Source organism: Nelumbo lutea, chromosome 3, assembly GCF_056320005.1.
Source record: "Nelumbo lutea isolate HS-2025 chromosome 3, American lotus-T2T, whole genome shotgun sequence".
NCBI lineage: Eukaryota > Viridiplantae > Streptophyta > Magnoliopsida > Proteales > Nelumbonaceae > Nelumbo > Nelumbo lutea.
This window is the reverse complement of record NC_142686.1, coordinates 23,784,215-23,853,777: the sequence shown is the minus strand read 5'-3', so window position 1 is coordinate 23,853,777 and position 69,563 is coordinate 23,784,215. Positions and strand designations below refer to the sequence as shown.

Sequence of the window (69,563 nt, the reverse complement as noted above, 5' to 3'; positions counted from 1 at the left end):
TGCTATGCTCATTGGAATCCTCGAGACAAGGATAAGTTTGGAGAGAGGAGTAGGAAGTGTATTTTTGTAAGTTATCCCTACGGTAAGAAAAGTTGGCGCGTATATGATGTTGAAAGAGGTGAATATTTCGTCTCCCGTGATGTAGTCTTCCATGAAAATGTATTTCCATATGCCTAGCCCATCCATTGCACCAGTTGATGTCGTGGTTGATGATGATTTTCACAACCACAGAAGAAATAAAGACAGGGGGAGTGACGAAGACGATATCTGTGTGAATGATAGGGAGAGCCTTGAAAATAATGATGATGGACAAGAGGAGGAACAAGGAGATGGAGGGGGTGTGTAGAAAGTGGAAATTAATGGCGGTGAGAATCCAGCACCACAAACAGTACCAGAGGAGCAACTTGGCAGGGGACATCGACATCGCACGCCGTCTATTTTGTTAAAGCCCTACGTGACCTACACTGCTTGATGTTTGAAAGACCCCATTCACACTGAAGCCAACTCTGAATCAAAGTCCTCAGGTACGACTCCCTATTTCATAGAGAATTATGTGACATGTACTAACTTCTCTGCTAGACATCAAGCTTTCTTAGCGGTAGTTACTACAGGAGTCGAGCCCACCAGCTTTTCTGAGGCAATAAAAAGTGAGAAATGGAGAGAAGCTATGAAGAAGGAAGTCCAGGCTCTGGAGGATAATGGTACTTGGACATTGGAGACTCTATCTCCCGGGAAAAAGGCAATAGGGAGTAAATGGGTTTATAAGATCAAATATAATTCAGATGTGACGGTTGAACGGCATAAGGCATGCCTAGTTATTCTCGGGAATAGATAGGTTGAGGGGTTAGATTACAATGAGACTTTTGCTCCTGTGGCCAAAATGACGACAATTCGAACCTTCTTAGCCGTGGCAGCCACTAGGAACTGGGAGTTGCATCAGATGGATGTACATAATGCATTCTTGCATGGGGATCTGAATGAGGAGGTATACATGCAGTTGCCTCCAGGCTTTACATCTAAGGATCGAACAAGAGTGTGCAAACTGAAAAAATCTCTCTATGAATTACGCCAAGCTCCTAGATGTTGGTTCTCGAAGTTAACAGCGGCCTTGATACAATTCGGGTTTGTTCAATCGTATCATGACTACTCCTTGTTCACCTATTGCAAACACAATGTTCGTTTGCATGTGCTGATATATGTTGATGACTTGATTATTGGGGGAAATGATACTGTATCAAAGAGTATCTAAATCGATGCTTTCATATGAAAGATCTGGGTCCACTCAAATATTTCCTAGGTATTGAAGTAGCTCGTAGCCCTGAGGGAATATTCTTGTCTCAACGGAAGTATGCCCTGGACATCATCTCGGAATGTGGACTATTGGGAGCCAAACCAACATCCGTGCCCATTGAACAGAATCATCATCTTGCATTGGCAGAGGGCGCTCTAATGGAAAATCCAAATCAGTATCGACGATTAGTGGGACGATTGATATACTTAACCATCACACGACCCGAACTGTGTTATTGTGTTCATATCCTAGCTCAGTTCATGCAAGGTCCATGGCAAGAACATTGGGAGGCCGCTCTACGAGTAGTGCGATATATGAAAGGATGTCCTGGACAAGGTATATTGTTACATTCTGATAGCGAGCTGCGTCTGTATGCTTATTGCGACTCTGATTGGTTAAGCTGCCCATTAACGCGACGTTCATTGACTGGGTATTTTGTCCTACTAGGGCAATCACCGGTTTCTTGGAAAACGAAAAAACAACATACTGTGTCTCACTCCTCTGTAGAAGCAGAATATCGTTCGATGGTCGCGACAAGCTATGAGTTGAAGTGGATGAAGAAACTTCTATTGTCCCTGGGAGTAGCGCATGTTGAACCTGAGCGTTTGTATTGTGATAATCAGGCAGCTCTGCATATAGCCGCAAATCCAGTGTTTCGCGAGAGAACAAAGCATATTGAAGTCGACTGTCATTTTGTGCGAGATGAGATACGGCGTGGGAGTATTACTACTCGCCATGTTCGAACCAGAGAACAGTTGGCTGACATCTTGACAAATGCACTAGGAAGAGAGAGATTCGCATATTTCCTTGGCAAATTGGACATTTAAAATCTTCATGCGCCAATTTGAGGGGGAATATTGGGAGGCACATTTTTAGGAATGTCCATGCATGTATTTAGGAATGTATTTAGTTTCTTTCGCTAGCTATAATTAGGAGTTCTCTAGATTTCTTTGGCCGGTAGTTTCCACTACAACTGAATCTCCTAAATTCAGATAGGAGTTGTATATGTATAGGATGTATGTTGCATAATGGAGAGACAGAATTTTCCACAAATTTTCTCACTTTTCCCTCTTGTCTATGTCGATTTCCTCTTCCTCGAACTCTCGCCTCGACCCTGCTCCCTTAGCATCGTTCAACTGCAGAAAATCCCTCTCTACCCATCTATCCTCTTCATTCTAGTTCTCCGGAACGACTTCCTTTCCCTTTTATCTCCCTTTCTCCAAATTACTCAACAAATTCTTCCCAGAAATCTCTCTGTCTTGAAAATCCATTTTAGAATTATCACACAGGTAGCTCAGAGTCAGCTCTTGAGCACATGAATTTCCATTTCTTGGCGGTTTTAACGGAAACCCATTATGACCAATCTCCAAACCTCGCAGAAAATTGGGACCCTTTTCAAAAAAACCAATTTTCCCATCTGGGGTCCTCGAGGTTTTTCACGGAGACGTAATGTTTCAGTCTGGTCAGAGTGTTCTCTGTTCCATCAACAAAACCATTGGAGAGATTGGTCTCTGTAATCATGGCCTACAAGGGAGCTCAGAGTAAGAGAGATAAAGAGAAACATACCCCGCCAAAAAGGTAGAACTTTTAGAAGTCGTCCAAGGATTTGAGGGGAAGTTCGAAGAAAATTCTCTTCCTCCCTGGTATGCCCTTGCATCTGGTGATGGACTAAGAAACATTCCCATTAGCTTCCTTGACCGGTGATGGACCAAGCATGACTGTAGATGATGAACCCTCATTCCCATTAGGCACGAGCTCTTTGACTGTAGATGGTAAGGGTTCAGCATAGCTTCCTTGACTGGTTTGGTTGAGACATTTCCCATTGTCCCAAGCAAGAATAAGCTTAAGCATCGAATGTTGCTTTTTTACCTGACTAGAGTAAGGAGGAAGAAAACAACAAAGAAAGAATAAGAAAATGACAAATTTTTCAGGATTACTCTTTTTTGAACCAATAGGGTTTGGATGAAAGATGAAAGAGCTGCGTTCCTCATCTTCAAACGGAGGATTTCAATAAAAATATATGTAGACTAACTTAAAACGGTGCACCGGTTTAACGTTTACTGTCTGAGCCAGCAACGGAAGAAAGATTTTTGTCAAATTTTTTAAGTCTAGAAGAGGTTTTTGTTAAAGTCAAACTAAAGAGAAGGTTTTTATGATTATCATAAATTTTAGTGGAGTTTTTATATTTTACCCAATTTTTTAAATCTCCAAAATTATCTTTCGTTATTTATTTGAATTATTTATGATTCAATTAATTTTTTTTAAATATAACATTGAAATCACCCCATTGCTACAATAGATCGTAACAGATTTCTAATTGGATTTAATATTTAATTGAACTGGTAGAGAATTTTTCTTGATTTATTAAAAAAAGGAGTGGATAATTTTTATATTGTAAGATGAATAGAGACATCCATTTTAAATCTTGATTGGCTTGTTTTTGTTGGATTGTTGGATTTTTGAATTATGATAAATTCCAAACATGAAATGAAATTGGGCTTCTAAGGGTTTTAGTGGATGAACGTATCTAAAGTGCATTTTTTTTCCCTAAATCGTGATATTCTTATAGTAGTTTTATCCATAAATCTAAAAAGAAATTTTCCTTTTCAAAAATAAAGATCCCATCTCTTGGAAATAAAGTACACTATATCTTTTATCCTCGATTGTCAAACATCTCTAGTTTTAATTTTTATTTGCTTTCTAAAAGATTTTTTTCAACTATATGGCTTATTAATTGAGTTCTACGTGATCAAAGAAAAATATCTAGGAAAAATATCTCAACCTACTAATTTTCTCCCCATTTTCTTTAGCGTTTGTCTGTCACGGACCCACTAATAGGCTATTAGTGGGTTAAATTAGAAGAATTAAATAGTGTTTTTGCTGTTAGTTGTTGGGCCATGCATGTAGTGGAGAGCCACGTAGTAAACATATCAATTTTCCTTAGAACCGTTTAGTTTTTATTGGAAGTCTCTCGTCTCCCCTGACGTTACGTCCCTAACCGGGTTCGTGACAATTGGTATCAGAGCTATAGGCATGAATCCCAGTTTTGAGCACCGACTTGCTCAACTACAATCAAAGGTTCGACTAGTGGCATTGAACCAAGAAAAGCTGAGGGAAAGAATGATGCAGATGTTCTATTTCATCTCCGCTCGTTTGGATCAATTGGAAGTTGTTTCTGCAAAAGCACGTACAAGATGAAAATATGGAAACTGTAATGTTTGCTAGGGTGGTCGAGCCAACCACAACTACCGTTGAAGATGATGGTGCTGAAACTATCAAGACCATTGTGGAGGTCACTCCTTTCTCCTCTGATTTTCAGAAAAGTACTCCAGGCTCCAAGTCTACTCGTCATCCTCACTCCTTGGTTATTCGCTCATCAACCCTGATTCAGAAGTTTCATAGTTTCCCATCTCGACCTTTACCATCTGCATCGCTTCTTTGGCATCAGAAACCTAACTCTAACACTACTTTGTTGCTTCAAAAGGTAACTATTGATCCTCATTCATTCACCTTTTCCACCATGGACACTTGTCTCTTGCTTACCCTTCCAACTTCTCACTGGACCCTTGTCTTTCTAGACGTTTGTTCACTCTTGCCTGAGTGGGCCAAATTCCCGTTTCAGAAAGGGAGAAATTGCATCGTCATATCTACTTTATGTTCACTTTCCAAAGGGAGGGCTAAGGAGGATTCAGCAAAGGAAAAAGGGAAAACGACATCCATTGGAACAACTGTTGCTATTGTTGTTCCAGTTGTTATTGCAGTGTTGATCATTTCTATCCTCTGCTATAGTTGGCAACGCAGGAAGAAAAAAGACAAAATCAGCCAAGAAAGCAATGGAAGTGGAAATAAGATGGGAAAAAGCTGGTTGCCGAGAGTGATGACCATTCCGCGGATAATATTTGACTTGGATGAAGACAAGATTGATGAAGGTTGTAGCACTTGCAGAGATTCAAATGCCATATCGTCTTCGACACCGGCATACATCTTAGGTCTTCATGTCTCTCTTACTCACAGGCGCATGGGTGCTGATTTAAAACTAGTTTCTCTAATGGAGGACTGGTTCCAAGAAAACGGCGTTGAGTACAGTTACATGGCAATAGAAAGTGACAACAAGGTACCAACTAAGTTCTTCATTGATCGATGCAGCCAGGAGATACTCTCATATGCCGCCCAATCATCGCTTCAAATTGTTGCGTCTCGTAGGGGACAGGACAAGACATCATCCATTTTCACATAAACTCTTGAAACCAGAGGTACCCATGAACCTAACCTAAATTGGGCACTGCTTTCTCTGAGGCTTTCTTGCACCACAGAGGTTTTGCAAACAGGGGTTATAGAAATACAGGATTGCGGTGGTCATTTATGCAGCCATGTAGCAGCAGCAGCAGCAGATTTGACTTATCAGAGGTTACCCCCTCAGTTTCACCGATTTCATCAGCCTTGCCATTGATTTCATCATGAAGGGGACTGCAGCGGCAAACATGACAGAATGTGATACTCTTGCCAGTAATTATGGTAATGTTCCACTCGTAGAACTACAGCGGAAGGCGGTGAATTATGCCATGATTGACACGTATGTGAAATGTGGCGTGGCTATACTGAGATTTCTGAATATTTGGTTACTTTCAGTGGCTTGTGGTCGGTCCCTGTTATTTCATCGGCCATCATGAAGTAGTCCTTCCATGGGACCCACCTTGGATAATGGGAAACGGTTCAATCCCTGTTCAGTTGTACATCGGTTTCCTCCCTGACATCATTGACGTTGTGCTTGATGTCATCGCAGAGAATGAGAAACAGGTGTTCACTTTTGATGATTTCAATTTGTCTATGATAGTTAAATGTGATCTCAACTACGTTAACCACAGCGACGATGCTGGAAAGGATGCAGACGCATACACTCGTGTAAAATCGGTTGGTGCTTCCACCGTCACTTTCATTGGTGGTGGGCATAATGTCCTCAATGCTACTTCCGATACTCGCAATAAGAAACCTCCCGGTGTCCTAATTGTTGAAGTCATAACTCCCAGTCTAAGTCCGAAGCATATAGGATTTAACATCGATCCTTTCAACTACCTTCCTGGGTTCAGATCCAGTTTGAATGATGAAGCGCACATAGTCCATTACTTGGAGACGAAGGCTGAAAATGGTGAAAGGACTTTGAGTAGGTGGTTCCATGAGTCTTGCATGAACAACAAGTGTCATCGTCCTCACTGGGGCCCAAAGTGATTAGGTTGGAGTTTACATCAGCAATGCCCATCCATAAAGGCGTGTTTCTTTCAATCTCACAATCTCTACTGAGTTACTTGCATACATGAAAAAGATATCCTATGCTGCTAATTGTCTTGACATACCACACGATTCTGATACTAATAGTGGGTTTATTAAAGCCATTCATCTTGCCAGAAAAGCTGATATCAAGCTGGTGAAGGCCTGTACATATTATTGAGCTGCATCGGGTTTGTTGAAGGTTCTGACCTTGAGGACAAGGTCCATTTTAAGGGGGTGGGAATGTCACGGACCCACTTATCGAATGTGGTTTAAATTAGAAAAATTAAGTAGTGGCTGTTTTTTTTTTGTTAGTTGTTGGGCCATGCATGTAGTGGAGAGCCACGTGGCCTAGTTGTGAAACTTCTTAATAATTTGTTCCTAGGCAATTAGTAGTGGGAGAGTGTCATGGTTATTCACGTAAGATAATGGGTTATGGGTAGTTGTATGAATCTATTATAGGAGTCTGTATTTATACTTCTCTTGCTCTTTGAAAGCTTATCAATCGAAGAATTTTCCTTGAAATCGTTTAGTTTTTAGTGGAGGTCTCTCGTTTCCCTGGAAGCAGACGAAACTTACGTTACGTCCCTGACCGGGTTCGTGACATTGTCCTACTTGTGCGGCAAGTGCTAAAATAGTGTTACAGTTCTACAAGATCAAGGAAAGACATCTTTACTTACCATTTTTCCCATTTGTTTAGCGTTTATATTGTGTGTGCCGCAAGTGCTAAAATAGTTTTACAATTCTACAAGATCAACGAAAAACATCTTTATTGAAGGTCAATAATTTAAATAAACTTGTTTTCTATATGAGTGAAAGGATTATTGTTACTTTAGCTAATTTTATTTAGAGAAAATGAAGTTTTGCTCAAAGCGCAAAAAAAGAAAATAAGGAAAATTTAAATGAATATTTTGGTAATTTAATGCATTTCGTCATTTCACTTATGACTATGGGGTATTTCTCGTATAGTAAAAGTTCAAAGGGTTTTTGTTGCAATTGAAAGTTCAAGGGGTAATTCTCATTAGCCCACCCAATAATACAGGGGTCTTTATAATTTATCCCTTTTTGAAAAACCCAAACTTGCCCCTTTATGAGCCCGCCTGCCCATTTACCTAGACAAATAATACCCTCCAAGACTTATAAGTCACTTATTCATTCGTGGAGAAAATTGTTAATATATGATGGAACAATATTATCCCTTTAATAATGTCATTTTTTTGAATAAAATGTTTGTTTATTGTACAACTTTATCTTAGGAATAAATGAACATTAGTAGATGCACTTATTCGAGCAGGTAATTTTTAGGAAACACCTTCTTAGATACATGAATTTATCCAAGTAAATGATTTACTGAGACACGAATGGGGCCTTTATTTTTAACTTTTGGGAAAAAGACCTCTCCTCAAAGAGAAACTTCATGCACAACAAAGAAGACTTGCCCTTTAACAAAGATCCTAGTTGTTGTTGTATAGTTCATAATACTTCATTTGTAACTCTATGTTCATCAATTGTCAATTTGCAAAATATTGTTGTAATACATGAAGCCTAGTGTATGACTAGTGTATGACTATATTACATGAAGCCTGTATAGTTCATAATACTTCATTTGTAACTTCATGCATGTAGCCTAGTGTATGACTATAAAATGCAAATATGATGAGTTGAACTCAGATACCAAAGAGCATTCAAAGCCTTTCACCTTAAGTGCAATTCTAAGCCACTAATCTATGTTTATCCTTGTGATAATAAGTCAAATAAAATAAACTTTATCAACTTCTGTCTCTACATGCATTCTTTTCAATCTATATTACCAAAGAAAAAAAAACTCTAACAAAAATTTCAAAACGAATACAAAAAAAAAAAACTAAAATTTCAAAAGAATAATATTAAAAAACAGTACTTCATAAACTAATACAATAAATAATCTATCGAATCCATCTTTATATAAAAAGATGATTTTTAATATCAAGAAAATTATACAAATAAAATATTAAGAATAGAATAATTATTTTAATACTAAAATTTATAAATTTGCAAATGATATGCATATTAAAATTATTATATATTTTTACAAATTATTAATTAATATTTTAATTTATATTAACAAGTAATAGCAACATATTTATTATTTATAAAAAAATAAAAATATTTAAGAATATAACATTAAATTAAATTTATCAAATCCATTAATCTACATTTATTTCAAAAAATTATTTTTCATATTAGAAAAATTATATAAATAAAATATTAATAAAGAAATAATTATTTAGTAATTAAAAATTATGAATTTTTATATGATATGTATATTATAAATTTTAACAAAATTGATATACTTTAAGTTAAGATTAGATTTTATAAATTGTTAATTAATATTTTAATTTTTATTTGAGAATTTAATATTTAGTTGACTTTTTGTTCATGCTAAAACTTTTAAAAATAAAATAAAAATAATTTATATAATAATTAAAATATAATAGGTGCAAATGTTTAGTGCCTTCAACTCTTGATTGATGCATTATAAATAAAATTATATGATATCTATGCATCCTGATATATTAATTATAATATATTTCTTTATATATATATCACTAAAATATATACTTTCTATGTATTTATATACTATTTATGATTATTTTGATATTAAATTTAATGATATTATTGTATTTACGAAATTTGTATGTATTTTTCTAGCATATCCATGCATTTTCATATTTTTCGTCTGTATCCATGTGTTTCCAAAGTGTATCCATATCCAAGTTATCTGATACAATACCCGATACCAATACTTTAATCATTGATAAGACATGGATGACACAACCGAAAAAAATTGGAATCAAGGGGTTGGCACCATTTGCATTGACTTTTAACAGTTGATTGGGGCTTGGCTAGCATTTGCCATGTGTCCCACCTCGCTACAAGATGTGCAGCGTTTTAAGCACTGAGTTGTCTGCTTCGGTGATTGGCTAGGAGGGCACCACATCATTACTCCTCGGCTTATCCAAGTCCATGACTGCGTAGGCCATGTGGCAATCAAACCTAGCCCTGATTAATTCTAAATTAAATGATGTATAGATTACAATACATGAGAAAGCAAATATTGCACAAGCCTAAGCTAAAATGGGTTTGACTAGGCTTTGGGCGGCGGAAAAAAAGGGGAAATTTCCCAATCAGTACCTGTAATTTGGCTTGAGTGACAATTTGGTCCCCTAACTTTAAAATGCGACAATCTAGTACCCGAACTTTCAAAATGTGACAATCCAATATCTAAACTTTCAAAATGTGACAATCCAATATTACTGTTAATCAATCCATTAATCAGCCACTAAGTGACATTTGAAAAGTCAAAAATGTCCTTCGAATGCCATCTAATTCTCTTTATTAACCATTCAAATATTGACAAAAAACTGAACAGTCCCAAATCCTAGCCTCTTCTATTTATAAAAGTTGATGACTGGTTAGAAGAATCTAAAATTTGGGGCTATTCATTTTGTTGTCAATGTTTAGATGATTGATAAAGAGAATTAGATGGAATGAACCTGCAAGGTAGCCGCATGAAGATCAGACAAATCCAGCTCTTGTAAGGAGCCTCCACACAATGCTGCAATCTGGATAAAAAACTCCTCTGTCCAATGTTGGGGAGATGGGGTCACTGTAACTTAGGAGGAGAAGCTCTGGGCATGTCTGAAGACACTATCTTTAGAACGTTATTTGCCCCCACTCAGTTTTACTGAGTTTGCTGTTAGGTTACAAGCAAATTCATTCCCAGGATACAATAGAGCTTTGGGCGAGAATCTGCAACCAGCAAAGTTGAAGAGTCTCCAAAGAAACATTCTATGAGACTGTAGCTAACCGGACTGAGAGAGAGAGAGAGAAAGATAGTGAATTTCGAAATTGTGTTTTTGGAGTTTGATTCATGCTCCTTAAATAACTTGTGAAGAGGTATGAGGAAAATGTAGGTGATGGTTTAGAGAATGCACATTGAACAGTCACAAACCATTGTGACTGTTTAAAAAGTTATTAACAGTTGGTGACTATTAACTTTGAATTGTGCCTCTTGATCACACCCGATCGAATCGTGACCGTTGATCTCATCAATGGTGATCAACGGTCATCAACGCACCAAAACCAAAGCCACCCATCTCAAGCCACAGGAAGTGCGAGCAAAGTGCGCCTCTAAAGCGCCTCATTGCACCACACACGCGCGTGCGTTGCACAATATCAAATCCTCATATTCTACTCTGCTAATTCTAAGGAGTGTAAATCAGCTCCTATTGAAATATTGAAAACAAAATATATAATTTTCCAATGTGGGACAAGTTGAAAACTGGGTTTTTGTAAGAGAAATTTTGATTTTTTCAAACAAATGTACAGGTGCAATTTCTCATGTAATTGACCAATCAAACCCATTGGATTTAATCTCTTATGAGATTAAAATCCAACATCCAAAGATTGAATGGGACTCCCACTAATTTCAGGCTAATGGATTAAGTCTACTTACACCTTGTTACAGTACGGGTTCCAATTTTCTACCGTTGCTACTCCCTCTCTAATAGCAGCTCTGAATAGATTCTCACATCGGCTACCCGGATCTAGCATTGCTGCATTTTCTCCAAAAAGTCACCGGAACAGAGTCCATTATATCCTGTAAAATTACTCCCCAATCATCCACCTTCCTATCCAGTCTAACCACCATTCTTCTTCTCCACTCCTCCATGCTCCCCTCAATCATCAATTTTGAGCATATGGAACTGCCGCAAATACCTCCTTCTCCTGTCAGTTTCCTCACATCACATGCATCATTAGTATTCTCAGGCAATTGAATGGATTCTGGGGTAATCACAGGAGCCTTCATGCGATTTTTTCGGTTTTCCAAATATCACATCCTCTGTTCATAATCGTCTAGGGCCTTTGCAACCATCAACCACTCTTGTTTTTCTTTTCCAGCAAGAATACAAATCATCTGCTTTTTACCAGGTCCGAACATTTCTGTCAATTGAATAAAATCTCCCGTCATTGGCCAGTTTCTCCACAATAAACTTTTTCTTTTGCAATTTGCAAACATAGCTCCCCTTTCCATCCAGTCTTCGTGATGGCAAATACTGTGCCATCAATTAACCCTTTCAACCAACTGAAGTCGTGGGCCGGTCCACATCAGAATTTTAAGTTAAATGAATCCGGACTATACAAAAGTCCGACCCCCAAAACCCATTTTCTATCACCTTCCTTACCCGACTCCTATTTGTTCGCTGGTTAGAGGCTTAGAGCGACGAACTCAGAGAACAATAAGAAATTAATACGACAACCCATAAAGTGATGGTTTTGCCACCCATTTGAAAAAAAAAATGTAAAAATTATAAAAATATATAAGATAAAATAAATGGAACAACAAAATTTGAAATAAAAATATTTTTTTTCAATCATTTGGAAGATTTACTGCGGGGGAGATTACAGTACACCAGAAAATATTTTCAGTCATATGTAACAACATAATGGATTCTATAACTGTTGGAGGAGAAGACAGTACACCGCCCGTGGTTTGTAAATAATATGAACATGTAACTAACAACCAAATACAAATCTGAAAAATAATCAAAAAGCTTAACTCCTGAACAGAACACAGCAAACCGGAAAAATGGCATCTATCTACTCTAACATTAATAAAATAGCAAGGATGATAATTTAACTAAGATATAATCAGTTTGTCTGAGATCGCAGTCACTATTCGGTTGTAGACCCTGTTCAGTTGTAGACACTGTTCGGTTTTATCTTCTCTGAAGTTGAAGACTTCACTTCGTTAATCTATGAATGCTAGGTTTACCGAAGTTTCTGCGCTAACGGAATGAAGTGTTTGTGAAACTTTTCATATTTCTTTCAGTTTGCGGAGTTGCAAATATCTTTCAGTAGCAGAAAGGTTGGTATTTTCATTGCATTAATTTGCAGTTTCTCCGTTAATTCTTGAGTTACATAATTAGTGAATTAATCTGCTCAAATTTCTACTTTCCTGCATGCATTGTGAAGGACTCAATTATGCATGTTAAGGGGCTTTACTGAAAAACAACTGATCACAATATGGCATGTGTTTAATTTATTTCATAGTTTGGAAGAACATGTGTTTAAATGGAGGAGGGCCACATGTCTCATTGGGGGAGGCTTTGGCCTAAAATCCTTACCCTAGTCTCGCTCTCACATCCATAATAGGAATTCCGAACTCGCCATGCCCGAACCATGCTATAGGGACATGAAACCAAGAAAATACAAGTCTATAACCAACTTCCATCTGAACCGAAGGATCCTCCAACCTCGTCGAAACCGTGATCAAATCGACGAGAATGTTATATACACGTTAGCAAAAAAAACAAAAGAGAATGTTATATACACGAGAAGGTATTATGTTGGAGAGGTTGTATTTTATTATAATTTATTGATTAATATTTATTAAAGATTAAACTATTATTTGAGAATATATTATTTATTGACTAACTTAATATATTTTCAGTATTTATCGTGTTTTTATAATTATTTTATTTTTATTGGTTATCTATTGTATTTTTATTATAAAATTATTTTCAATGGTTATGTATTTTCATTATAAATTTTCAATTATTATTGAAGATTAAATTTTTGTTATTTATTAGATATTAGATTGTTAATTTAGTTGAAATTAGGAGTGTTCACGAGTTGATTTTGTTCGGTTGCAGACTGTTTGGCCAGATGTGATCAAGTTGGGGATTGGTCAATAGAAACTAACTGACTATTAGTGAAAACCAACTAACTCGGTTGCACCGATTTAGATCAATTTATGGTTTGACCAGTTGGTTCAAAAGATTTAAACTTAAAAAATTAAAATTAAATTTGAAAAATTATAGTGTCAATTTATAAATGGCCAAACCGAAATTGACCCAACTTGGTTAGGTTGGAAAATTATTGAGCCAAACTCAATGAAAAATACTAGAAAACCAACCAACTTGGGTCAAGTTAGGTTAAATTGGTCGATTTCATCGATTTGATGAACAACCATAGCTAAAATTAATTATTGTTATTTTTGTATTATAAAAAATTATTAGAAATAGCATATAAAATATAAATAGTTATTAATTATTACAAAAATAAAATATAAAACAATTATATACTCCTATGTGTTTCTGTTGTTTAACTTTCAGTTAAAAAAACCCTTAAATTGCAGGATCCCCACTAGTTCATTATAAATACTAATAGGGTTATCCAAATCACATGAATCCACCTCTACTTAAGTTTTATATTATATGTATCAATAAAAATGGTCTGTGAATGTTATATTTTACCTATGATGTTAAAGTTTCATAAAAGGTAATTTTCAATCCATTTTGTTCATAAAATAAAATATAAAGGTTGAAGGGATGAGAGATCCATCCCATAGACACCCAAAGATTGCGGAATAAGGGGCGAATTTCAAAAATTTTTCTCTCCCTTCAACTGGGAATCACATTCCCTATTTAGAAAATCATATTTTCAATGATCAATCTTGAACTTTAAACTGAATCAGATCTGAACCAAAAGGAATGGGAGAGAATAATACCTGATACGGAGAAGTAATATCTCCCAACGAAGGTGTTCATGCCCAAGGAAGGATTCAAAGACTGCTCCCACTGAAGATGGCGCAGTGCAGGATGGAGCAGAATCAGCAGTGTTCTTCTCCAAGAACTCTGTCCTTCACAAGAATCAGTAGAATGGTACATGAGCACAGTTTCCTTTTCAATCCTTTCTCAAAGAACTGATGTCAAGATCCAATCTTGACTTCTCCCACAACTGGAGATCGAACTGGCAAACAGGGCGGCAAGAACAGGGAGGCGGCAAGAGAGTATTTATAGGGTGCAGAATTCTCTCTTCTTGATTTCAGCACTAAAGAGGATCTGATGTGTTTCTTGGTCTCTCTCAAGGCTGCCGCCCCCTCCTTCCTTTTGTTAACTTGAAAAGATCAGCTCCTAATCCCATTAGGAGATGCTTATCCAAATCATATTTGGATCAGCCTTCTCTTCTAGTGATAAGGTTAAACCCTTATCTTATCTGCATAGTAGATTAGCTTTATCCTAATCCCATTAGGAGGTTTCTAGATCTGAATCACATTCAGATCTGGACTCTTTGAGTGGATAGGATTAAGACCCTATCCTATCTGCTAATCCATCTCAGAATTCGCCCATTTAATTAACTAAATAAATAGCCCAATTCGAAATGAGCTTTAGGCCCATCAAGCTTATGTGCTCACTTAACCTTCCTAACTGCTGCCCAGTTGGGCTTCCTTGTATGGCGTGGGAGCCAAGCATTGATCTACACATCAGTCACATGGGTTCGGCCCAGCCTTTGTTACAACGCCTGGTCGAATACACTATTAAAGACAGTGCACCCCCTGAAACCCATCGAATGGGCTCTATGGGCCCAACACTTATCCTAAGTGGCCCCTAGGCCAAGCCACCTTGTAACACCCAGGGATTGTGGGCAGATGCAAGATTAGCCCATCAGGTATTATCCTCAGTGGTCTTACACTTAACCTCTCAGCCCTTAATGATCATACACTGTCCGACAAGAGAGGACCTCTCCCTCGGTTGCAAGGAACAGTGTTGCACTCTCCACTTATATGGATCCCGGGAATTAAAACCTTTTTGCAAACATTTTAGAAACCATAATGTATATACTTTTATATCTCATATAAAATATACTTTGCAAAACAAATTTCAACGGTTGAAATCGGCTGCCGGCAGTTTTGGTTTCCAACAGTGAGAGTGCATCCCCGATCATTACCTTTGTCCGACAAAGGGGCTGATCCTATCACTATGATCACCCACTCAAATGAATTCTCGGATTGTCCCAACATACCCAGGTTTTGACCCCCGCTAAGGATCTTACTGATTGGTACATCAAAGACACCCCGATCCGACACCTAGTGCAGTATCATAATCGAGTCTAGGGGTCGGGTGTAACTTTCCAGTTTTTGCCCATCAATCTCCAAGGTCCAGGGCAATACTGGAAATCTGGTTCAGTTCAAAGATTCAATTAATCCCACACTGTATGTGCCTAGGGTCTCACCCCGGTAGCTGAAACAAGCCACCCCAACCGACTTGATGGCACCACAGTGTCAGCCTTGTCAGGATAGGTCTCCCCAGACCGATCCACAGGCTGTGAATTTTCTAAACTAATACGAGTCTCAATAAGTGTCCAATTTAAGGGTATTACACAGAAACATACCAAGGGAATATAAATCAAATATGCACTTTTATTCATTTATAATAAACTCATAAAGTACATCAATTTTGATTGAATCCATCTCTACTTAAGTTTTATATTATATGTATCAATAAAAATGGTCTGTGAATGTTATATTTTACCTGTGATGTTAAAGTTTCATAAAAGGTAATTTTCAATCCATTTTGTTCATAAAATAAAATATAAAGGTTTCCTAAAGCGATGGATAGTTTCTGCATTAAGAGAAGTCAAGTATACGATAAGAACCAAAATATAAAGGTTTACTAAAGCTATGGGTAGTTTCTAGAATCCACCGATTTGGAGATTCTTTATTGCTTTTCGTCTTAATTGCACATAGATTAGCTAAGGTTGCCACCAATAGAAAAACACGTAGCTTTACTTGGTCAACCTTGCCTCTATAGCAGCTGGTATTTTAGCTGATTGCAATTATGCAATATCAGTGAACGTGCTCTTTTTATATCAGAATTTATATTTAAGGTTATTTACTTAAACACCTCATGAATTTATTAAAATCCATCTTATAATTTTTGTTTTATTAAAATATCTGATATCGTTTACAATGAGTTTACTTAATCAACATTTGATTAGATAATAGTGAAAAATGACAATTTTAACCTTAATGTTCATTTGAATAAATTCAATAAAAAGGAAAAAGAAAAAGAATATCATTTTTGCCCCTGATAAGATACAATCACCCACTCTATTTGATCAATTTTATTTTTTGTATGAAGAAGTATTAGGGGTGCTTTTGGAATAGACAGCCATTGGACCATACCCTTGAACACTTTCCACTCAATTTGGGTTACAATGTTAATATTTTCAGATGGAAAAATAAACACTTCTTAGTGAAAGGTCGATTAAGTAAATAGGTTGCAAGGGGTTGCTTTAGTAAAATGAAAACTATAGGATATGTTTAAGTAAATCCATGAAACTATAAGGGGTGTTCTAGTAAATGACCCTTAAATTTACTTTGTCATCTTGAAAAAGGGTTGCTCCTATGCTCTTTTATTCTCTTTCATAATATCATTTATTTTACTAGTAAGTGTGCATGTGCAATGATAATGATGGTAATAATGTATCCAAAATTTGTTATAAATTTTATGTATGTTTTATTTTTTGTTTTTTATTATTAATCAAATGTGAATCGAAAATCCAAATCTGATTACATAAACACCTCATTCAAATATGTGATAATCAAATCGAGTTATAAAGTTTCAAGTATCATTGATAGATTTAATTGCTTGGCTAGAATATTCTTTTTGTAATATTTAATTAATCTTTTTTGTGTACCTTTTTTTGTTTATTTATCAAAAAATGTAAGATTTAAATAAAGGGAAATGAATGGGATGAAAAGTAGTAGTTCAATTTACAATTTAAATCTCATAATTAAATAGGGACTAAATTAAAAATGAGTATTTTAGTTAAAAAAAGTTCCATAATCTTATTCATATTTTTAATGGTAGTGTAAATATAGAATTATAGATATGTTCAATTTTTTCTATAACTTTTTTGTATTTTTGTATGTAAAAATAATTCTAATATGTCGCACTTACTTTTTGTTTAATATGATAAATATATGATATTACACATGTGCCTAATTTTTTTTTGCAAAATTGATGTATTTTTTTTTTCATTTTTGTATTTTTATATTTTATTAACTTTTATTTTTTATTTATGACATTAAAAATTAACATGTTTGACCCAAAATTTGAACTATGGATCTTTGCAAAACAATAAAATAATTTAATTTTTGGTCAGTGATAAATTATTTATTTCATTTTCATTACCAATAAAAATAATTATTGTTTATTACACTTGTTTTTTTTTTTTAATTTGATTAATAAATATATCATAAATGTGTCTAACTTTTTCTACATTTTTTTGTAAGTTCTACCTATATTTCTATTTTAAAAATTTTATTACCTAACTATGACTTCGTAGGTTAATCAATTTGATTCGATGGTTGAATTGCTTAGCCACCATTTGGACTAAAAATGGTTTTGTTTTTGTGTCACTTTTAAAATACATGGGTTTATATTATTAAAATTATTGACACAAATCTAATTTAATTAGAAAAACTGGGTGCTAATAATTTAAATATAAGGCTTAATGAGAGGGAATTAAATGAGATGGAAAGTAATAATTGAAGTTATATTTTCAACATTACCATTAGATATGGACTAAATGCACAATTATAGATATTTTAATAGACATAAAAATTATAATAAAATGACTTTTATAACCTTTCTCAAACAAAGAAGTAAAATGTAATTTTAGTCCAAAAAAAAATTTATATTACATTCACACTTTTATATGCAATATAGACTTTTTGATCCTCTCTTTTGCTCAAGACCTGGCCCTCTAGGCTATTTTACTAGAGGGAGACTCTCTTTATCATAGTTTGGAGTATGTTGAGCCCTGATCATCCCACTTCTTGGAGTATCAGACGCATCATTACTGATTGCAAAACTCATTGTTTCAAGCCTCCCTTGCTAGTCGGTTAGGTGGATTCCTTGCTAATCATGCAGTATGATTTTTAGCTAAAAAGCTCTGTTACTCTATCCTTTTCCCATCCTTTTTCCGCCAGAGTTTCTTTCTAATGTTCTACTTCTCTACATGAACATTGTAATTCCGAGCAATATCATTGAATGAATTTGGCCTTAACACTCTGCTGACAGGCCTGTTTACTTAAAATAAATATATCATGTGAACCCTTTTGAGGAAGCTTAGATTTCCTCTCATTTTGATTTGATGGATTCAACATGTATTAACGATCCCAGGTTTTTTCATTATAAATTGGTAACTGTTTAATTTGTCGGTTACCAAACTCTGCTTCCCAAGATTGTATCCAAGCAACAACATCCGGCTCCCTTGTTGCTACACGTGGTCATGTCACATGCCTTGACCGTGGTAGATAATCTATCATCAAGGTACAACCAAGAAGCGTCTCGTCTAATGAATGTTGTTGACTCACTCTACAGATACAGGGGATGTTTGAAACTCCACGTTTTTCAAAAAATTGTGCTGCGTTAGATTTATATAGACGTTTGAACAAACGCCAAATATCGGGTACGTCTTGAAAATCGAAATTTTGATTGGTGTTTTATGCATCGATGAACCATTTTCTTTAACATTTAACTGATGTATATCCTGTGATGCTTACCTGTTATCACATAAAAATCATCCTACCAAACAGTATAATGCCTAATGAAAAACGGATTTGAAAAGCATAGGCGTTTTTTTCTTAAAAATGGGTTTCAAAAAACACCCACGCTTCCAAACACCATGACAAAATCTGGCCGGACTACTGGGGTCCAATTTTTGTTGTATACCCATTCGGGCAATTTCACTCTACTGCTTGACAGAGGCGAGAGGCCTTTATTAGCGCAGGATGGTTTGTTGGAGAGAGATTTTTGCTATATTTTTGCTTTTATTGTTTCCTTTTGTCCCCTGATGGCTCACTTGTTGAGGTAGATTCCCTCAACTCAGTTGGTATAATTTGAATATGTATTTTGATTTGAGGGCTCATCTACATTTGTTTCTTCATTGTATCTGTCTACATTTGGTTGGTTAACATATAATTTCTTTACCAAGTTTTGATTTTCTTTTTCTTTTTTTTATAGGTGTTTATGTTTCACCGTTTACCAATAATTGTTTACTGCTGTTGTTGTTTCTTTTCCACCTTTCATAAATTCCCATTATCCATCAACGGATTCTGGCAAATAGGCTTGTTGAATCGTTGTTCTTCTAGCAATACCTGGTTCTATTGTTGTTCAAATGAAACCCAACACATGTTTTTAAGAGCTGCATTTCTTTCTTACTTCTATGTGTGTAAATTCTAACATTGATGGGTCTTCGTTTTAGCAAAGCATGCTTACCTGGCCATCTTGTGTATCAATTGCTGCAAAACGAGAGAGATGCACAAGGAGATATCACAATTCCTTAAGACTGGACAAGAAGCCATTTCTCCAAACGGGATATCCATTTACGGTTTTTGGTATTCCCTTCTTGGCTGATCCCTTTGGTATTTTTACAATTTTATTTCTCAATGTTCATGCATGTTTTTCTTTAAGCATGCCATACGAGAATATAAGACAGGGGCTGCATATGAGATCTCAGAGCTGTTCTATGAATTTGTTCTTGTACGTGTTTCAATTCTTGAAGGTCAGAGGTGAGTTCCTTGGTTGGATTTGTTGGAGTTAAAGTTATAATTGTATATCGTTTGGTATATTTTGCTCCATTATAACTTAAGAAGAAGAACTATCCAGTTATACAATGTTGGAAGGTAAATTCTATTACCTAGTTTTGTGATAGGCCCCAATTAACCTTATGTATGCCAGGGAGAGGAAAGGTCAACAATCAGCTAAGGGGGGGAAATAATTGAACAATTAATCACATGAGGGCAATTATAGCTGGAGGGAATAAGGAGAGTCTTGGGGCATTTATAGCTATGTCAGTTATGAAAAAAGAAGAGTTTTTGGGCATTTATAACTAGGCCAGCTGGGCATTTATAGAGGGAGTCAGTTATGCTGTCAGAAGAATATAAGAAGAGTCTTTGGGGGATGGGGAAGGGCATGTTTTTGTGGAGTGAAGAATACTGTGAGTGATTGGGAGAGCAGGCGGTCTCTCGAAGAACCGGCCAACTGTTAATGTTTTGTTTTCTTCTGAATGAATACCAGTTCCTTTTGTTGATGTTCGAGTTGTGTGAATTCTGCTGTGAAGACTGAGAATTGTGTGTGAAGTTTCTGGGTCATAACATTTTGTTAATGTCATTGTGTCTATTAGAATCTAAGCATTAACCCTTTCAGAGGATTTCTGAAAGCATTTCTAGGCTTCTAGTTACTGAAGGTAACACCATGAGCTCTTTTACAAATCTGAATATGACCGTTGTTGATACTTGAAACAATTTTGGTTGATACTTAAACAATGTAGTGACTGCATACGGAAAGCCCCTCCCAGAAAACTTAAAAGGACATGCATGTTGGTTCTAGGCAGGATATATCATGCCAAAATAGAGACAAGTCTTACTGGCCTTTGGAGACTATAATTTTGGATTAGAGAAGTGAACTTTTTGATATCTAGAGCAAAACCCTGATGCAAAATTTAATTGGCTATATGAGCTTCAAGAAGGAATGTTAGTTAGAATTTGGTTACAGGCATTGACAGCTGTAACAATTTGTTGTATAAAGATCTGATGTAACATCAAATGGAAAAATATATACACCAGAATTTTCTTTATCTTTCTCTTCCCCTCTCCCTCTCCCTCTCCCTTCCTCTCTCTTATTCGTAGTAATCCTCTCACCAAGAACTCTCTAGAACTGTTCTTGACTCTGCAATTCTCCTGAATTATTGAATCCCAATTCCCAAGAATTGGTATCAATTGGTACCAGAGTCTATGATTCTTGGCCTGTGCAATGGCAGATGCAACTCAATCCCAAACTGACATGAGAAATATTGAAGAAACCCTAAAGAATTTGATCAAGGAAGTGGGTTCCTTGACAGCAAGGCAAAAGCACCAAGAGCAGTTGCATGGGAAGACTATGGTAGAGCTCAAGGATTTCATAATTAGCCTTCAGATTCCAAATAACACTGCTACTACTCAAGTTCCAAGTCCTGCCAGTAATCAAGCTACATTTCAGGCCTTGCCAAATTCTCAGGTGAATTCTGCCAATTATCAATTTCACACCAGGATTTCTAGAGTTGAACTTCCCAAGTTCAATGGAGAAGATTTAAAGGGATGGTTATATAAATGTGACCAGCTCTTCCGGATTGATGAGACACCTGTGATGCCAAGGTGAGATTGGCCTCCATTCATTTGGAAGGAAAAGCTTTGCAATGGCATCAAGCTTATATCAAATTTAGGTTTATTCAAACATTACCTAGTTGGGATGACTATGTTAAGCTTTAATTGCTAGGTTTGGTTGTGTGTATGATGACCCCATGTCTGAGTTGATGAATTTGAAAAAACATAGTGCTGTGCAAGAGTACCAACCACCAAGATGCCTTTGATTCAATTTTCACCCGTTTGAGCTTACTAGAAGAATACACTATTAGTTGTTTTCTAACTGGGCTGAGAGAGGACATTCAATTGTCTGTAAGAATGTTCCAACCCAAGACTTTGCAACATGCAACCTGCTTGGCAAAGTTGCAGGAAGCTGCTATTGTTGCACAAAATAAGAGAGCTAAATTCTCACAAAGAGTGCCTCCATTATTACCTAACCCTTTCCTTTCAAAACCAAACTCAAGATCTATCAATGAAATCCATAAATCAACCATTCCCATCCACAACCTTGCAGCCAATCCACTCACCAACAAGAACCCCACCTTACTTGATAAACCCCACAAAACTATTACCACTGCTGAAATGAATGAGAGAAGGTCTAAAGGGTTATGTTATTTCTGTGATGAGACGTCTGTTCCTGGTCATAGATGCAAACAAAATAGGCAACAGTTATTCTTTATTGAGGCACAAGAAGATGAAGAGGGCAACACCAAAGAAGAATTGGAGGATGACATTGATATACCACAGGTTTCAGTGCATCCCTTGGTTTGATACCAGGCATTTCAAACTATGAGGGTTACTGGCTACTACAATGCTAAACCACTGCACATTATTATAGATGGTGGGAGCACTCATAATTTCTTGGATGTGAATGTTTCAAGGAAATTAGGCTGCACAATATCTACTATAGGACCTCTTTCTATTGCAGTAGTTGATGGGAGTAGGATGTCTAGTACTGCTATATGCAAAGATTTTTGTTGGAAAATCCAAAACACTAGCTTTAAGGCTGACATGATGTTGATTCCATTAGGGGGTTGGGCCCTATAGTTTGGGATTTTCAACAGCTTAAAATGGAATTCTCCATTAATGTCGAAAGGCATGTTCTAAGGGGTTCTTCTTTATTTTGGCAATCTATTACAATCTCCTAAGATATCTATGTTGCAACTTTGCATTTTGCAAGTGGAAGAAAATCCTTGCCCAACATTCTTTTCATTACACACCTTCCCCAATAATAAGGTACCTCCTTCTATCTCTCAATTGTTGAATGAATACCAAGACATTTTTGCTGAACCTCAGTCCTTACCTCCTTATACACCTCCTTTTGACCATAGAATACCCCTAAATGAAGGCACCACTCCTGTGAACAAAAGACCATACAGATACCCTTTGGTTCAAAAATATGTCATAGAAAAGTTAACCCAAGAAATGCTAGATTTTGGGGTTATCCAACCAAGCAATAGTCCCTTTGCATCTCCAGTTGTTTTGGTTAGCAAAAAAGTTGGAAGTTGGAGGATTTGTGTGGACTATAGGGAATTGAACAAAAATACCATCAAGGATAAATTCCCAATCCCTATTGTAGAAGAGATTTTTGATGAATTGGGGGGGATCTAATATTTACTCAAAATTTGATCTTAGATCTGGATATTATCAAATTAGAATGCATCCGGAGGATATACATAAAATTGCTTTCAAAACTCATTTGGACCATTATGAATTTGTGGTGATGCCTTTTGCGCCCACTAATGCACCATGTACCTTCCAGAGTTTAATGAATTCTATGTTCCAACCACATTTGAGGAAGCTTGTACTAGTATTCGTTGATGACATCTTAGTTTATAGTGCATGCCACACATCTCAAAGCTGTTTTCACTATTATGAGAAATAACTCTCTTTTTTCCAAAAGAAGCAAATGTTCTTTTGGAGTTGATCAGATTGAATACTTGGGGCATTACATCTTAGCTGAAGGGGTTTCAACTGATCCCAAAAAGATTGAAGCAGTCAAACAATGGCCTAGGCCTACAACCATAAAGCAACTTAGGGGTTTTCTTGGCCTCACTGGCTATTATAGAAGGTTTGTGCAGAACTATGGAAAAATCAGCAAACCTTTGACTGTCTACTAAAAAAGGACGGGTTCCAGTGGAGTGAAGCAGCAACAATAGCATTTGGACAACTCAAAACTGCCATGATATCAGCTCCTATCTTAGCAATTACCTGACTTCTCCAAGTCGTTTGTTATAGAAACATATGCATCAGGCTACGGTGTGGGAGCAATTCTTATGCAAGATGGACATCCTATCACTTATATTAGCAAGGTCTTAGCTCTTAAACCATGGCCCTGTCAGTATATGAAAGACTTTCCATAGTGTATGCAGTCAAAAAATGGAGCCAATATTTAATGGGGAGGTACTTCATTATTAGAACAAACCACAAGAGCATCAAATTTTTACTAGAGAAGAAAATCTCTACCCCTTTTCAACAATTCTGATTAGCAAAGCTTTTGGTGTATGGCTATGAGATCACTTACAAGAACAGGAAAGAGAGTGTAGCAGTTGATGCCCCTTCTTGAGTACAAGGAACTGATATGATGCTTATGGCTTTATCCACTATTTCCATTGATCTATATCTCTAAATCCAATATAGCTGGAAGCAAGATCCCAAGTTACAACAACTTATTTCCCATTTACAAGGTGCCATGCATTCTCATCCTAGTTACTCTTGGAAATCTAATCAGCTCAGAAGGAAGGGTAAATTTGTTATTGGCAGCTGCCCAACACTAAGTTCAAACTTCTAACCTATTTCCATGCCTCTCCAAATGGTGGGCACTCTGGTATAGAAGCCACTACTAAAAGACTGTCTACATTATTCTATCGGAATGGGCTTAGGAAAAATGTTAAACACTTTATTAGGAAGTGCGATGTTTGCCAGAGATGCAAATATGATAATGCTGCTTCACCTGGCCTTCTACAGCCTTTACCAATTCCTCAAATGGTGTGGACAGACATTGCCATGGATTTTATCGAGAGCCTTCCTAAATCCCATGGTAAGGATGTCATCATGGTGGTTATTGATTGTTTAAGAAAATATGCTCATTTCTTGGCTCTGTCACACCCATACACAACCCTTACTGTAGCTCAAGCATTCATGGATCATATTTTTAGACTCCATGGAATGCCTCAAAGCATAGTTAGTGACAAAGATACAGTATTCTTGAGCAAATTTTGGCAAGAGTTGTTTACTATCCAAGGAGTTGATTTGAAGTTTTCTTCTTCCTATCACTCCCAGACAGATGACCAATCAGAGGTTTTAAGCAGGTGTTTAGAGACTTACTTGAGATGTATGTCTTCAGATATACCTTATGAATGGGCTAAGTGGTTACCTATGGCTGAATGGTGGTACAATACTACCTTTCATACAGCTACCCAAACCACCCCATATGAAATACTCTATGGCCAGTCCCCGCCTCTTCATTTACTATTATCTCCTTGGTGAATCTATTGTGGAAGTGGTTGATAGGAGTTTGCAACAAAGGGAAACTCTCATTAAATTGCTTAAATACCATCTTTACAGGGCTCAAAACAGAATGGTTCAGTTGGCTAATAAGCATAGGAGTGATCAACAGTTTAGTATTGGAGATTCGGTATACCTTGAACTTTAACCTTACCGGCAACTTTCTGTGGCAGCTAGACCAACTCCTAAGCTTGCTCCTAGGTACTATGGTCCCTATAAGATTCTAGACAAAGTGGGCGCAGTAACTTATAGGTTGGAGCTCCCTTCTCAAGTTAAAGTTCACCCCATTTTCCTTGTATCTCAATTGAAAAAATGCATTATCCTCCAACCATTCAGTACCCTCTACCTCCTTTCATGACTGCTCATGTATCTTTTGGACCTGAAGCTGTCTTAGACAGGCATATGGTTAGAAGGGGTAATAAAGCTGCTACACAGTTGTTGATCAAATGGAAGGGACTACCTCTTGAAGACTCCACCTGGGAATATTTCTTTGACATCTCCAACAGATATCCACAATTCAACCCTTGAGGACAAGGGTACTTTGGAGGGGGACGGATTGGTGCAAGATTTAATTGGTCACGTGAGCTTCAAGAAGGAATGTTAGTTAGAAGTTGGTTACAGGTGTCGACAGCTGTAACAATTTGTTGTATAAAGATCTGATGTAACATCAAATGGAAAAATATATTCACCAGAATTTTCTTTCTCTTTCTCTTCCCCTCTCCCTCTCCCTTCCTTTTTCTTATCAATAGTAATCCTCTCACCAAGAACTCTCGAACCCCAATTCCCAAGAATTGGTATCAAACCCTCATTCTGCTAGGTCCATTCAATTCCATAGTTGACAGTCTTGCAAGAGGAATTTTTTTCAAGAAAATTTACTTGGGCATATCTTTATCTAGTTGAGAGTATGTAAATTTTGCATATTTTGTCCAAGGGAGATGACTGAGTGTTTTTTTTTTCTAATGATCAAAGAGATTTATTGATTGAAGAAGATCAAGGGGAAGGGGAACCTCTGCTACTTGAAAGACTAATAGTAGGGGACAGAATCCGAAAGAGCTCAAAGAAAAAGAAGAACAAGATACAACAAGAAGCTGATAGACTCACTAAATCATACAAACAGTGTGAACCCTGTTCTTGTACCCGTGTCTGAAACCTCATACAGGTTTCCCACTCTTCTGACCAGCAAATCAGCTAAAGCATTTGTTGATCTTGAAATCCATCTGAATAGGCTGTTCATATGCACAGCTAATTATTTTTCTCCATGGGGTCGAAATCTAAGAGGACAAGGGCCTTCATCAAACAATTTGGGAGCCATTCGATAAAAGCTGAAGTGGCTCAACTGAATAACTTATTGCTTTATATCTAGTTAATAAGTTATTTAGGAGGTTGTAAGCTCCTTAATGCCTGAAGCTAAAGTTTGGTTGATTACCATGCCCTCGAGCATTTTATATCCACTAAAAGTTTAAGTGTTGAGCCATTTGGTTTAGCTACTTCAGCGACTATCAAATAGCTCCTTGGTACTCTCCTCCCATTAACAGATCACTCCAACCTGAAGCACTCAGTCCGAAACCTTGTTGTAGAGCCTGCAGCTCTGCTCTTGGGAATTCCATTGTTCATCTGGGCCTGAAAATCTCAATAGTGGGTACCTGATTTAGGTTATTGAGTAGTCCCTGGTTCTATATTGATACTGAGTCATGGGACTTGTAATTGCATTATTTTCAATTGATTTTACATGAAGACAAGATATTCACAGTTATTGATAAAAAAGTTTTTGTGCAGAGAATATGTAAAGTGGTCTATGATTGTTCATCTTTCTATCTGAGCAGGAAGTTATAGAGAGGTGGTAAACCTAGTTGACTGTTGCTCAATGTGAAATACTTTCTTTTGGATTCAGATTGTGGCAATTCATTGCAAATGGACATGCAAAAATGGTTAGTGGGGTTTATGAGCTGCTACTAATGTTTTGTTGCTATTATTTCCTTTTTTGTTGGAGCTTTGTATTGGAGCCATTCAAGGTTAATCTGTCAGTATGGATAAACAGTGTTCACATCGTTGGTGACTTGAGTTCGACCTGAAGTCCTTAGCTCTTCATATGAAAGGTTTGGTGGGGAGAAGAGGAATACTTCTTTGATCGATCCTCTTTTTATAATAAATAAAATTTATTGAAAAAGAAAACAGAAAGTACAATAGAAGGTGACAAGGAATCATCCAAGAGGAGAAAGAAACACTATGCACTAATAAAAAACCAAACCACCAATCAAACCAAAGATACCAACTCACCTAACCCAAAAAACATCAAAACCAATCCAAATTAGAAACTCCTTTAATGCCACTCAACTTCTAACTCTATCATTGTCGGTGTGAAAATTTTAATAAATTCTCATGCAACATAATTCACTCAATCAAGTGATTGAGCTTTTATTATTTTGGGTAAGGCCCACTCAGGGAATCATACGGATTGTTCCCCTTAATTACATCCCCACAAGAAAGTAGAGAACACCTTTTGATTCTGACTTGGAGAAATGAACGCATAGAACAAAAGAAAAGAACAATAGGATACTTAAAAAGAACTTTTCATTTGCTTTTCTTTTACATCAATTATACAAGAGTGAGAAGAAAGAAAAATAAAATACAATTGAGAAACTATGCAGCAATACATTTCTCTTTTCTTTAATACAAAGAAAATTTCCTTCTCACTCCTTTCTTCATAATAAGTTATAGTCAATTAGATGAAATTCTGATTGTAGACAGCCATACTCCTTGGAATTTTGCATACAAAAAGGGAATTGTAGTCAATCAAATTGAATATTTGATTGTAGACGATTTTCATCCCTCTGCTCTTCATTTTCATTTGAAGGGAACCATAATCAGCCTTTGAGGTTTAGACTATAGATGGTTTACTCCCTAACTTTGTCTTGAAAGAGGGACCATAATCAACCAAGTAGAGGCACCTGGTTGTAGATGGTTTATTCCCCCTACTCTTCAATTTCATTTGAAGGGAACCATAATCAGCCTTTGAGATTTAGACTGTAGATGGTTTAATCCCTAACTTTGTCTTGAAAGAGGGACCATAATCAACCAAATAGAGGCACCTGGTTGTAGATGGTTTATTTCCCTCTTTTTCCTTTCTCAAAAGTAATAACAAAAGAGAGAAAGAAGGATACATAGAAGAAGACATAAATAGGAAGTATTCACAGAGATGACTTTCCTTTTCTCTACCTGTATTAGTGAGACTTTTCCTTCCTTGCCTTCCCTTGAGCACTTCTCTTTTCTTCTCTCTTTATCTTTGCTTTTCTTAAGAATCTCTTGTGAAAATTTTCTTTGAAGAGTCTCTCCGTGTGTCTGTGTTTCTAGCTTCCCCTTAAGGAGCTTAAATAGGGAGTGGGGTGGTTATGTAACTACCCTCTCCTCCTAGGTGAAGGACACCTGTCCCTTCCACTTAAAGAGAGGGAACTCCCCACTTAAAGAGAGAGAACTCCCCACTTAAGAGGGATACTTTTTTATAATTTTAATGATTTGGCTAGTAGACTAGCTAGCCCACTTATTACAAAATATTTGAATAAAAAAAAATGACTTCAACAATCATTGTCTTCTTCCTCCCCCTAACTTCCTCTCCCACCTTGCACTCTAAAAAATGCCATGTGAACTTCCTGAAAAAAAAAACTTATATCCTCTTCTCATGCATAAACAAACCCCTAATTACAAAGCCTGGCCTCTATTAGAATCACTCAAACCTTTATCCACTAAGTGCACATCTTCCTTGGCTTGATTAGAATCCATATTATTCTTCTCTTGTTAACCTTCTTTTGAGGGCCGACCCCAAATAAGCCCCCCCCCCCCCCCCCCCTTTTGATCAAGCAACAAATTCTGAAACTTGGGTGGCTCTTTGGTTTTTTGACATTTAAAGCGTTTGACTGCATTGGGCATCTTCTTGACCTCCCCCTGAACTTTATCCTTAGATTTATCACTCAAAAATTCCCCATGTGATGATGTGAATCCATAATTCTATTGTATTTACCTTCTCTTTCTAAGATCCCTCTCTTCTTTCTTTCAGTAGACGTTCAAGACTACTATCAGTCTTGAACCCTAATAGATTTCAAGTTTGAAAATATAAGAAAAGGTATAGAGAAGAGAGGAGAAAGAGAAGAGAGAGCAGTAGAACACAAGAGTTGAAAGGAGGGACAAAATCTTAATGTCCTGCCACCGCCACTTTATTTAGTATTTATAGGTTATGCTCATTACATGGAGAGGACAGATCTGCCCTTAGTATTTACATAACAAATAGAATAAAATAAAACTGAAATAAATAACAACTGAAATAACCGACTGACCACCAGCTAACCCAAGGATGACTAGAACACATTCTACCCTACGAACACAGTGGGACCATAGCTGTGGGGCCCACATCAGTGTTCTCTACACTCCCCCTCAAGTTGGGAATAAATGTTTATCATTCCCAACTTGGAGAGATCTGCCTCTAGCTTCTTCCTTGGTACAACTTTGGTGAGGATATCTGCTAGCTGCATGTTGGATGTAATGTACGGGAGACACACTTCTTGTGATGAGACCCTCTCTCGTACAAAATGTCGATCAACTTCAATATGTTTAGTTCTATCATGCTGCACCGGATTGTGTGCTATATTAATAGCCGCTTGATTATCACAATACAACATCAGGGGCTTCTCATACTCAATACCCAACTCCTCAAGTAGTGATCTCAGCCATAGAATTTCAGCCACTCCGTTAGCCATTGACCTGTATTCAGCTTCAACACTAGATCGGGAGACAACACTCTGTTTTTTACTCCTCTAAGAGACAAGGTTACCTCCCACAATGGCACAATATCCAGAGGTAGACCTTCTGTCATCAACACTCCTAGCCCAATCGACATCCGTATAGATCTCCACCTTCATGTGGTCATTGTTCTTGAACAGTATACCTCTACCCGGGCATCTCTTCAAGTATGCTAATTGTTGGAAAGTAGAAAATTGGCTCTCTGATTGATTCTCCATAATTTTAGGTCCATCAGTTTAGGAAACTTAATTTCCTAGAATCATGGGATATTAATTGGAGAATCCCACTGATATAGAAATTAGTTTTTTAGGAAAAGTTAGTTTCCTATTTTATCACCCTATAAATTAGCTCTGCAATTCTATATAAAGTTGTGTATATGCTCCTTCCAAGACAATACAATCAATTCATTTTTTCTCTCAAATTTTCACATGGTATCAGAGCCGGTCACGACTTAATCCACACATAGTATCTCTTTGGTCATCTCTGCTGCTGGTTCAAGAACTCTCTAACAGTATTTGGGAGGTTCTTGAGAGTCCTTGATTCTTCTTCGAGATCGGCTACAGATCTGAACTCTACATTTTTGCTTCTTCTGGACTGCTGCGCCATCGAATTCATCCTTTTTTCTTGGATCTCTTTGTAGAGACATCAGATCAGTCTAAAATCTTAGGTCTGGTGTTGCCCAGAGCAGATTTACTGAATCCCTTTGGTTTGGTTTGGATCAGTTTTGATTTTGAGTGGTTTCGATCCACTCTTCAGTTTGGTGAAGCATTACAATTACCTTTTTTTTTTTTTTACATTGGCTGAAAGATTCTTTAGGCCTTCATCGCCAACTTTTACTAAGTTTTTCAGACCTTCATTGTCTGTTTTTCTCTCTTTCTTGAAGCCCACCCAATATGTCAGAAGCCACCGTATCAAATACCACTGCACAATCGGAAGAAGTTTCCTCACATCAAGCATCCGGCGACCTGCAAAACATTCAGGCATCATATAGGTTGAATGGGAAAATTTATTTCAAGTGGTCTCAGTTTGTTCAAACATATTTAAAGGGAAAAGGAAAGCTTAGCCATCTCTTAGGGATGGGACCGAAGGAAGGAGATCAAGATTTGATGCATGGGACGAAGATGACTCCATGATCATGTCATGGTTATGGAATTCAATGAACCCAGAAGTCAGTGACACGTGTATGTTTTTATCCACGGCTAAAGAGATTTGGGATGCCGTCCAACAAACATATTCAAAAGCACGTGATGCAGCACAAGTATACGAAATCAAAGTCAAGACTGGAGCACTAAACAAGGGGATGCAGCAAACATATTCAAAAGCACCTGTGGCAAGAACTCGATCATTATCGGTGCATTGAGACTAAATGTGCAGCGGATGCAGCAATCCTAAAGAGTTTTATCGAAAAAGATCGCATTTATGAATTTCTTGCAGGACTCAACGCAGAATTTGATCAAGTTAGGGTCCAGATTCTCGGCAAAGAAGAGGTACCATCTCTAAATGAGACTATTTCTCTGATTCATGCTGAAGAAAGCCGTAGGGGAGTTATGCTTGAACCCCAAGTACTAGAAGGTTCAGCCATGACTACAAGGATGGAACAACCGAAAATACTGGAAGGAATGAAGACAGATTTGTCCTCTGCACGGGACAACAAGGAGTCTCTTTGGTGTACCTATTGCAAGAAACCAAGGCACACCAAAGAGAAGTGTTGGAAGCTGAATGGTAAACCATCGAATAGGGAATGAGGCTGCCGAGGAGGACAACAGAAGAGTCGAAGTCAAGCTAACTTCACCACAAATCAGCCGAGCCAAGAAAAGCCTCCAGACAAGACCGAGTTCAATAAGGAGGAGATCGAAAAGTTAAGGGGGCTTCTGGGATCATTGGAGAAACCTAGTGGTACAGGCTCTCTTGCAATCTCAGGTAAGTTTTCTATTCCTCACGGACTAAATGTCTTAGATGAACCTATTAGGGATTTATGGGTTATTGACTCAGGAGCCACAGATTACATGACTCACTCCTCACTACATTTTAGCACTTATACCCCCTACCCAAGCAATCAAAAAATAGCCATTGCAGACGGTTCCCTTACTACCGTAGCTGGCCTTGGGGATATCCATATTAATCCATCACTTACACTAAAAAGTGTCCTTCATGTTCCAAAGTTGTCCACTAACCTGATATCCATCCAAAAACTCACCCATGACATGAACTGTAATGTGCTTTTCTATCATTCTTACTGTATATTTCAGGACCAGGATTCGGGGAAGAGGATTGGACTTGCTAAGGAGAAGAATGGACTCTACTATCTTGAAGAATCATGCAAATCAAATATTGCCCAGGATAAGTTATCTCTGTCATTCCTTTCATAATCCAACAAAGACACCATTTGGCTTCATCACTTTAGACTAGGACATCTATCTTTTGGAATTCTGAGAACTATGTTTCCCTCCTTGTTTAAAGGATTGAGTGTTGAATATTTTCATTGTGATGTGTGTGAATTTGCAAAACACAAGTGTGTGCCCTTTCCAATCAATAACAAGAGAAGTTCAATCCCATTCTTTTTGATCCATAGTGATATATGGGGACCCTCCACAGTTCCAAATGTGTCTGGCTCACGATGGTTCGTCTCTTTTATTGATGATTGCACTAGGGTCTCTTGGATCTTTCTTCTTAAATCTAAATCAGATGTAAGTAGTGTACTCCCAAATTTCCATAACATGATCCAAAATCAGTTTGGTGTCAGAATCAAAAGATTTAGATCGGATAATGCACGGGATTATTTCAACCAAACTTTATCCCCATATTTTCAAAAAGAAGGGATTATCCATGAACCCTCCTGCATTAATACTCCGCAACAAAACGGAGTAGCAGAAAGGAAGAATGGTCATCTACTAGCTGCAACCCAAGCCTTGCTTTTCCACCAACATGTTCCAAAAACCTATTGGGGGGAAGTTGTGCTTACAACCGCATACATTATAAATCGATTACCTTCGAGGGTGTTGGGATTTAAAACACCAATTCTCAATTTTATCCCAATCTACGTACAACTAATAATCTCACCCCAAGAATCTTTGGATGCATTGCTTTTGTCCATGTTCATACCCATAATAGAGGGAAGTTAGATCCAAGAGCCGTCAAGTGTATTTTTGTGGGTTATTTGTCCACCCAAAAGGGTTATAAGTGTTACCACCCACCTACTAAAAAATTCTTTGTCTCTATTGATGTCACTTTTGAAGAAAAAACACCATATTTCACTCAACCTTATCTTCAGGGGGAGTCCTTGTCATTCATTGAAGATAAGGACAGAGATTTGTTCCCACTTGGTCTACCTACAGTTTCTCAACACCCAAACTCAACATCTATACCAGTTCAATCCGTGTCTGCACCTATCGAACCACCTCAAACCAAACCGACTTTTTCACCCATTCATACCAGACCCATGACAGAGAATGATGAACTTTGTGACTCTATGAGATTGCAGGTATATTCAAGAAGAAGAAACCAAGATCCTAATCTTGTGCAAGTTCAAGATTCAACTCCTAATCCTGAGAATGAGGTAAATACAGTTCCAGAAATTTCTTATGAATTAGCATCTGACCAAGATCTTCCTATTGCCCTTAGGAAAGGTACAAGAGAATGCACTAAACATCCCTTATGTCCCTTAGCAAATTTTGTGTCCTTTAAAAATTTCTCACCGTCACATAGGAGTTTCCTAGTTAGTCTAAACACCATTCATATTCCTAATACTTTATCTGAGGCATTATCTGATGAGAAATGGAAAGATGCTATGAGAGAAGAGATATAGGCTCTAGATAAGAATCAAACATGGGAAATTGTTGACCTACCACTAGGAAAGAGACCCGTGGGCTGCAAGTGGGTTTTCACAATAAAGTACAAGTTAGACGGCTCTCTAGAAAGATACAAGGCAAGACTCGTGGCAAAAGGATATACACAAACCTATGGTGTTGACTATCAGGAGAAATTCGCTCCAGTGGCTAAGATGAATACGGTAAGAATTTTGTTGACACTAGCAGCTAACTTCGGCTGGTACTTGGAGCAATTTAATGTGAAGAATGCTTTTCTTCACGGTAATTTAGAGGAGGAGATATACATGGATATTCCTTCGGGCTTCAAAGGAAATCTAAAAGGAAATAAAGTTTGCAGGTTGAAGAAAAGCACTATATGGTCTCAAGCAATCACCTAGGGCGTGGTTTGGAAGATTTACTAAAGTTATGCTTGCCATCGGATACAAACAAAGTCAGGGAGATCATACACTCTTTATAAGGCATTTAGATGCAGGGGGAGTCACGGCTCTTCTAGTATATGTCGATGACATAATTGTGACAGGAAATGATGAAAAGGAGAAGGAAGCCTTGAGAAGATGCCTAGTCAGAGAATTCGAAATAAAAGAACTTGGGAGATTGAAGTATTTTCTAGGGATTGAAGTAGCTCATTCCAGAGAAGGCATCTTTATCTCACAACAGAAATATGTAACAGATCTTTTAAGAGAGACAGGAAAGTTAGCATGCAAACCATCTTCTACACCGATTGAGCCAAATCACAAATTGGGAGAAGCAAATGAAGATCCAGCCGTGAATAGGGAAATGTACCAAAGATTAGTAGGAAAACTTATATATCTTGCCCACACAAGGCCAGACATAGCACATGCCGTGAGCGTGGCTAGCCAGTTTATGCACAACCCGAAAGAGGTTCACCTACAGGCGGTCTATAGGATACTACATTACCTAAAGGCTAATCCTGGCAAAGGAATCTTGTTTAAAAGAAATACTAGATTAACCCTAGAGGCATACACCGATGCAGATTATGCAGGCTCTCCCATGGATAGGCGGTCCACTACAGGTTACTGTACGTTCCTTGGAGGAAATCTTGTGACATGGAGTAAAAAGCAGAATGTGGTAGCTAGATCAAGTGCGGAGGCAGAATTCAGGGCAATGGCTCAGGGAGTATGTGTATTACTATGGCTCAAGATAATTTTGGAAGACCTAAAGATTAGATGGGAAGGTCCAATGAGATTATTCTATGACAACAAGTCAGCTATTAACATTGCTCACAATCCTGTCCAACATGACAGGACAAAGCACATTGGGATAGATAGGCATTTCATAAAGGAAAAACTGGGTAGCGGACTAATTTGCACTCCATACGTCTCAACGAATGGTCAACTAGCAGATGTGCTGACAAAAGGGCTTTGTAGTGTGGCATTCCAAGGACTTATCTCCAAGCTGGGAATGAAAGATGCATATTCATATTCACCAGCTTGAGGGGGAGTGTTGGAAAGTAGAAGATTGACTCTCTGATTGATTCTCCATAATTTTAGGTCCATCAGTTTAGGAAACTTAATTTCCTAGAATCATGGGATATCCTAGAATCATGGGATATTAATTGGAGAATCCCATTGATATAGAAATTAGTTTTTTAGGAAAAGTTAGTTTCCTATTTTATCACCCTGTAAGTTAGCTCTATAATTCTATATAAAGTTGTGTATATGCTCCTTCCAAGACAATACAATCAATTCATTTTTTCTCTCAAATTTTCACACATATTCTTTCTGCTGCAAGAAGGTGCATGGTTCTAGGAGAATGCATGTACTGGATGACAACACTAACTGCATAACTGATATCTGGCCGAGTGAGGCAGAGATATAGGAGCTTTCCCACTAATCACTGGAACATAACTTTGTCTTCAAGAGGCTCCCCACTCTCTGCACTAATCCTGTGGTTCTATTCAATGGGTGTATCCGCAGGCTTGACACCTAACTTTCCAGTTTCCACCAACAGATCTAGAACATATTTTCTTTGAGAGACAAAGATCCCCTGTTTAGATCTAACAACTTCAATACCCAAAAAATACCGTAGTGCACCAAGATCTTTCACCTCAAATTCTTGATGAAGGAGCTGTTTGAGGGATTCAATCTCATGGCTATCATTTCCTATCACCACAATATCATCAACATATACTGCAAGTAGTGTTAGAGAGGACTCCACCCTCTTGATGAATAGTGTATGATCTGACTGGGCCTGTACATAACCGAACTTCCCAAGGGCTAGTTTGAATCTATCGAACCAAGCTCTAGGTGACTGCTTCAAACCATACAATGCCTTATTGAGCCGGCAGACCTTCTTACCTATCTCTGTATCATAGAATCCAGGAGGCAACTGCATGTAAACCTCTTCCTGCAGGTCTCCATTCATAAAAGCATTTTTAACGTCCATTTGGTACAAAGGCCAAGTGTGGCTTGCTGCAAGAGATAATAGAACTCGAATGGTGGTCATCTTGGCTATCGGGGAAAATGTCTCCAAGTAATCTATACCATAAGTCTGGGTGAACCCTTTTGCAACTAGCCGAGCTTTGTACCTCTCAATGGAGCCATCCACATTGTGCTTCACAGTAAATACCCATCTGCATCCAACTGGTTTCTTTCCTTTGGGCAGATCAACTAGCTCCCAGGTATTATTTTTCAACAGGGCATCCATTTTAACTTGCATTGCACCTCTCCACTCTGGGACTGATAGGGCTTCTTGCACTGTTCTTGGAATAGGGACATTAACAACGAAAGTAAGATAGGACCTGTAGGAGGGAGATAGGCGATCATAGGATAAAAACTGGGAAATGCAGTGGGCTGTAGATGTGGTGCAATGCCGTTTTCCTTTACGGATGGCAATGGGAAGGTCAGGGTCGTCTACAGGAGGTGAAGTGGCAACAATGGAAGGAGTCTCTATGGGCCCTGGGACTGTAATACCTGGACTTGGAGCCGTAGAAGAGGTTGGAGCTGGCCTGGACTGCTGATGACCGGGATCAACCTGCCTGCATCGCCTGTGATAGACTCTCAAATCCTGATCCCTCTGACCACCCTCACTACTACAACCCTCATCACCCAATGGAATAGGTAAAGGAACAACCCCAAAAGTATTAACCCTACCCTCACTGTGCTCCCCCTGAAGAAAAGGACCCAAATCCCCACTCTCACTGCTCTCCCCCTGAGGAGAAACCCGAGAATAATAGGGTGTCTCCTCAAAGAAAGTGACATCCATGGAGACAAACTTCTTCCTTGAGACAGGATCATAGCAGCAATAACCCTTTTGAGTGTGTGCATAACCAAGAAAGATGCATTTGGATGCCTTTGGTTCGAACTTGGAGTGATGGGGTCCGAGAAGCTGAACAAAACAGGTACAACCAAATGTGTAAACAACTCCTCATTTGGGTATAAAAGGGAAAAAGGAGGTTTCATATCAAGAACTCGGGAAGGAACCCGATTAATAAGATATACCGCCATGAGGATAGCATCACCCCAGAAGCAAATAGGGACATTGGAGGTAAACATAATACTTCTAGCCACCTCCAAGATGTGCCTATTCTTCATTTCTGCAACCCCATTCTGCTGAGGTGTATGAGGGCAAGTGTTCTAGTGGATAACCCCATGATTAAGAAGGTAAGATGCCAATGGCTTATCAAAGTATTCCTTTGCATTATCAGATCTAAGAAATTTGATCTTGGCATCAAACTGGGTTAGTATCATTTGGTGGAAGTTTTGGGTCAGGGCGGGAACCTCATCTCGTGAACGCATAAGATAAACCCAAGAAAACCGAGTATGGTCATCAACAAATAACAAAAAATATCTGTACCCACCCATAGAAGGGATGTGATATGGCCCCCAAACATCAGTATGCACAATATCAAAAGAACGATTACTCAATGAATAAGAGTTTCTATAATGTTTAGCAAACTCACAACTTTCACATTTCAACTGGGACAACTCAACAAATTCAAACAAAGTAGGAAACAAACTCTTTAAGGACTGAAAAGACAAATGACCGAATCGGTTATGCCAAAGCATAACCGGACTTACAATCTAAGAAACAAGTGACTTCTTATCCAATGACTCTTCCTGACGAGAACTCTCCCCGAGCAGATAGATCCCATTCGTCTCACGACCAGTCCCAATCACCTTCTTCGTCTCCAAGTCCTAAAAAACACATCGGTCAGGGAAGAAAGTTACTGAGCAGTTCATATGTTTGGTAATACTACTAACTGAAAGAAGGTTAGTATCAAGTTTTGGAACATGCAAGACAAAAGACAAGGAGATAGTATCCGACAGTTTGATGTCACCCTTGCCAGAAATGGGGACGAGAGAGCCATCAGCAATAGATACTTTATCCCTAGCAAAAGATAAATGATAAGTGGTAAACAATGAAGGCAAGCTAGTCATATGGTCGGATGCACCCGAATCTATTACCAAACAGGGTTCAGTAGTACCTGGAGCTGAGCCATGGTAGGCTGAGGCTTGAGTACCTGAATGTGCGAAAGCAGATGTGGTAGGGGCTGATGGTGACTACGGTGACTGAGCTGAGTTCCCAACTTCCTTTTCCAACTGTATGAGAGCAGCCCGAACTACAACTAAGGTCTCTAAGGGTGTGCCTCTTGTGCCAAACGAGGATGCTGAATCAGTAGTCACGGCCACATGAGCATTACCCTTCTTGCTTCTCAACTTTGCCGGGACCAAATGAGGATGCAACTTCCAACATGTTTCTTTTGTGTGTTTAGGTTTTTTACAATGCTCACATACCACATCTCTTTTATCTTCCTTCTTCCTGTCCCTCTCTGAATCACCCCCTGGTTTGGGTTTAACAACTACAAGGGCTGGTGTAAGAGGCTGAGGTTGCATCATGACTTTTCTCCTGGTCTCTTCACTATGCACTAAGGAGTATGCCTGAGAGAGGGTCACTCTATCTCTGGTCAAAATCTGTTGCCGCACAATATCATACTCTGAATTTAGGCCTGCCAGAAACTCAAACACCTTGTTTGTCTCGATGTGCTTTCTATGGGTCTGTGCATCTTTGGGACTCTCCCACTCAAGAGTCTCTAAGTGATCAGTCTCATGCCACAGGGACTTCAAGGTAGAGAAGTAAACCGAAACCGGTTTCTCTCATTGTTTAAGAGTATTCACTTCACGTTTCAGTTAATATGCTCTGGCAACATTAAGGGGTTGGGAGTAAGTTTCTTTCATAACATCCCATATCTCCTTGGCTGTCTTTGCCCACAAGTAATTTCGGCTGATATGAGGCTGCATAGAATTACACAGCCATGTCATAACCAAGTAGTTTTCTTGGATTTGGAGGGTTCTTTCACATCTCTCAAGAGATACCCTACTTTACCCCTTCCCCCAATAGCCATCATGGCTGATTGGGCCCATTCCAAATAGTTTGATCCATCAAATCTTACGGTTGTAATCTGAAAACCTGTCTTAGAAACACCACCATAACTACTGTTCCCAAAACTGCCTTCTGCCTGATTCTTAAACTCCATTTCGGTCAAGAACCAGTAGTCTCAAAAAATAGGGTTACCACAGTCAAAAACAGCACTTGGACTATCAATCACAATAAAAAATCAGTATAGAACCAATCTGTATTCACGGTATATGTGCATGAAAACAGGTATAAGTCTGATCTGAAACCAATTAGCAAACACAACAGCAACAATCCGTACAGTTTTCACCCCTTAGAAGAGGTCAAAACCCCAAAAAAGATATGAAAACAACTTGGAGAATAATCTGATATGCTGAAGCAGAGTTAGGGTTTTAATCAGTCCTTAAAGACAAAACTGTACGGACAAGACTTGTAGTAGGGTAGATCACAAGGTTCGACCCAGCATTAGGGTTTGCCGCAGGGTTAAGACAAAACCCTAGAGAATAAAAGGAAGAAAGGAAGAAAATAAAAAACTTACAAGGGAATGTTGTTTGTTGCCTTCCAAGGTTACCCAAACCCTAGCCTTCTCTGATTCTTCCTGATCACCAACACTCTACAACCGTGGCAAATCTTCAAACAACTGCTAAACCCTCTGGCGATCTCCAAGAATCAGTCAACGAACTCTACTTTCTCAGCTTCCAGCCTTAGATGGTTCTCACGTGGTCGGCTGGACTAAACTCACATGAGAAACCCTAGCTCTGATACCAAGTAGACGTTCAAGACTGCTATCAGTCTTGAACCCTAATAGATTTCAGGTTCGAAAATAGAAGAAAAGGTATAGAGAAGAGAGGAGAAAGAGAAGAGAGAGCAGTAGAACACAAGAGTTGAAAGGAGGGATAGAATCTTAATGTCCTGCCGCCGCCACTTTATTTAGTATTTATAGGTTATGCTCATTACATGGAAAGGACAGATCTGCCCTTAGTATTTACATAACAAATAAAATAAATAAAACTGAAATAACCAATTGACCACCAGCTAACCCTAGGATGACTAGAACACATTCTACCCTACGAACACAGTGGGACCATAGCTGTGGGGCCCACATTGGTGTTCTCTACACTTTCCTTGGCGGAACCTGAACAAACCTTGTCAAAGAAGTTCTCCTGAACTTTTCCATTTTCAAAATAATTCATACCTTGTCCATTCCAATGATTTAAAAGGAATGCCTAGGTGCATAGGCGAGGTGCATTTTAAGGTATGCACCTCGTATAGGCCCTAGGTGCAACATTATGAAAAGGCATGCACATGGTGCGTCTTTTCAAAATTTGCATTTTTTTTTCTCCTTTTTATGCTCAGCGACCGGTCTTGGGATGAAGCCCAAACAAGTCCATGTTAGGGTCTTAAATTCTTGATCCCTATAAAAAATAATTTTATAATTTTAATTGTCTTTTAAAATATTTTTTATTAGGATGAATGAATGAACAACTAGGGGTGCAAGTCTAGTGTCCAATTTTAGGATTTTACACTACATCGGGCTTAGGTTTTTGGGTTGGGCCTATTTAAATTTTGACAAAATCCCAACCTGAGCCCGTCCAAATTGCACCCCTATGAACAACATTAGCAAGCCCCTATTTACTAATGTTGTTCATTCATTCATCCTAATAAAATATATTTTAAAAGACAAAGTTACAAGATCATTTTTTTGGTAGGGATTGAGAATTTAAGACGCTAACATGGACTTGTTTGGGCTTGCCTCAAGGGGCTTGGTACAAAGGTGGCTTGTAGAATCGGAAATGCAAAATATCTAACACATTAGAAGAAAGTAAAGAGATTGAGAATTTTATATGCTTGGATATGTTTTATATGCTATGTTTAATTATATTTTCTAAATTTTCTTTATGAATGTGTTTTACATGTTATGTTTGTGTATTTTAATTTGAAATTATAGGTTTTTTTTTAAACATCTATTTTAAAACTTAACTTTATATTTTAATTAATATTACTTTCATTATTTATATATTTTTATTTTTTTGAAATTTTGTATTTTTGCACCTTGCTTTGAAAAGGTGCGTTTCTCTTGCCTTGTGCCTTGCTCCTTGGGTGCAAAATGCCCCTTGCACTTTTAAAACAATGGTCCATTCTCAATGTTTTTGTTTTTCAACTCTTGAAAGACCCTCCTTGCAAACTCTTTTCTGCCCAAAAAGAACAAACCCAATGTTTTACTCACCTCAATCTGATATTTTTTTCCCCAGAAAACAGAGATGGCAGAAATGAAGTACATCTTGGTAGCCATTTTCAGGCATATTTCAACATCTATACAATTTAGGTATTGATCTTCATGTCTTCAGAAATTCAGGAGTTTTTGGGCTTGTGAATGGAGTTTGAATAGGGTTGACCAGAGAGAGTTGGGTAGGAGAATAATCTGTCAAATTTAGATTTTGAACGTCAACATTTGGGCTTCAGTTCTGGTAGAAGAGTGTTCATGAAGAGGATGACGAGGCCACAGTACTCACATCATTTAGATTTAATAATTTAAAAAGTTTCCTTTTTGTGCTTGGGGGGGGGGGCTGGATCTTGGTTCCTGTTGGATTGTGGACTGATCTTGTTGTGAGGGGAAAGATGGGTTATCAGCAGGTTTTGAGTAAGAAAAACAATGAGGTTCAGCTGTTGTTGAAGGTCAGATCCTGGTTGAGGTTGGTTCCAGATGTTAGAAATGCTCAACTTTTAAGAATGTTAAAATTGGAAATGGTAGGGCCGACAAAACATAGGTGATGATGATCAAAGCTATCTTGTACATGTCAGGTGACTTCAGACCATACGTGTGTAGCATTCAATAGGTTGTCCTGATCAAGATGGTTTCAGACAGACATTATCTTTGCAGCCCATACAGTAGCATGGGAAACTTTGGAAGATTTAAATAGTAACAGGGGTCTTGGAGATTTTAAGGGATTTAAAACTCCACCACAGAAGAAGAGAAAGAAAGAGGGTATCTTCCAACCTTTAAGAAAACAAAGTTTGGGAGTTTCTACAGAAGGGAAAGGTGGTGAACCAGTGAGGAACAGTGGAGCAGGAGCTTATTTGGTTGATGAGGCATTTTATTGTGTATTGTCTAGGTTTAAGAGTGAGAAAGAAACAGGGACTGACCTTTCTTTTAGGTCATTGAGTGGCAACTGAACTATTTTGACTTATTGATTGAGGATATCATTGAGAGACTTCATAAGGGTCTCCTGTCTTTGAGAATGCATTGATGATGGTACCTGTATCAGTCAATAGCTCAAGTAATTCATGGATTAGGAGCTAGAGGCTGGTGGAAATGTGAAAGGGGTTGGTTGGCCTTTTGGCATGGTGGGGAATGAGATTGTGTGCCAAAGGGAAGTAAGCTTTAGAGCATTTTGGAAAGGTGGTTGATCGTGTTTTAAATTTGGACTCTATTGGGCTCTCATGCAGAAGAAATCTCCCATTACGTTGGTAAAGATAATTAAGGAAGCTGGGGAAAATGTTTTGAAGGGGATGGTTATTAATAATGTCCAGTTTTTGGATGGAGTAATCTAGATTGGTTTTAAAGAGGAATCCCTGTTAGAGTCTCTAAAGAAGTCCATTTGGTCAGGAAAGGTATCCCTCCTTTTCTGTCTCAGGGATCATAAGGATGCATATGGATACTTTTAGCTTAAGTGTAAATTTCTGATGATGAGTAGGGCTGGGAGTGAGGATTTAGAAGGTTCAGTGGTTGATAGAATAGCTGATCAGTATTCTATACTAATGTTTAAAATGGATAAGGTGTAAGAAAGAGTATTAACCAAAACAATGGCTAAGGTGTAAGGCAAAGTGTTTCAATTTCCTGAAGTGTGAAGCATATGACTCAAGGTGTATGGTGTAAACCTAATGAGCATGCAGATTTTTAATAAAATTAAAATGAAACTAAACATGGGATATCATGATTATTCAAATTGATGAATCATATTGACTAATAAGAAATATAACCAAGCATGTAGTATTGTTTGATTCTCCTTAAAACAAGTACTTATTCGAATAAGTACTTGTTTTAAGTGGTGGGACCACACAATAAGTGGAAAATAAGTACTTATTCCTGTTTGGTAAAAAAGCCAGGAATAAGTGCTTAAAAAATAAGTAACTTCTGGCAAGATTTTTTTAAGTGCTTAATCAATAAGTGTTTTCCAAAAAATTTGGGAGGATCGAGTCCCTAAAAAAATTCAATATTCCCAGACTACCCCCCATGAATGGAGAAAACCCTTGTCTTCTCCATTCGTGCAGGTCGAACTTGTGCAGTGACGACAGCTATCAGAGGGGTGACCATTGACTTCACGGACAATGACAACCCTTTTACTGAATTCTTGGATGCTTATGGGTCTTGTCTTCACCTGGGTTTTGAATCTTTTTCTGTATAGCAGTATTAGAAAGTAGAGCCAGGAACTATTTCTGCTGATATGCTGGGGAAAGAAAGAAGAGAGAAAAGGCAAAGGAAAGAAGAAAGGAAAGCATAAAAATACAAGCTTTTTCTGTCTGTTTGTCGATTCACGTCTATTCTTCACATCTTTTGGTTGTGAAGCTTGTTTCTATGTGGGTTCCGATGGAGAGTGATTCTTGTCATTAAAACTGGGAAGAAAATAGTTCAAGGAAAAACAAGAATATGGGAGAAAAGGGGAGTTTTCTCTTGTTCTATTACATTGTTTTAACAAGGTTATAGAAGTTGAGAAGAAGTTCTCATGGAGAAGACCTGGGCAATTCTTGTTTCTGGTTATCTGATGGGTGATGGTTCTGTCATCTAGCAAAGACCTTTAAAATCCCTTTTACTCCTTTCTGTCCTCTACATTTTGAGGTGGTCTGCAAAATAACTCCTTTAAATCTTTGGTGACATTTAAGTTCAGTTCTTGCTTTTGTGTGTTCTTCCAAATTATCTCAGGTTAGTTGAAAGTTCATATTATGTTGTTTCCATTGTATGAATCTTTCTTATTGGAAGGAAAAACAATCTAATTTGTTTTCAGGTGTTTGTTGCAGCTTGAATAGGTGTAAGCTAAGGCTTCCCAGTAGCCAAGAGTAGCTTGGAGCCCTTTATGACCCACCCATGAAATAGGGGTTAAAAATGTCATTTCTGGTAAAAAAAGTATTTGTTGGGAAAGTGGCTCGCCAAACATTCCCACTTCAGTAAGTATTTAAAATAATTATAAGTGGTTTGGCCAAGGGGCAACCAAACAGCATTAAGTACTTATTCAAATGAGTACTTAGAATAAGCACTTGTACAACAAGTACTTATTTCTCAAACCACTTAATTACCAAACATAACCATAATCAACTAAGAAAAAATCATACATTTGTTTAGACCTACTAAGTCCCTATATTTTTACAGATTTGGGAGTTGGGAAATTATCATTGGTAAAGACAAGCCATTTGGCAATGTCTTTGAAAAAGATCTTTCATCCAAAACCAAACATAGAACCCTTGTTTTTGTGCTGAACAAGAGGGAGGAAGACTATAAAAAGATATTAACGTACAGTGTAACAAGGAAAGGAGAATAAGGAGATGGAAATAAGGGTAAGAAGAAGAGGGGAATAAGAAAAAGGAAGACCACTCCTGCTCGCTGCCAAAAGCAGAAGTTGGGGCTTGGGGGTATAGATGGGGGGGGGGGGGGTCATCAAGGGACATGAAGAATGAAGAGGAAGAAAAAAAATTATCTTTTTTTTGATAAGTAAACTTTAATATTTTATTGAAATAAACTATAATCAGAAAATATTACAACAGACCCATGGAGAAGTGTGAGGTAAACCTGTTGTAGAGTATAAAACAAGTTACAAATGAGTCCAAAACAACTGAACCCTATTAACCCCTTATTTGGCTAAAGTATCTACCATCCCATTAGCCATCCTTCTTTTTTTATCAGTAACACAGAATTTTATTAAAATTTAATGAAAAAGGGATTACAACAAGAGGTTGTTAAAGCCAAAATCCTTACAACAAAACATTCTACCACTCTATTAACATTGAGCCCAAAACAAATGATGTCTATGTACTCCTTGCTTAGCTAATCCATCTACCAAGCCATTAACAGGCCTTCTAACCCATCTTACATGAATGTGCATCTGTCTTCATAGCAACTTGAACTGCCTGAACTCATTTCTAAATTACCGTAACACCCCTTCTCCATTTTTCAACCAATCAATGATTATCTTTGAGTCCCCTTCTACAATCAGCCTTTTGATCCCCATTTCCTTTGCTTTTTGCATCCCAACAATAGCAGCCATGAATTCTGCTCTCATTGAATCACCCTGACTGGTCCCGAAAACAGACCACAAATATTCCCACCTCCATCTCGAATCACTCCTCCAATTCTGGATGGGCCTGGATTTCCCAAGTTGCTTCCATCAAAATTAAGTTTCATCCACCCATCAATTGGGGGGAATCATACCTCAATGAGATTTTGTTTTCTAGAAGAAGAAAGAGATATCGATCCCCAATTTCTGAAGAAGCCTTCCACTGAAAAATCTGAAAATATTTTCAAAGTCTTCTCCCAGTGTGCTACTCTTACAGTAACAGTCTCAATAACTCCCCCCTTATTTCATTCTCTATCCTGAAATATTCTTAAGTTCCTCTCCTCCCTAATTGTCCATACTACTGCTGCCCTTGCACACTTCCACAATATTCTACCTCTCCTCTTTGTGCCTTTTAGAAAATATGGGCTAAAGAGCCTTTCCAATCAAATAGGAAGGACCTTCAACCAAAAAGAGAGCAAAAGCATTCCCAAGTACAGCAAACAAAAGGGCAGGAGATTAAGAGGTGGTAAGCAGTTTCACCATTAGTCGTCCTTCTTTCCCATTGAATTCTTAGAGTCATATTGCTGGTAGGCCATCTAAATCTCTTGATTTCATCCTTGTAAGCCCATTATTGTCTCCTGGTCCTTTAACCATCCTACTACCAGCTTAGAATCCCTTTCAATGACTAATTTATCAAAATTCAATTGTCTTTCTAACTGCACCCCTGTAGTACAACAAGAAGTTCAACTCTAATTGAGTCCCCCACATCGATTAGTCCTGAAAACAGTGCAACAGAAGTTTCTTCTTTTTTCTTGAAAGCACCCATACACCTGATGGACTTGGGTTTCCCTGACTGCTCCCATTAAAGTTTAGCTTAATAAAGTCTTCTTCAGGTGATGACCAAAAGGAGGTAGCTTTTCCTTGAAGAGTTTCTTGCCACTAAACCCCAATTCCTCCAAATGCCACTCTTATTACTATTATTCTCCATCACCACCTCTTCACTTCTTTCTTTCTTGAGGACAATTCTAGCATTCCTTTTTTTTTTTTTTTGAAAAGGTAAAGTATATTGTATTAAGCATGTAAATGGAGTGTTGTACATGGGGTGGAAAATCCTCAAGTTACTATATTAAGATAGTTACAAAAGTCGGCTTTGGTTGAGAGATTGTGTGGCTTTTCCCAAGAATATATTCCGGACGTGAAGAAAGGTTCTCGAGGTTCTCAATCGTCCAGGCGTGCGGGAAGGGAACAGCCGAGCCACTTGCTAAGATGTTGTGTATGATTTCATCTATTTGAGAGGATTTTTCTATAAAATTTCTGCTGTCCCTCTCCATCCAAATAGACCATAAAGCTGCTGCAGATTTCATATACCAAATGACTTTGCCATTAGTAGAGAGACCTTCAATGTTCTATCTGTCTAGAAATTCCAGGGCAAAGTTGGGGAAAACTAAGCTTAATTGTAAATTGACCAGCATATGGTTCCAAATAAGCATGCTAAGTTGCTAACTGGGGCAATGCATAAAAAGGTAATCTGCATCTTCTTGTGAAGCATTGCATAGTAGAGCAGTTGGGGAAAGAGATTAGGATTCTAGTATTCCTTTCTTCCCAAATAGTCCAAACCAGTGCTATCCTTGTACATCTCCAAAGGACTATTCTCCCTCTTCTCTTGGGCCATCTAAACATGGATGAATCAAAAGTCTGTAGAACTCTAAAGGCAAGGTCCACCTACATCCAAACAAAGAGAACCTTTCAAATACCTGTGGTAAATGGATAGGAGATCAGTAAGTAGTAACAGCTCTCCTCATTAGATGTAGAAAGGATGTGCCAATTTGGAGTCAAGCAAAGAAGAGGTCTCTTCCTTTCTAAGTTATCCAAAGTATTAATCTTCTTGTAGAAGCTTCTCAACAAATAGCACCAACTTTAGGGGGAATAGGTTTCCTTAGAAGGAAAAAGCTGGGGGAGAAGAGCAAAAAGATGTAAAAGAAAAAATCCCTTTAGGATGAGAAGACCAAAGATGCCTATCAGATTTTGAAAGGTCCAAACAAACATTTTCAAGAATTTGCATGAAATTAGCGCCAAGTCAAGTTCATGATCTCTAAACCCTCTTCTAAAGCCCAAGTCCCAACTTGATTACTCCATTAGAAGGGGAAAAGGAAGAAATAAACTTCATGATTGGTTCTTTTTTAAACAAAGAGATGGAGAACAAGGAAGGGAAAAGATCCTTAAGTGCAGAATTACCAACCCACACATCTTCCCAAAACAAAATTTTATTCTCAGAACGCATCATTCCTAACAAAGCTGAGAAACTGAGGGAAAATACCATTTATGGCTTTCCAAGGAGAGGTCAAAGTTGCTTAACAAGATACATCAGCATCCCAATCATTGTCTGACCAACTATGAATACTTTCCACCACTTTATACCACAATTTCTTTCTCTCTCAATAGGTCACCTCCACAATCATTTACCAAGAGAGCTGAATTCATCTTTCCAACATTGCCTATTTCCAATCCCTCTTTCTCTTTCCTCCTACACACTATCTCCCACTTAACTAGATAATCCTTTTGTCCTTCTCTTGGCATCTAGAAACTAGCATTTTGGCTCTAACAAGGCATCCCTTATAATTTTTTTCTAATTTCAATTCCTAAGAGCAAGAAAATTTATCAAGTGTATTAGTATTGGAGGTTATAGGGGTATATTTGTAATGTTGATAAACTTTGGGGACTTGTATGTATTTATGGGAGGAGGGGCCTATGTGAAATTCTGATATAATTGGGTCTTTTGCTTATTTAAGCCATTGGTTGTGTCGGATTAGGGTTGAGTGAGGTTGGATATTTTGTTGTGAGCCTGTAGAGAGAGGTCAGCCATGATCTCTTGTTCTCATAGTGGATGTTTTCCCTCTCTTCCCGTGGAGGTAGGCTACTGAGCCGAACCATGTTAAATATTGGTGTTTTCTCTTTCTTCTTGATTTTCTATTCTATTTTATGTTAGTTGACAATTAGGAGCTCAAATTTGTTGTTCATGACCATGGGGATTAAGAAATATAGGGATGAGGACATTTAGAAGACTAGGCATCTCATGACTTTCATGATTCCTTATTCCTCTCCTAAAACCCAAATCCTAGGAAATGCCTGGATATAAATGGAGGTCATAGAGGATATAAGCTGTTTCTTGTGCATGGTGATGGAGTAAAGCCTAGAGAAGCGATTGCAAAGAGGTTCACTATTCACCTAGATGTCCTCCCAAAATCTAGTTTGTTTCCTGAAATAAAATCATCCTTGATATGCCTTTAAAAGGTAGGTATACAACCTCAATTTCTTTCAATGGAAATTGACAACTTTGCTAGCAGATCTCAGGTCCCAACCATTATGTAATCTTCTCCCTGATGAAATATTGGTTCAATTCAATGTGTTTAATCCTATCATGTAGTACTAGATTAACAATGTAGATTTCTTCTTGATTATTGCAATACAATTTCATATTAGCCTGGAAGTAGAATATCTTTTCCTAGTCTATTATCTGTATATCAAGCTTCGGATGACTATGATTAGCATAAATAATTCTTTTACCCAGTGACCCCTTTAAGTAACTCGGTATCTATTTTGTTGCTTCTATAAGGTGAACCTGAGACTCGTGTATTTACCAGCTTAACACACTAACAACTTAACCAATGCCTAGCTATGGCTAACATAGTCACAAAGTCTACCGGCCAACCTATGAAATGTGTCCTTGTTAGAAAACATGTAATCTTGATCACCACTAATCTAATGAGTAGGTTCAATAGGAGAAAATATGGGATATTCTTCGATCTTCCTCTGAGATAAAAATGCCTTTCTCGGAATGAGCCACTTTTATGCCAAAAAATTATCAAAGATATCCTAAATCTTGATTTCAAACTCTATAACTAGAAATTCGTTCAATTTCTTAATCTCTACAGAATTAGTTCCTGTGACTATGGTATCATCCATATAGACAATCAGTTCAATCAAGTAATCACCATCTCTCTTGATATAAGTAGAGTATGATCAGCATATAGCATGTAACTGGTTGAATCCAACTATCTAAACAATCACTACTAAACCTGTTAAAATGCGATTGCTTTAAGGCATTTATTGACTTATTTAGCTTATATACATTCCCTTGGCTTCCTTGTACTAGATATCAGGTGGAAGTTCAATTCTTCCTATAGGCCAAGAATAACGATAGTCAATTCACTTTAGGTGCAGAGGTCTCATGATAGTCATTTCCATATGTCTGTTTGTATCCTTAAGCCATCAATGTGGCTTTATATCTCGCTATCAATCCATCAGCCTTATATTTAATAATAAACACCCACTTGGAGCCTTCTGGTTTCTTTTTCTGAGGGACATTAACAAGCTCCCAGGTGTTATTTTTCACAGATGCTTTCATCTCTTGGTTTGTTTTATTCCTCCACTCAAAAACTTTATTTTCTCTACAGATTCCAGATTAGAATGAATAGACAGCTGCTGACATGGTGTTCAACCCCACTTAAAGAGATTGCTCCGTTCTTACCGCTAGTTTATATGTAACTTTAGAACCCTCCATATACAGATTGTTCTTATTCACTGAATTGGAATCTTGATCTTCTGTCATGCTAGGGGCTTGTCATACTGATTGTCACAGTTTCCTTAAGACTTGGAAGATCACCACAGGATTAGAAGATTTAAAAATCGAAAGGAACCCAAAAACTTGGAAGTTAATCATTACTGTTGTTAGTATTATCTTTGTTAATGACAAACCTTAGTATCCTCTTCTAAAATTCCTGAAAAGAAGGTACCAGTATCCAAGAGACTTCTCTGCAATTTCTGAAAATGAATTAAAGGAATTGAAGGATCAGCAACTTAGCCTTCTCAAGTCTCAGTAGCTAAGAAAGGTAGGAATCTTTTGAAGTTGTATTCCATTTGTGGTCTCTTGGGGAATGTGGAAGGAAAGGAACAAACTAATTTTTGAAGACAAATCCAAAAGCAATGGGAAACTTTGTTCAGAGATTGGGAACCGGTTGCTAGATCAGATCTTAATTTTACTTTTGGATGGCTGTGTTAGGGATCTCTGAGGAAGGAGAGGCATCTGTCAAGGTGATTCACAGTGCAATCTGTGTGATTGTTGCTGGTAAGTGTTTGGCTGAGAGCCAGGCAGAGCTCCAGCAGTGCCTAGTTGGCAAACTAGAGGGCTCTAGTGTTCACCTGAAGGAGCTTGAAGATTGGAGTGTTAAGGCCTGGTGGTGCTGAACAAAACCAGTGATCAAATATCTTGCATGTGGGTGCCTCGTCTGCTTCTTCGACTCGGCAGTTTAATCTATCCAAGTGCAATCCCTAAGCCCTTTTTGTTTTAAGGGCAAACATGTAGTTCTTTATAGCTAGTTGGCAAATCCTAAGAGACTTGAGGCATTGAAGGGTTACCAGAGATGAAGAGTTTGAGTGTTTAGTCTTCCACTTCATACCTGGTATTGGGCAGTATTAAGGAGCTGGGAGATGTGTTAAGTGGTTTCGTTGATGTCACCAAGGAGAACCTGGAGTGCAGTTGTGTCGATTCCCTCAGACTCATGGTTTGGGTGAAGTTACCTTGCTAGATCCTGTGTTCAATGACCTTAGAGGTACAAGGAATAATTCATGTGGTTTGTGTGGTGGTGGAATGTGCTTAGTCGATAGTGGAACAAGGTTCAAGCTGTGCTCATCAAATGGTTGGCAGGTACCAATGGCAGGCAGCTACTCAAGAAGATTAGGGTATAGAAGAAGCCATAAATACTCAGGTCTTTGATCAGGTTGGGTTGCAAGGGGAGGATGGCAAGAAGCAAAATAGGCCAACAGGGAGTTAATTTATGTCTGTTTAGCAAAGGAAGGCAGTAGGCACAGTAGATGAGGCAAACTTTGGGGGCAGAGCAGTAGGTTAGGGAGGTAGGAGGAGGCAAGGTTTCACTGTTTAGGGAGGCCAACAGCACTGTTGAAGGAGAAGACAGGTGGAGGCCCTGCATTCCCATGACACAATGATGTAGAAAACAGAGTGGTGTTTGTAGGGATGGGTCCTAAAGTGGCTGCTATCCCAACATTGCCAAAGATGATAAGTGGAGAAACTTGCTTCGGTGCATCGATACCAAATGATGGCAGTGCTGTTTTGGTGTTGATCCTATGTGTTCAAAATTTTCAGAATTCAAATTCTGGTTCTTGTTGAGCTCTTGTTGCATGGATGGAGACAATGGAGCCCCAAGTTTAAAAGCAACTGGGTTAGTCTGAAGTTACGGGTCATGCCTAGGACCCAAACCTACAGCATAAGTGCCGATCAGGTCCATATGGGAGAGGCTTGAAAAGGATTTAAGGCCAAAAGGAATTATGACCCAGAAAAGCCATTATACATAATCTCAAAATTGTGGGTGGATTCGAGGGTTTTCTCGAGCAACCCAAGTTGAAGATTACCTGTAGAAGGTTGCCTTTAAAGGATATGGGTTTTATGGCTCAGATGGTCAGTGATGGAACTTCTTGTGAGAAGGGTTTAACTCAATTGGCAGTAGAGGACAATCCAGGTTCAGTATTTGAAAACTACAAGGAGTGGACTGTAATTTAAGTGAGGCTATTCCTAGTTCGATGGGGATTCTGGATGCAAGACCCTAAGATGAAAATGTAGAGATTGCAGCTGGTGAGGGAAGTGGTGGTCTCAATTCGATAGAGTAGAGAGTGGATTCTTTGATCAGATCTGAAGAAGTTAGGGGTTTCTTTTGTAGGTGAGGAGAGCATTAGGGAGTTGCTTAGATCTAAAGAGCTCCTGGATCAAGTAGCCCATTGATGTAAACTCGGGGTTGGATGCAGATATGGAGGAGCATGGGGAAGCACTAGAGTAGGCTCATGTGAAGTCTAGGCTCAACAAGGACAAGCAGGTAATAAGGACCCACTCTATGGAGCTAAAGACCAAACCCTAAAAAGAAGGCCATATGTGAGTGTGCCCATAATTGCATGAACTCACGTTTTTGGCAAGAAGCGATTGCATGGGAGTGCACGGCTACTAAATTAGTAACAAAAATATCGGTGATAGTTGATTAGGAGTAAATCTTGGTGTTTATGTTTACTATTTTAAATAACTATTATTTCCTTTCCTATAATATTTAGTTCCTATTTTGGTAGTGGTTGTAATCTTCAATTTCTGGAAGCTTGCCATTGTACTCAAAGATAAATATATTATTCAATCAATGGAAGGGCAACTTGGATGTTGGATTTTGAATTGACTTTTGTCTCCATCTCTCTTCGTGGTTCTTGCTAGCATTCTTTCTAGCACCCACCCCCACCCACCTTTTACTAAGTTAGTAAGCTTAATCTGATAACCCTGTTGCAAAACTAGTGTTGACTGGGGTATACTCGATCAAAGCAACTCGATCTACTCTTTGATACGGGAAAGAGATGGAAGTGGCAAAAATCTTGCACTTAGAGCTTTTCTGGTTTGGGTTCTGCTGCTAGCGTTGGTTTCTGGTCTGGTTTTGTGTGAGGTTGTCTTGTCTGGTGGGTGCCAGGGTGTGGGGGATTTTATTTCTCCTGGTTTTTTCGGGTTTTGTCTCATCTGTTTAGTTTGTGGAGGTCTTGGTTTATAGTATGTTTTTAGGTCCTGGGCCTGTTAAGACCTTCCTCAGGCTCTTGTCCGGTTGGATAGTTTTATGGTGGTGGGCCCTGTTTGGGTTGGTGTCCATTTGGTGTTTGTTTGCTTTGTGGTCATGGTTCTTGGCCCTGGTCTTTATGTTGTGTTAGCCTTTGTATATATACTTTTTTTCTTCTTTTCCTTAATTAATTATACCTTACTCTTTCCAATATTTTTCACTCTAATGCAATACAAAAAAAAAAAAGAAAAAAGAAAATCACTAGCTGAAATTCATCAGAGCTATGAGGAATGAATCCCTCCTCCCTTCCCAAAATACAGTATACATTCAGTTGCTGCATTTGGAGCAATGGGACAGCTGGATTACTAGTTAGTTATACAAGTATCTGAAGGATTCTTCAGCTTAAGCATTTACTAGAATTTTCAATATTTATGTGTTGGTTGTTGATTGTAGGGTGGGTCAAATCAGCCATGTATTGAAGGTGCAGATTCTCAGGTGGCGACCAAACTCTCTTTGACTCTAGACTGGTTTGTGAGGAATATCCAAATGCCCGCAAATAGGAATCAAGGAATTCAAGGACCTGCTGAAGCTTCCAGTCCATCCAATAACAAAATTTCCATGATCAATCATGACATAGCTGCACCTCAATTATGGATCACAGGAAGGAACCAACTAAGGGCAGCCCAGTTAACTAGGCTCCCCCAAATGCGGGGTCTGGGGAGGGACAGATGTATGCAGCCTTACCCCTGCGCACACACAGGAAGACTACACTCAGATATCCTGGAAAGAGCTCAAGCTGTCATTGTTCTGCAGAGCATACATAAGTCACTGCCCATGCATCTGCTGAGCTTGTGAGTTTGAAGTATGGTTTGTGGATGAAAGAAGGGAATTCTTCAGTCTTTGAATGGATAAAGGTGGACACCATACAAAGGGCCTCTACTTGGAAGAGGGGTAATCAAGGAAATATCTGGGATTTGAATATTGTTGGAAATGGTGAATTTGGTCAATCAACTTTGGGCCTAAATGCATCAGCTATGTACAAACAAGCGCAAGGCAGGAAAAAGAAAAAAAAAGAAAACAGAAAACAAAAGTAATGAAAGCATACTCGATTCATTGTTCTCAGAAGTGGTTGGTTACATATTTTCTGTTCACGTGTTCCAAGTTCCAACTGTCTTTTATTTTTGCTTTTTTAATGGTTGATTTTATGTAATTCTTGTGTATATATTTTTTTGTATCTTTAACCATCGTTAAAAGTTGAAAATCATTTGCTGTGAAATCCTGTATTTCCCATCTCATCAATTGGAATCACAAAACTTATGCTTTTTGTCAATGAAAAACCTGAGGACCATAGAACTGGAAATAATCATGTAAAAATATAACTTAGGTTTGTATCTAAACATAGATTCATTACGAGTTGGTTGACATTAGAAGTTGTAACACTATGCATTGGCATTGCAGTTATCAATATCAGGATGAATTCCTGAGGACTCCCTAAATCGGAAGGACTCAGGACTGGCATCCCTTCTTTTCAGTTGATATTATTGCCATCCAACGAGAATGGTTCATCAAAATAAGAAGCATAACCTTAACTACATCCTACAAATGCTGCACTATCAAGTAATTAATACTGGTACTCTGGATGAACAACATCTCTAAAAATGCTCTGTGAAAACGTTCTCAAGATGCACTAATTTGCATTGTGTTGTTTACAACACGTCTAGGAGGTTCAATTTGGGTGGAGTGTAAAATTTAGGTAAGACTTGTTCAGATATGGATCCAGCTTCCCTAGAATCCATTGGATGAGAATATATAGCATATGATGCTTCATGATCATGGTGAGGCTATACTTGGGGTTTCATTTTTACCTCGCAGGATGCTAGACATTAAGACAAACGAGGATTAAACTTCAACGTCTTGGGAACACTTTGATCAGAAATTTTAGAATAGTATGGGTCATGTTGTTAGTCATGCTTAGATCTCTCTCTCCGTATCGCTGTCACACTGTCAGACTGAGCTTCAGTTTATCCACTTTCTGAACACACTTTTTGACCTTTCCAGGCTAAAGCTGTATGTGCACGGACCATGACCTGGATCTGATCCAACTATGCTGGTTATGGATCTTAAACGGTATAGATCCATTTATAATGGAATCAAATCTAGGTAACCCATTCCGATCTAAGATCAAAATATGTGCGTTTTTGTTTGTGTGCATATAAAGTTAATTAACATATACTTTTTCAGTGAAAGTATAATCTGATTACTCTTACAAATACTACAACATACCCATTCTGATTCCAATTTCCTACCTTTGCAGTTAGTGATATCAAATTAAATACTTCCCCTATGGACGTTTTGCCAAGGAAAATACTACAAATGTTTTAATACGTGGCTAGCTAGTAAATGTGACGACCTGTCAATAATCATTGAACATAACATAAAGTAAGAAGCCATGTTTTCATTAGCCATACTAGAATAGGATTATATTCCATTTTTATTCTGACCCACGAGCTTTATCTTGAGTAGATAAGATTTTGGTTTAGTCAGCATCAATGAAAGTGATAGAACTGAAAGTTTAGTCAGCATCAAGAAAGTGATTGAGCTGAATATATATATATATATATATATATATATATATATATATATATATATATAGTTTGGCAGTTCATTGCTGAATGCTGATGATCATTGTTGCTGTCAAGTTTACATTTTGGGCTGAAATTGCTTGTTGGGTGATGTTACCCACCTGGACACAACTGTGTTTGTTTTGATTATTATTCAAACTACAAATGGTTGAGACTTGGGACTTGAGAGGAATGCCTTTTGGTGCACATATATTTCTGTGACACAATTCTATAATAAGAGAAATAAGACCGATATGATCGAACACATACAATCCTCTTAATTATAATAATATGAGTTCAATGAAGGAAGGTGCATGCAGGAATTGACCTGCTTATAATTAATTCATTCAGAGCTAGCCCTTTTCAAGTCCAGCCATATATGCAGCAACACAATTGTAGCTAGCTAGTGATCTCATGATGATCTTGATTTTAAGTGGGGTGGGGAGAGATCTGTCAGCTGGATGCATGGATGAAAAGAAGAAATGCACTTCACAAATACAGCAACTATATATGGTGCTGATGAGAGTGTGACATATCAATCTGGATGTTGTACAGCCAGAAGAAAAGGCACATTAACGCATTGCAAGACAAGTTTGTTGTACAGTACTCACAGGCTGATTGTCGTGCTCCCCGGCCACGGCCAGCACACACTGTAGTTAAGTTATTCTCAGGTTAATAACAAATTAAGTAAATAATACTTAATGGGTGTTAGCATTATTACCTTATATTTATATTGAAGAGGTATATATATATATATATATATATATATAGAGAGGGTAGAGCTATAGCTAATAGCATCGTAGCTCACGTAAATGGTAGCTAGGAAACTACTCAATTACTCATCCAGCAAACAGAGTAACACTGTAACAGTAGATTACATATTAATAAGGCCATCTGCTCACTTCTTTCTGCTGCTTCTGCTGCTGGGCCTTGTGTTGGGACAAGGACGACAGTATGAAGTAGAAGCACATGCACTCGTTTCGGGGCCAGCTGGTTGTCAAAGCTCATGACTCATGACCAATATGACTTTCATGGATTGATCTTCATTCCAATGCAATTGCATCGATCCCCCGTCCAGTGGTCGATCTGTCTCTATGAATGTGTTTTACCTGACAAACACGTTAGATTTCTTTTGTACCATACTTCCATATATGTTGTATGCTGTACTGATGAGAATCCAGACTTAAAATGAAAACAAAATATCAGACCACACCAACCAAAATACTTTTGTTGGTTTTCCATATCTCACAACCCAACTTGCTACACCCAACTCATAACACGTACACTCTAGATTTATCCATATCTATGTACACACACTTGGAAATGTTTGTGTGCATTGAATATGTAGATTACACACGATTTTCACAAACCACACATCGTTTCCAATCCAACGAACCCAAGTGAGGATGAGGAAAGGAAAAATAAAAAGGACACAAAAACAATTACGTGAAACTTCAGCAAGCAGCTCTGTTGAAAAAGAAGCCGTACACATTCCAAAAAGTTGATCAAACACAGACGTAAAAACAGAAAAGCGCCAACTAGGAACAAGGTTATATCGTTTTCAGAAGAAGTAAGGCCACAAGTGAACCGATACACAATAATACATTATATATGTATATATATATATATATATATATATATATATATATATATATACATATATATATACATATAAATAAAATAACATGTTATTTACGTTACATAATGATAACGTCCATTAAGATTAGGAGGATTCCTTCTTCAGATATCGTTTCATTACCCATATCGATTTTGTTTAAGTGAGAAGTCGTTTTCGTCTTGAATTTTGCTTAAATACGGAGATATTTTCATTGGTAGAAATAATAATAATTATTATTATTTTTTCTAACGTATCTGACGCTGCTGCTTTTGTAGATGAATAGAGCCATCTTTGTCTTTAGTGTTTTTCCTTTTGTAATGGAAGGAGAAAGAACTCGAGTGTTTTTCACTTGTCAAAAGTCTAGTGATGGTGGTAATGGAGTGCAACAGGAAAGAAAAGGTGGATCATGGATGGGTTTTCCTTTTTGTTCAAAGGAGGGTTGTTGTTTCTTCCCTTCTGGTGCAATTGTGCAAAAGGGAGGAAAATCGCAAGCTAGCTGCAAAAAACTTGCCATTTGTACGGAGAGTTGATGGTTGGGTGGTTTGGATTGGGATCAGATATTGTTCAAGGCGGCTCTAGGTGGACTGTAGTTCAATGGGGAAACAAATGGTATAAACTAAAGTGGTAGGGGTGTATATTGTATGGAAATATATCCCATCTAGAGAGAGAGAGAGAGAGAGAGAGAGAGATCACTGTGTGTGGAAAGTCCAAAAAACTATATAAATTAGGATTTAGTATGCGATGGAGATTACTGAAAACCCATTTGGGATTTCTGAATGAACTGTGCTGGAAAAATATGGGTTAACTTAAGTAACTCTTTAACTTGGAATATATAATTATTATTATTATTGTTTTATTGAACTCTCATTTGCTCTAACATATAATGTCAGAAAGTACTATTTACCACTGTAGGTCTGTAGCCCAAAACATCATATCCCTGCTAAGTGCTAGCTAGCCAGTATCAGATTCAATGTTCAACTGGCAAATCCGGCCAATTTGTTTCGAGTTCTGTCGCTGCATCTACAACTACAACAGTAATTAATATATAGTAATAAGATAATGATGATCATAAAAACTCTGTAACAAATGGGTTTGCACTTACCTAGCTGCTAGTAGCTAGGTCTGTTTCAATCAAGACCTCATCGCTACGCTGGCCTTAATATATATACCACGGTCCTCTGATCATTAGTGGAAGCTTTAAATTTAGTCTCACCGAATGGCATTTTAAAATTGATTGTTTGTGATGATCAGAATTAAATAAAGCTCTCTGCCTTTTGCTATGCAAACATAGAAAATGTATACTAATTTACCATGCACCGAAGCTTTTCATTCGTGTTGTCTGTTCTTCTGGGCCTTTTGGCCTGTTAATTATTTAAGAAGTTGAATGCAGCCAAATTTTGCACAGATCCATTTGATGGCGACTTTTGACGCCGTCCGAGGATTTCATCTCAATACATCACAGCCAAAACAAACAACATAAAACTCGGATTGGCTGCTTCCCATCAGTCTACTTCTCTCCTAAGTCCTAGCCTTCTTTCCATCTTGAAAACTGAAAACCGGCATCAGTGCTGCCTAAATCAATATAAATAACCACTAACAACAATTCATTAATGCCCGATTAGACAGTACGAAGTAAAGCTTTTATAAGTAATTTAATCAATTCATTCGATTTATCATCTCATGCCCCCCTAACCTCAACACAAAAATAAAAGAGGAAGAAAATAGCCACAAAAAAGCCAACTGGGAAGGAGTTATTAATTAATGATAGCGAGCTTCTGTAAAAGGCTAAAAGCTGCTTAAAGATGAACAGAAAAATGGAAGAAAAAGGAGAATATATAGGGGGGACTGGGGAGGGAGAGGGTGTTTAAAGCCTAGGGTTAGCTAACTAGATCTCTCATACTTAAGACATGCAGCTTTAAACAATCGCTCATTTGTTATTACATGTAAGTTGGGGTTGGTAGCCGCCAACTTTTACTGCAGCTTATTGTTTTGTATTTATATTATCTCCCGGTTTAACATTTATACTATTACATACATGCAAACTTTTCTATATTTTCTTTTCTTTTTTGCTTTACAACCTTTCAGATGAAGCGGGAGAGCTGGACACAAATTACAAGTCAATCTCTCTCGCTTGCTCGCTCGTTTGAACTTTGAACCCGAAAAGCTCGACACTTAAAAAGTTACACGGATTTTTCCAGCTTACAAAGTTATACGGATCTCAGTCAACCGACAGTCTTGTACCTTTCTTGAATATATCTCGGGATCACACCTTCAGAGAGATGGAGAGAGAGAGAGAGAGATTGCTTGTTTCACATTTCATGTTAAATATGCAAAAGCAAAATCTGCAATCGCAAGTACAAAGATGGAGGTGCTGGGACTTGCAACAGTCACTGAACAACAACTGATTTATCGCTTTCTTTCTAGTGCAATAGTGACCAAGTTTATTTTGATATCGAGAAGAAATTAATAAGAAACCAAGAACAACAAGATAAATAAATAATAAATAAAAATCTGGCCCTTGAGTTTCAAAGGACCCAAACCCGTGTTCTTACTTGTCTCCACCACATCCTGGGCCTGCTGAGATGTCGTTCAGTTGTGTGAGAGTACTCTTAGGGGTGTGTTTGTCATGTATACCTGCAACTTTTCTTGCATTAATTTTCTGGAGTTTTTTTTTTTTTTTTTTTTTTTTTTTTTTTTTTTTTTTATCTATTGAAGACTAATAAGGACACTCATAGGTGCTAGCTCCTTGTCAACGGGCAATTAAATACGTTCTGTTACGGCCTTACTGCCTACAGCTTAGCCTCGATAATGGTTCGCAGCGGTGCGGCTTAGCATAGCTCAACTCAATGGGTGTATTGGTGTCTCTCTGATCTTCTATGTGCATCATGGTCTGGTTCTTTGTCATAATTAGGCCCCTCTCGGCTGTGTCTCGTGTAGCCAAGATTTGGTGGCAGAATGAAGTCATATGGCTTGGGCGTGTGGCTTCATGGCACGGCCTTAGCCAGATAATTTGGTTTGGGTATCACACTGTAACTTTGAGCTGCACAGCTGGTTTATGGCCACCTTGCGTCCCCCAAGGTAGTCTACTATTCTTGGCCTGCATTGGGCTGATAAAAAATCAACTGGCTCGCCCATATATCCAAGATTATGGCCCCGTCTGGTTTGCGGGAATAGGGGTCTGGAATTGGAATCGGAATGTTCAACTGTTTGGTTGGGTAGAATCAGAATCTCATTTTCATTCCTGCTGGAATGACACTCTTCCATTTGAGGGAATGGCCATTACCTACCTCTCCTTTGGGAATGAAATCCCATTCTGATTGATTTTAATTCTCATTCCTATTCCTGTCTGAACCAAATAGACTATGGGGATGGATCATTCCAATTCTGATTCCGGAGGATTTCGATTTCGATTCCAACTGCGAACCAAATAGACCCTAATTATCTTAGCCCATGTTTGGGACTGCTTATTCAAAATAAGTGCTTCTTTGAGCAGGGACCACTCCATTAAGCATTTATTGGTGTTTGGGAAATAAGCTCTAAATAAGTGTTTATTTTTTAAGCCCAAATTTCCAGTTTTTTTTCTTTAACTGCTTATAGCCTTATACAATAAACACTTATTCAATTTTTTTCTTCCAAAATTATCCCTAGTTGAATTTTAAAATACCACTTATAAAATTATCCCTAGTTGAATTTTATAAAAGTACTTTCATAAAAGTGCTTTTGTAAAAGTTGCTTTCAAAAAATGATTTTATTAAAGTTCTTCCATAAAAGTACTTTTACAAAGTGATTTTATAAAAGTGCTTTCATAAAAATACTTTTGTAAAAGTGCTTCCATAAAGTATTTTTTGTAGAAGTAATTTAATAAAAGTACTATCATAAGAGTATATTTTGAAAATTTGATAAAAAATGAAGGACAAAATAGTTATAAATGCTTATTTAAGTGCTTATTGAAGAAAAAGACTACCAAACGCCCAATATGAAATAAGTGATTATTTTTTAAAATAAGCACTTAAAAAAATTGGATGCCAAATGCAAGTAAGTGTTTATTCAAATAAACACTTATTTTTAACATAATCACTCCCAAACATGGCCTTAGATGGCTTTGATACTCATATATGATATTGAGGGAAGCAAACTAAGAAACTAATTGGTTGGCAGAAGCTGGTGGTGCTAATATAGTGGAAGCTAACTTAAAACTCTCTTCATTAATTATATCTACTTTGTGGATTATTGGGAACATGCTACCCCCAATTGTGTAGTCCTTCTTCCAATACTATAAAGAAAAAATATGTTAGTCCAGACATGGCACTTATAAACAGTCAAACTTAATCTAAATCAAAAGTAAAGGCTATATAGAAGTAGAAAATTATAGGTTGCATTGTAAAGAAGAGTAGAAAATTTATAGAAAAAAACTGATAACTAGGGCTGTTTAGAGTGGTAGCCATGATTTGAAATTTTGATATCGATGGATATTTTATCATGTAGAGTTGGAGACATTTTGGGAATATTTCTGTAATTTCACTAATTAAGATATTTGAAAAAAAATAGAAAGGAAAATTTTCTGAAAATATGGAATTAGTTAATAATTTTTTATGCTCAAAAAACATAACAAACAATTGTATTGATCAAATAAGAAAAGATTAAGAGACTTAGGTGGCGTTTGATAAATTTGAAATTTGAAATCTGAAAAATTAAAAGGATATTAAAAGTGCCTGAAATCTGAAAAGAGATGGTTGTTTTTTTTTTTTTTTTTTACTTTTTAGAGGCTTTGAATAAAGAAGGTTGTTTGTGCTGGATCAAACCTTCAGCATATGGAATTCACTAATTTTACTATTTTACCCCTAAATTAGACTATTCGGTAATTTTGAATTCAACTTGTACTATTTCATAGAAATAATTTAATAAGTTTAAAATAATATAAAAAATATAAATAAATTATAGAAATAAAAAATAATTTATTGAAATAGAAAAAATTGAAAATACATATGAATTTATAAATTAAAAATAAGTTATTAAAAGTTAAAATAATAATGAAAATAGTAAAAGTCCATAAAGCAATAAAAATATTTAATAATTAGAAAAATAATGTCTTAAGGAAGAAGAAGATGAAAAATAGTGGATGGAAGCCACCGTCTGTGGACAGTGGAGGAGTTGTAGCGATGAGAGTTGTAGCAAAGGAGTCACTTGCTTAGACACTTGTTGTCGCTAGTTTGCTAGAGGTGTCACTTGCCGCCACTATCGAGAGTTGTAGCGGCAATTGAAAATGAAAAAAGTGGACGAAAGCCGCGGGACCATAGAGGAAGGCCACCGCTGCTAGTTTGTTGAAGGAGTCACTTGCCACCATTGTCGAGAGTTGAAGTGGCAATCGAAAATGAAAAACAGCGGATGAAAGTCGCAAGACCATAGAGGAAGGCCACCGCTGCTAGTTTATTGAAGGAGTCACTTGCCACCGCTAGTTTGCCACTGCGTTAAGTGGAGAAGATGAATTGTGAGAGGGAGAAACGCATCTGAATGCATTCAACGCTTGGCCCATGTCTTATTATTTAAGATTTGAAAATAATTTTTAGACCAAAATTTAGATACACTTCCAAACACCTCTGTCGTCTAAAAAGCAACATTTTTAGACTTCAGAGGTTTTAAAAGTGTTATCAAACGCTACCTTAAATAGGTATCTTTTTCTCTAACTCCCTTTTTTGTCTTTTAGTTATCTTCTTTTTACCATTTACTTAGGGCCCATTTGGCGTGTCTTTTTGGGAAGATCTTGTGGTAGCTTTGACATGCAAAAGACGCATTGAGTTTTTTCATGAAGATTTGAGCAATCCGAAGCACGTTTGGCAAACACACGTATTTCCGCACGAGATTAAAATGCAAAAAACACAAGAAGCTTCATTTGGAGCGTCCCGCAATCAGCCTAAAACAGGCTTCTCGCGTCTTTTTGATGTTCCGTCTTTTGGCGGCTAGATCTTCCACGTGCCAAACAAAAATAGACCAAAAATTGGTCTTCGCAACTTGTAAACAACCAAAAGATCGTGCAAAAAGACATGCCAAACGGGCCCTTACTATTTTGACTTTTGTCTTTTCATTACTATATGTTTTGATTAAGAGTTGTGGTTATATGCCTCTTTTTCTTGTTTTCTTTTGAATTGTAATCATCATCATCATCAGCCATGCCTTACCCCAACTATATGCGTGGAGTCAGCTATTTGAATCTTGTTTTTCCAATCTATTTTATTTAAAGCCATATCGATCCATTGTTAAATTATTAGTGCCTAAATTTACTATTTCTACTCATATCCTCTCTTATTACCAAAAAAAAAAAAAAAAAAAATCTCATGTCCTCTTTGGTCTAGCCTAGTGCTTTTAGTCCCTTTAACTAGTAACATTATCACTTCTTCTAACTTAAGTTGTTGGTAGTTTCTATGCATGCAATGAAATCATCCAACCATAGAATGTCCATTTATTTTCTAGGAAAAGATTAAAAAAATTATGATAATTTTAAAGGGCAAATTTCTTAAACTACCCCTACTATATACTTAATTGACTAATTCTATTCTTACTGTTTAACTATTATCTTAAATCACCCTTACTATTTCTGACAATTGACTAGCTCTACCCTTGCCATTAGCATGTGTTAATGTTCTGCCAAATTCCATACACATTTGACATAACTTTTTTAAAGCCCAATATTACCCTCCGTCCCTCTTCTGTAATCGAGTAAGAATCACCCTTCCTTTTCGTCAAAACCCTATTTTACAGTGCATCAACGGCCGCGCACTTTCAATTTTCTTTTCCCACTGGCGCACCACCTACTGCAATTTACGATGGTTTATCAAAAAAGGGTCAATCCCCTATTTTACGAAGCATTAACCGCCTCCTGTTTCAATTTTATTCTCCCATCGGCGCACCACCCACTGCAATTTACATGGTGTACCAAACTCGGCCATTCACACGCTACTTCCCAAACACCTTGCACCTCTCCACCCGTTCTCAGCCTTCACACGCCACCGTGCAGAATTCTCATTGCGGATGACCAATCACCATAATTCAGAATTCAGAACTAAGCCATGTAAGAGAGCATGTGCAAAGTCAAAGAAATCTCTTTCTTTTTGTTGCTAAAAATAATTAAATCGGAAATCGGAAATCAGCAAGCTTGAAACGTTAGAAATAGAGGCTCGGAGCATGAAACCCATTTATCAAACTCACACCCATTAAAAACCTCCAGGCTAAAGGAAACCATCAAAACGCAAATGAGAGCCCAATTCCTTCGGGACCCTTTCAAGATCGACAAAGTAATCCCTGCCCGTCATGGCGTCACATAGTCCTTCACATAACCTGCACTCTCTAAGGGGATCGTCTTTCATGGGTTAAAGTTAATAGTTTCAGCAGCAAACCTCCAGTCGTACATTGACACTGTAACAGTAAATGTCTAGGAATGAGGTGACGATTGAATTTCTCATAAGCAGAGATAATTGAACAGAGACCAAAGAGGAAAGTTGCTTATTCTGGCCCTGTGGATTTTGCAATATGGTGAGAGAAGTGGCTTGGAGCTTAGGCTGAGTTTGGAAGAGTGCAAAACCTTATATTTTGTATGTATTTATGCTGTACATATTTGCATTTGTACTGGCCCCGTGACTCCCTCAACATACTCCCCCTGCGTCTATGTGGATGACATTCAAATATTCCATCTAATCTTCTAATAAATCCGTGTGAAGGCTGGGAACAGAGGCTCGAACCTGCCTCCGTCACTCTCATTTTAACTATTTCTTGTTACTTTCTCAAATCAGCTTGTGCCTGAAGAGAGAGAGAAAGTGAGGGAGATCAGAGAGGACTCTGAACAAAGAGAGAAAATTGGAGGAGATCAAAGGGTTATTCTCCACAAGATTTAATGAAAGGGTAAATTTGACATTTTATCATTTTCATCAAGATTTATGGAGATGTCAATTATCAGAAATAGTATGAATGGTTTAAGACAATTGTTAAATAATAAGGGTAAAGTTAGTCAATTAACTAAACAATAGGTATAGTTTAAAAAATTTGCCTAATTTTTTTGAAAAAATTTTGCCAAATTTCACCAATTTTGCAAACATGGTGTTTATTAGGTATGACCATGAGTTAGACCAGACCTAACCCGAGACATACTTAACACCTATTATAAGAGGTATAACTTACGCTCTATTCCTATTTATCCAACACTTGGGACTAAAATATAAGCCAATTCCATGCATTCAGGCTTTCACCCCTACTGTTTGCAAGCCAGGTCAGCCAGGCTAGAAATGACTGCCCTAGTGGCTTGGTGAGCCAAATAAAAGAGAAAAATGTAGTGATTCATATATTCTCTTTCCTACTAGGCAACAAAGCAATAAAGAAATGACATAGAAGGAAAGAAGCAAAGTATACATAGTTTCAAGTTGGTCCCATAATGCCAACTATACATGTCCCAACAACTCACATTAATATTTTAAAAAACATTCAAGATGTATCCTATAAGAAATGAAAGTTTTATATGATTGGTTTCATTGAAAGAAATCCATATGTATTAAGCAAGTTTTAAAGTATTGACACACTTGTTTTGGTACTTTTTTTATGTTTTATTTATTTATTTTTCAAAACCAATATAAAGAGGTCAGCTTAAGTCCCGACTACCCTTTGAACTGGAGGGGCATATCGAGAATCCATCAGCACGATACGGGCTGATACGTGTTGATGCTTTGAACATTGTTATTAAGGAAGATTTCTTGAACATAAACTAATGTACACAAATATAAATATGTACATACTGAAAATTGTGTTGCATAAAAACATAAAATAATAACAACATATGCTTAATGTATTTAATACTACTTAATGCACTTTGAAATTTGCACAATAGTTGTTTAAAATAAAGTTCAAGTAAGTCATTTTACTTGACTCAAGAAGGCTTCTCATCCATGTATTAATGTTAACTTGATATGTTAAACATCCTTAATTACCTTGCTTACTTTGCTTGATTTACCTACAGATATGACTTGGTTCAAAATGAATGAAATGAAAAGGATATGATATTTTATCTCATGAATTGTGAATATAATCAAAATTACTCATAGTTTTTTAGACACACACACAACAATCTTGTTTATGCCTATTCGTTTATTATCATTTTCATCTTTTATAATTTTATTTTACTTTTTTATCTTTTGGAGTTAGTCCAGTGCAAAGTAAAGGTTGAACCAATCACCATATTTGATGCAGTATATGATTTAGACCAAACGAGTAAACATTTACAAAATTGCTAATAAGTTCTATGTAAGTTGGGACCACTACAAGACATGTAATAAGTAAAGATGACCCCATTGACCCAATTTAGTAAATATTTATTGAAATAGTATTATCACAGAATTTCCATCTTAATTCGAATTTATCAAGTTAGTATCAACATAGAACTTCTACCTTAGTTCATAATTACCAAATTAATGTTACATTGTGATTTCCGAATTTTTGTTCAATTAGTACTTTCTTTTTGAGGAGTTGTAATAGGATTTTGTTAAGGAATGTTATCATAGATTAGAAAACTTTCTTGTAAAAGCCATAAGAGTGTAAGTCTATATGAAGAGTAGGTAGGGCAAAGCTATAACAATTTTGGTTGATTTTCTCTTAATTATGCAGTAAATAATTATTCTTGTTTATTTTGGCTTTTGCTATTTTCTTTAAAGCTTCTCTAAACATGATTTGTTTTTGTACTGCCGCCGATATTCTTTTAAAATTATATATATAAGGTGGAATTAGAAGCTTTACTTTTTAAATAGAGTGAACATACATACAAAACCAATCATCATCATCATCCAAGCCTTGTCCCAACGATATTGGGATGGCTATATACATACAAAACTGATACAAGAACTAAATCGAGGCAAAATTTTCAAATATAGAGATAAATGATTCTGTGATATTAAACTAAATAGGCAACCTGGCCCTTATAAAAGAATAATCAAGACTTACTTGGATGAGAAATCTGCCTCTGAAGTAAATATATACTTGATTCATTACCGAATTGAATCTCTTTAGATAATTTGTCTGCCAACGAATTACATTTCTGAAAGATATTGGTGATCATTGATGATGAATTTCAGGATGTGTTTCTGCCAATAGAGAACAATACATACAGGAGTCAGAATCAATCAGTTATTATAAAATGTTAAGGTCTTTCTCAAGAGGGAGTTGTCTAAAGCTTTTCTTTAACTCTTCTCTATTTTCTCATCATTATTATGAAATTTCTGAACTCTTATCTTGATAGAATCATTTATTTCGTATATTGGGTAGCAGAGAATCATGTTTGTATTATTGGATTCACCAAAAAGACCAACATTCAATTGTGATTGTGTGCACTATGAATTTGAAAACAATGTCCACTTATATTAATCAAAGTTTGCATTAATCTTGATCATGATTATTTTTTGACAAGCAAGTGGAGTGGAAAGGTGCAATTTCAATTTGATGTATCAAATTTTCATAAATTTGAACAAGGCAAAATCTATGGTGCATTATTGAAGCAAAAAACTTGAAGCAGTGATAAAGCGGTAAGTCATTGTTGAATCTTAGTGTTACTAAAGTCTTTAATGATAACTATACCTTGTAAAATGCGAAATTATGTTTTGGTTAAAATAGACCTTGTAAAAAGTAAATATATCACATGACATTTTTAATCGGACTCTTTGAACAATAATGGAAGTTCTGATTCGTATGCACTCTAAAAAAGATTTTTTATTTTTTTTGACTTATTTTTTACTAACACGGTAATAATAATAATAATGATAATGAGGATGCCGTTAACTATAATATAATAATTTTACAAAGCAAAAATAACAAAAAAAAAGAAATAGTAAAGTAAAAAGTAAGAAAATCAAATGAATTATTATCCCATAACTTTGATGGTTCGCTATCTGCTACGGTAGGTGGGTTTGGAAGTATTATTAGGTATCATCAAGGTACAAGTGTTGTGGGTTTTACTGGTGCAATGGGGACGATACCTGTTGTCAATCGTGAGATGTAGGATATTGATCAGATCTAGAGGGATTACTTCTTGCCTTGAAACACAAAATTCATAAATAGCTAGGTGGCGGTATGCGATTCCTCCCTTTCTGTTTTATACGTTAAAGACAAAATTGTAAGTTTGTGGTCCTATCAATTTCTTTTATCAGAAATTGATGCCTTGGTTAATAACTTTATGGAATCCTTTTTTGGGTTTTAGTCGTTTCTTGTTTTACTGGCATGAGATAAATAAGGTAGTTGAATTCCTTGTCCATCTCTGTCATTACCTAGTGTAGTGAAGATTATTTTCCATCTAGTTGATTCTTAATAATTACTCACGAGTTACACAGATTCATCATCGATGATGGTAAGACGGTGTGTGGCGGGATTTGGATTTTGTTATATTAATTAATGTCCTGCCTAGTTATTTTTATCATCTTTTGCCAAACAACAACAAAAATAAAACAGTTCATTTATCAGGATTGGAGTGGTTCAAATCAATGTTGTCACACTTGGAATGGACATAAACCGTTTTAGCTGGATGACAGGTTGAAAGGTTCCACCATCCATTATGACAATTTGGTTCCAAATTAAGCTAAGAGAATAATTATTAAAGGTTATATTACACTGAACATGTATCTGGGATAAGTTTGACTAAGTCAACATTTCTAAGAATACGGAGACCCAGAAAATGTTTTGGCTAGCTGCTGGTTCCTGGTTTGGATGGTCCAACCGCTAGCTGGTCTGAGTTGGAGAATACTGCTTCAAATGGATTTTTCTTTTTTTTTTTTTTTTTGAAAGAAATTAATCATGACTAATAAGTTAACTCTTGTTAAAGAAAGCAATGGTCTTGTGTGATCCAAACAAGAATGAATGAATGAATGAATGTATTGGATTCCATACATACATACCTATCTGTATATATTCAAATTGTATTGTGTCTTGCATTTTTCATGATCTAGATGCAACATTTGAACCTAGACAATTTACCCAGGTGGTGTTCAGTTCATGGTTCTAAAAAAGGTAGTATGTGCATGGTTCCAAAATCATATTAATCTCTTTTTAGGAACCACATAATGTAAAAGAGGATGTTCTGTTCATGGTTATTTTGTTTGTTTGTTTGTTTTGTTTTGTTTTTTTTTTTTTTTTTGAACCATGATATGTGAGCATTGATGGTATGATTAGTGTGCATATGTACTTTCATTGCCATGTCATGCTTACATTACCAAACCATGTTTTATTGGTTGAGAAACACAAACATAACCACTAACTAAACACCCCCTAGTTTGACAATTACCTTGTTATATTCATTTTTCTTTGTGATCAATAGTTCACAAAGAAATTATATGAATACTAAATGTTGATAACTTATCCCTATTGTACAAT

At 37.3% G+C, this 69,563-nt stretch overlaps 1 long non-coding RNA gene across 1 annotated transcript; it reads left to right on the top strand.

Annotated features, from left to right (window-relative positions):
• The first annotated feature begins 19,100 nt into the window (after positions 1-19,100).
• On the top strand, positions 19,101-54,210 carry LOC148863644 (uncharacterized). Its single transcript, XR_016108903.1, has 3 exons — positions 19,101-19,263; positions 19,658-19,790; positions 53,388-54,210. It is a non-coding gene; the product is annotated as an uncharacterized LOC148863644 (long non-coding RNA).
• Positions 54,211-69,563: the final 15,353 nt, after the last annotated feature.